This window comes from Rhopalosiphum padi, chromosome 3 (genome assembly GCF_020882245.1).
Source record: "Rhopalosiphum padi isolate XX-2018 chromosome 3, ASM2088224v1, whole genome shotgun sequence".
Classification (NCBI taxonomy): Eukaryota; Metazoa; Arthropoda; class Insecta; order Hemiptera; family Aphididae; genus Rhopalosiphum; species Rhopalosiphum padi.
In genome coordinates this window covers 58,105,126-58,177,214 of record NC_083599.1, presented here as the reverse complement: position 1 = coordinate 58,177,214, position 72,089 = coordinate 58,105,126, and the positions used below count along the sequence as shown (strand labels likewise).

General features: G+C 33.1%; 1 protein-coding gene across 1 annotated transcript; it reads right to left on the bottom strand.

Annotated features, from left to right (window-relative positions):
• Positions 1-11,397: 11,397 nt before the first annotated feature.
• On the bottom strand, positions 11,398-69,519 carry LOC132924234 (optomotor-blind protein-like). Its single transcript, XM_060988412.1, has 6 exons — positions 68,725-69,519; positions 67,223-67,613; positions 36,871-37,144; positions 26,567-26,716; positions 24,524-24,600; positions 11,398-13,305 (listed from the first exon to the last, which is right to left on the bottom strand). The coding sequence occupies exons 1-6, from the start codon at positions 68,870-68,872 to the stop codon at positions 12,213-12,215; spliced, it is 2,133 nt and encodes a 710-aa protein (XP_060844395.1). The 5' UTR covers positions 68,873-69,519; the 3' UTR covers positions 11,398-12,212.
• Between the last annotated feature and the right edge of the window lie 2,570 nt (positions 69,520-72,089).

Here is a 72,089-nt window from a genome sequence, read left to right as displayed (position 1 = left end):
GTTGTACTGTTTTAAATGCAATTTCTGAATAATTTATCGTAGTGAGCTATTATTGTATATTTTAATCAAACAGACCCGAATAGTAAAAATCTTGGGGAAATGTGTACTGACTGTATATGTCGGGTGTGTGGATTCGACCAACGGGTCATTATATCGTTTATTTGTATTTGTCTTAAAAACGTGTTCTATGTATTTATACAACTTGATGTATAAATCAGTTTGGGCGTGTCATTGTGTCAATACTTATTATAAATATATATATAATATGTGTGTATCGTGTTCCTATATAATTTGGTATTAATTATAATTTACTTGTAAATCTACATTTACAACAGTAAAATTCAATATACGAGTATATATATTTTATTTGAGTTTAATCATATAATATTATACTACTTACGTCTATGTTAAGTAATACTGAAGTCTGAAATGACTAGTTTTTCTAATCTGTACGCGACTTAGGATATATTTTTGGTGGAAAATTATAGTCTCGCACAATTCCTTAATAAACATTATTATAATGTTCCATCGGTCAAACATTTTACATGTATAAACTCGAATAAATAAAGCTATAGCTTATAGCTTATAGCTTGGACAATAATTATTAATTTTTTTTGTTTAAATTAAAAATACATATACTTATATAGGTGTACATAAAATATATGTCTTGGCGTAGGAAAAAAATAAAATAAAGATATGCAATGTATGATTTTGACAAGATACATCGCAAAGAAAAATATATTTTATGTACAAGACACAGCAAATGTATAATGTATATCTATGTATAATAAGACGCATTGCCCGCAGTATATACTCGTGTAGGTACATCGCGCTGTACGCGTAAATAAGTGACCGGAAGTAAAAACAGCGGCATCTAATATTATTCATAAATTTTATTACTATAATATATGATGTATAATGAGTGAGCGTGCGCATCTCGAAATGTTGTATCAATTCTTGTGGTTCGTCGCGGTCGGTAGCCGTCTCGGACGTCATATTACATTATATTATTAATATCGTCGCCGGCGGGGCGCGGGCTGAATGAAAAATGGGCGTGTGAGGAAACACGAAAAACGCATTTGTACCGCACATACCTGGGTACTTAGACTATATATATATGCGCACAAACACACACTCATCGAGACCGCGTTTTATTTATTTTACTGTGTATACATATATTATTATTATTACTATACGAGTGAAGAGTATAGAGAGGCACAACTTATAACTAATAATAACTGTAACGACCGTTCAGATGTGTATATTATACGAGTATAGTCGGCGGGCACGCGGGAAAAAACACAACAAACAGACAAACGGACAAATTAATTTCTGTTGAGTTCTTTCGACCACCCACCACCCTTCGCCCGACCCGTCGCCGTTAACCGTCGTCCCGTTCGCCCCGCCGCCGGCAGCGGACGAGTTGTTGATGTACGTTTTTAAAAAAAAAAAAACCGCACCGCGGCCACCGGAATCCGATGGCGGTGACCAATTAAAAAAAAATCGAAAACTATACGATAACTCGGCAAAACACTTAACAATAAATGTGCGGGGCAGCTGCAGACGCGTTTCACGTACACCTAAATAATAATAATGTGTACACGGTAATGCATATAATATTAGTATATATAATATCAGCAGGGGCCGCCGCGCCGGATCCGGAGACGCGCGAGAGCTGCACAGGCCGAGCGGCGCACGTCGGAAAGCGTACATCATATATACAATATTATATGAATATTATAGGTATATACACCCATATGTATATGCGTAAACACATACACGACCGCGGTACAGGTATAGTATCCACGTCTCGAGAATGAATTTATATTATTATTATTATTACACCGCAGCGGTGTGTCGGGGCAGTGCCCGCGGAACGTTAAGTCTGCAGTTGGTTTATAATATTGTTATTATATATACCCACCCATACAACCGCGGTAGTATTGCGCAGGTATAGGTACCTACCAGCGCGTTACCGCTTATAAAATTTAATTACTTTTTGTGCGCGCAGTTGACCATTGTTTCTTCAAAACAAGTCGCGCTCGTGAGTCGCATACCTATTTGTTATTATACGTGTAGGTGTGATGACGGTTTTGTGCGGTACGATAAATGCGACTTCATAAAATAAAGCAAAGTCTTCTAGTACATTATATTATATATATATATAATATACGCCACAAAGCACTATATACTATGGCCCAGAATTATAATGTGTATGACGTGTAGTACCTATGCACTTATTATCGTTAAAATATGCACTAAATATAATTTATACAAAACACGCAAAGACGCGAAAAAATATTGAAGTTATTAAATCGAAACGAGTTTAAAATGTGTAAGATTTATTATAAAATTATATTAAACACAAAAATGTGTTAGGTAATTAAGTAATTACAACTGAACTGTACATTGAACTTTTATGACTAATTGGCTAAATAATATTATGATTACGCACCCTTGAAATAACTCATAGTTAAACTATATGCAAATCCAATAATTAAAAAAAAAGTGGAAATTTCTTGTTATTTTAAATGCAAAATATAGCTGCCAAGTGTACTAAGTATTCACAATATATAATATTTAGTATATCTTTCGAGCATTACAATTCTACAGTTGCAACGATCATATGGTGTTCAAACAACACAGGTAGGTACATAGATTTTATAGCGGGCAACATAATATTATAATGTGGTATATTATGCTTTTTGTTCGACGCGTCTTGAAAACTCTGCTCTACAGATTCCATTCAAGAACTTATAACTCCCCTCCCCCAATTTTGTTACGTGAAATTTGAATGACTTTTATAACACACAACAACAACAACAACCGACTACACGGCGACGATAACAATAACAATAAATATTGAAAACGTCCTCGGTATAGTGCACCCGGAGCATAATAAAATATCGTATTTATTATAAAAATATAATAATATGCGAGTCCGCCGCGTGTATTCTTCAGCGCGAGACGGCGGGACGGCCGCGAGAGCCACGGGTGGGTGCTGAAAATAGTATGCCCCGATGCCCGAGTGTATTTGTTTAACTTTTCTTCTGTCTCGTTCTCCCTTTAGATCTCTCTCTCTCTCCGGCACACACATACACACACACTCTTTCGGGGGTGTGCGGGGGAGGACAGTGACGTAGAAAAATTACTGTACACAATATATTATACATTACTTATGATATTATGAGTTTGTATATATATATATATATATATATATAGTAATGCGCGTTCGATAATAATATATAATATAATACATCGTGTCGTATATACACACACATTGATATGTGATGCGATGGCACTCCGCGTGTAGTCGGTAAACCTATATGTATATACATATATATATATGTAGGTGTATACCCCCGGTGATGTAAAATGACTATATATAATAATAATAATAATATTATGCGTGTGTACATATATATTTATGTGGGATATTTACCGGATATTCAAATTGAATACCTGCAGCAGGTATTTTTCGTGTTCAATTTAAATTACTTTCGTAGTGTTATTTATCTACACGCTGCATCGGGCGGCGGCCATCGGTGCCGTGTGCCTACCTCTATACACCTATATAGTACCTTATAAATTATAATATACTTATGGCAACATATTATACATATAGGTATATATATATATACGCGCGTTGACCTATAACTATGTGTAATACATTACCGAGACGAGTGACATGCGTATACAAAATAATATGAGTTTAACATTTTTTTTTCTTAATTACTCGCGCCGGTGTGTACAGTTAACGAACAACGCTCTATACATATAATATATATGCCTACTTTATACACTAAACATAATGCCATCATAGAAATATCGTTATTTTGTTTAATTTAATACACGAGTCACTTACGCAAATACCATGTGCTGGACTTTTAAAGCGATACATTCGGATATTGCGTTACTATATTTAAATTCTGCGCAGATAAACGTTAGAGTTTATTAAATAATAGTGTTAAATCGATAATTGTTTATAATCGATATTTGAAATTTTGAACATAAAGCGCAGAAAAATATAATACGATAGTCGACAAATAATAACATATAATATCTATGATTAATAATTAAAGAGTATTATTGTCATTATGTATCAACATTCATTTGCACATATTTTACACCATTCGTGTGATATTTTATTTAATACACGTTTAGCGTTTAACGAAATAGTATTTAGTTATTACGTGTCAAGTATATTTTGCGTGTATAAAACGTGCATAATATAGAGGCGATATTATGATTTTTTTTTTTTTGTTTGTTAGTTTTATACTATTTAAATTCGGTATCAAAATTACGTGTGTCGGGTTTCAAGTCTCGGTCCGAAACCCATCGTCACATATTCCACATGTACGGCTTAAATCCGGACTCGATGACTAAAGTATTTGTATTAAAGTGCATCACATACATACCTACTACGTTGGCAATCCGTGTTTTTTTTATCGCACGTCAATGATCGCGTATCCCAGTGGATGGTGTTGCGATGTATATATAATTAATTTTTATGGCGTGCGTGCACCTACCGCGGACGACCGACCCGCGCGTTTGTTGTATATGCGATTGTAATAAATAATAACGATAAACGTATACTTTATGGGCTGTGTCGGCCGGTCGCGGGTTTCCTGCAGACATCTGCAGCAGCAGCTCGACCGATCGGTTCGAAAAAAAAAAAAAAAAAAAACGGTGTTGATGGGCTTCTTCTGCACCGTTCTTTACAATAATAATAATAACTCCGTGCAGACCTCCCCGCAAGATATTCCACACATAAAATACATTCACACAGAATAATGTACAAGTATATATTGCCTCATCTGCAACCACCGTTGCGGTAGGTTAGAGACTCGCAGCCAGTTTGTGTGCGTCGTTTAAGACGACGGCCTCCTCTTCTTCTTCTTATTATTATTATTATTTTTTATTTTGATTATATTTTTATTGCGTTTTTCTCCGCGTACAGATATACTGCTGCACCGTCCGCACTGTAATAATACAGGTGGTGCCTGCGTATTATACGTTATGTACCCGATATGGTATTATGTTTTCATACCGCGCGACCGCAGTCATCATTTCCATCGTCCATCATCTGCACACGTAAACATACGACCGTCGGTTTGCACAGCGTCAATTAAAAATAGATTATTACGCGTGTATTGTACGTAATACAATAATTTAATTTGTAATTACTAATTATTTGCACCGCACAGCAGATACTTATGAAAGTCAATTAAATTACATTTCTCCCATAATGTGTCATAAATCATGTACATATATATCATTATTGTGTCTAACGAGTTGCAGAGATTTCAAAAAAGACTCGTTTGGCGTAATATAATAATATCACTTACGTGCTTGTCATGCATGTATATATAGGTATACGAATAGGGACGAATTACACGTTTATTGATGTCGCCATGACGACTGATGAAAAGTGTAGCAAACTACACTCGTCTAACATGCATTTTATATTTAAACCATCAGCAGCGACGAGACATGTCAAAAAAAAAAAATGTCACGAGCGTTATAAAATATTAATACCTTAACCTATAAGGATTTGTTTTGAACACGAGTCGTTGAAAGTATAAACATGTCTTATACGTTTTCTCCGCGAGCCCGACAAAATATATATTATATAATAATCGGAAATCATTTATCGAGCGATAAAACATAGAATAGGTACCGAAATCGCATAAATTTCAATTAATCGGATTTGGATTATCGTCACACTTGCCCGGAACATTTACGATATTTTATTAGGTATATGAATGATTTAGGCTGTGGAGGGCCGAATCGGGGAATCGGACAATGACGTGCTAGGATCGACTCCCGGGCTTCGCGTGCACAATAGCCAGCGCACACGTGCCAAATACATCATCGATTTCTAACAATACCTCGTAATTTCACACCGCCGAGTCCGAGTGGTGATTTTGGGGCGGAATGACGAGAGAGAGAAAAAAACAAACGAAACAATAACAATGTGATTTTTTTTTTCAAATCGAATTACGCGATGCGACTTTGCCGCGGCGACTATTTGTTCGCGCGGTGCCGTTGATGACGGACAATATTATTCAAACCTTTTGAAATGGGCTTTTCTGCGGATCACAGTTATTATATTATAATAATATAATCGTCTGTACTTAACCACAACGTCCGTCGTTCGCCATAAACGCACAAACGATTTAATTGTTTGATAATCGTCCGATTTGTACAACTGAACGTCCATATATTACGTGTACTGTGTACACATATTGGGTGGAACTCGATAAACAAATTCAACAAACTTGAAGGTCTTTCGTCTATTCGTTAAATAGAAATTTCGTTGTTTAGAAATAATGTTTATTTTATCATTTAAAACACTCGTTTTATTGTATACGATGAAATACAATCAAAAATGTTTTCAAATACGTTTTGTTTTTACTGAATATTTTCAATACTATATAGAATAGCTATATACAATCTATTTGAATTGCCCTCTGTATTGTGATATTGTTGATGAAGAACCTGAATAAGATGAATATGAAGAATTTAGTTAGTCCGCACAAAAAAAAAAAAATACTGTCAGAAAAAAAACATAAACTCTGAAGTGTATCTAAAAGATTAAAAAGTATTATTTCATACAAGTGGAATACCACCAACGATTTTTAATTTTATTATTATTTTAATATAAAGGAAAACAAAGATTTAAAGAATAATTTTACTGTAATTGTAATAAGATAATATGAGTAAAATATTGTACGAGTAAGTGTTTTGTTTTTGTTTTAAAATATTTATTTTATAACTTATCAAGTTATAATATATGGTAATAACTCGTTATTCTAAATTTGGTGACTTATACATTTTTAACACGCATCTGCGAATTTATAGCCTAAAATATAGAATTGCTGAATAGAAAATTACTCATTTTTATGCTTATAACATATTAAGAGTAAAAATTGTATAATAAGTTATTACCACAGAATAATTTTTAGGGAAATGCAAAGATAATAATATAATGTTATACCATTGATAATTAATAGTTATACTAACCAATGAACGCCAGAACTATTAAGAATTTATCTGAAAACAAATATATTTATTCACCGGATAATTAAGGTAAATAAGGTAGTTATTCAAAATGATTTATCAGGTTTTAAATTATTATAGTTTTTAAACTATAAGGCCTAGAGTGATAATAATACTGATAATTAATACATTTAATAAAATATTTGAAATCTATTTTATACTAAATATTTACAAATAACTATATTAAGTCGTTTGTATTAATTTTAATGGCTACTCCACAGACGTCCAATTAAAAGTCAAATTTGTATCATACTAATCATACTTGCTCCAGCATTTAAGACACCGTCGATTTTTCTAGCTGAATATGGTCAACGATGATTGTGGTATTTTCGAGTATATATAGTATCTTTAACATAAAATATTTAATGAAAACTCCAAAAGATGTATTACAGCGACGCGAGATAATATATCAGGTATAACACCGAAGGGCAAGCATCTGCTGATGAATCATTTTTATTAACTCTGTAATTTTTAAAGCTGATAACTAGAAAAGAAGTTTTAAAATTGTTTAACAATTGTTTTTTTTTTAACTTTTCAAATAGGTACTTACGTTTATATAAAAAAAACATCAGACAAATCAGATATACACGATCAGCAGCACAGACATCCGGTCCACCGCACTTGGATTACCCTTTCATACTACCCATTAACCTATTAAGAAGAAGGCTTATTGACTCGGTGCTCTTCGCAGTTCACGCAATTACAATATTATACATAGAACAAATATATCGTTGGCTTGTGGTACCGAAAAAGCCGATTTTTTTTATATATTTCAATCGCAATTGTTTCAACACTGTATCGCCTAATAGAGATGTATACCACTCTGCCAGAATTCCGTGTGGTTCGCTAAACTATAATATATACCACTATCACACCACCTAACTTATACAAACAGGCGATCACGCGTAAGTATTATCCACGGCCAGCGAAATTGAACGTATTTTTATAACGAATACCTTTACCTACTAGTGGCGTATCCAGGATTTTATTTTTCGGGGAGAGCTGATCAATTTTTGTAAAGTATAATTTAAGATTTTTGTAACGACTTTCATAGACCATTAAAAATTAAAATAATTGTTAAATTTTCTTGATATTTCGGAGAGGGGGGCTGCAGTCCACTCAGCCCTCACCCTGGCTACGCCACTGATACCTACCTATATTATGTGAGACTGTATGCGATGCTAATAATATAATATTCTGTGTTCAGATTTAATATATTGTTTTTTGCCAGCGAACCAACAGCCGATTTTTTGTCGCATTTACCAACCCCCCTCGGGGTTAACCAGATGCGCGAGCGATACGCGCCCTTGAAACTAACTATGTACACCCTATGCTATACGCTTCGTAAGACGTTTTCAGACAATATCGTTGTTACATTATACGTTTTCGGCGTCGTCAGCGCTACGGACAAAACGCATACGACTGTAATATATTGTAATACGTAAAGGTCAAGCGCCGCATTCGACAGTTTGCGCCCTCCGTGTGTGTGATTTTCATAAGGCTCGACAAGTATTATGGTCAAGGCTGCGTTTAGGACGGTCCAAACGGGCCATTTGCCCCGGGTGGTAATTTTATTTCTGAAACGATAATGGAAAAACTCTCAATTCAATAGCTTTTTATTTAAAACCGGACTAAACACTATATGTTAACTAATTATACACATGATTTATAGTTTATATATTGTATAATATACACAGATACGCGTACCTACTTCGAAATGTATTTTGAGATGAACAGACGAATGTGCACTGTTGAAAATATTATAAGGTTTCATGTCATCATATCATCGCTGATTATGAATCTGATACTTATTGAAATATGCGTACATTATAATTTATATTATAACTACAGCTAGTAATCGCAATATAATATGATCACATAAAACACAATTTATAAATATAGGTATTTACACTTTATAAAAATAAAATCAGTATTTATCAAGTTATTAGATTATTTAAATAATATATACGTACTAGGTAAGTATGTCTATAATTATATCTGTAGCAGTCTGAAGGCCAACTACAAACACTTTTTCGGAAAATTTTAACGGCGTATTTATGTCGTCGCACACTGTTACAATTCGTATTATACTATACACCAAAATAGGGGTTAAATTATCCCCTATTTTTATTTTATTTTTTATAAATTAGTACTACGAATTTCACTTGTATAATGAAATTTTATTGAATGCATTTGCCTACCATGTCCTCATTTCATATCACTTCTGAAATATCGTTACATTTAGCAAAAAAATGTTTAATATAAATTGCATTAATTAATCTATCTCTTTTCACATTGAAATTTGATAGAAATTTATTTTAAATACAAACTTTAAAAATATACTTATGAACAACAAAATAATTATTTTACATGGGTACTATTGATTTTATGTAGGACAAAAGTTTGCATGTGTTTTTTTTTTTGGTTCGCATTTGACAGTTAATAATCACGTATCGACGTGCTAACGTAATATATATATATTATATACAACTATATACATATATATTTACCCGTACAACATGCATATTATACTGTAAATAGCCAGAGGCAGCTAATTTTTGCATGGCAGACACGTATACGAATTAAAGCGATTAGAGTCGAAAATTGTTTATTGATCATGTTACTTTTTTTTTTTTTTAATAAAAAAAAAAGCGTTAAACTACAACAGTCCCATAAAATAAAGTATTTAATAAACGTGCGATCTCTGTAAAACTCTAAATATAACTTGTTTGTGATCAGTTTAGGTACCCGACAAATCATAGACGTATCGATCGCATTTAAAAGTAATAGTACCTGTGCATAAATGTTCGCAATCGTGTTGTTCAAAGAGGTGCTGTCGATAAGGACCGTTCGCAATCGTGTTCTACCCATAATCACGTACTGGCGTGCAAACACAATATTACATATTATTATTATTATTATACCTATAGTATACAACATAAATATACATAATAACATTATACACGTATTTTAAACGGGCAATGGTTGTTATAATTTTCGCATGTCAGACACAAAATATATACGAATTAGACTGATTATAGAGTCGACAATAGTTTAATGATTATGTTATTTTTTGATGAAAATAAAAAACAACGTTAAACTGCATTCCTTTAAAATATGGTTTTTCGTTAACATACCATTTCGGTCGGAGAAGGTCGGCGAGCTGCATATGAAATCCTCGGCGGTGCGTTTATTTTAAGATAACTGCCCGATTGCTGTATACTTATAATAATATGGAAAGACGTTCGAGAGGATCTCGTAAACTATAAAAAGCAATACACATATTGTTTATATACGATTATGCTCTATTCTTTATTACACATAAAACGTTCACTTACACGATAATATATATATTATTATGATTTCAATATAATAGTGTTACATAAGAGTAAAACGGTTTAAATATGTACAAATCACACGATATATATATATATGTATATGTATATTATTTAGGTACGACAGAAAATTCAAAACAAATACATTATAATTGTTATTTATATTAATATTATCATTATTTTTTATGTTAAAAATTAAATATAATAATAATTTATATAATAGCGAGATATATGATTTAATAGAAAATATCTAATAATTGTAATAATATAATATAATTTTACATAAACGTATCGAGTACGGTAAATAATTAAAATATAAGTAAAAAAAAATTCTAACGGTATATACAGCGTATGTAAAAATAATTACACGCATGACACATTTCGCGACAGCCATCTGCAGAGCGAAACGCATAATAATAATAATAATAATAATAAAAAACATCTTTGGTACCTAGTTTTTATCAATCCATTACCCTATCTATCTATGTTTATCTAATATACAATGTACATTTGTAAATGATAACAATATATTTATTTATGTGTGTTTGTGTGTATATATGTGTGTAGGTACTTAAATCGAGTTATGCTAAGAAATACGAATCGGGAAACAGAAAACGGTTTTTATTAATGTGTACCACCTATATGTAAAAGAAAATAAAATAACCAAAAATAATAATGAATAAAAATTGATTGTTCTTGGTGACTACGAGAATTCTGTAAATACAAATCATAAAATTAATCGTGTTTGTAATAACGTTATTCTTGCTGTTCGTTATTATTTATGTCAGCCTTCGTAGTTATAATATTATATAAATTAAATTATTGGTGATTATGTCGTAATCTATCTGTGCACATGGACGAGAGTCGTTTTAGTAGCGATTAATAAAATAAACAGATAATGAAAAGATATTTACGACTTCACGCATGTCCCGAACGTATGTTCCTAGATAATATATTTTGTACCAAAAACGCGTTTTTTTTTTTTTTTTTTTTGGCGAACCGAAGACTATAATATTATCATAACATACAACAACTGGAAGAAACGAAAAAAAAACATGACGAAGTAATATCATAATAATATATTGCACATAAATCTCGCGCACCTCACACGCCACCGCGGTACCTACACGCGGCGGCGGACACTTGGACTGCAATGGTGATGGAGGGGAAGGGGTTGTTTTACAATGTACAGCATTAGTAAGTATTGAATATACATAATATGGTATTATATTTCCACACGTTGACTGAAAAAGTGAAAACGAAAAAGTCTCAGGTCACGCACTAAAAACGAAAACCGGCTTTTGACATCATACAACGAGATACCGTAGCGAAAATGAAACACGAGTTCTTAATCAAAACAGCCATCTCAAATATTGTATTGAACCGGAAACCGGAAAACCGCCGTTTTAGTTGTTATCCGAGAAAAACTACACGAAAAACCCCTTAAACACGAACCACATAGGTGCGCAGAGCATACGGAAGTCGAGGTATAAGCGGTATAATACGGTATACCTACATATTATTATACAATCATATTATACAGTGAGTATTAAGTAGTAGGTAATAATAGTAGTAGTAGTATATAATAAGAGCTAAGTAGTATATATAATAATAAGTATAATACATAACACATAATAATAATATATAATAGTAGCTTCCGGTGGATGAATAATATTATATATATATAAAAATGATACAATATATATTTACAAAACGGGTTATGACGAGGAAGGTCTAAGTGGCGGGAGGGGTGATTTTGACGGGGGCGGGGAAATTTGTTGAGGAAAACAAAACACGCGCGCGGACCGGAACGAATTACGATTCGTCGGCTTTGGTGGCGTCGAAGGGCGAATACCTGGCGGCGGACGGCGAACGGCGCTTCTGGTATTTGGTGGCCGACCTGCCGTCCACGTCCGGCGACGGCAGCGACTCGGCCGAAGACGAACCGCCGCCGGTGCCGGGCGGCGTTCGCGCGGGACTGTACGACCGCGGGTGGTGGTGGTGCTGGTGGTGCTGGTGCACCGCGCCGGCGACGGGGTGATGGTGGTGGTGGACGACGGCCGCGGCGCTGGACGAAGACGGCGACGACGACGACGACGACGTGGACGTGGACGGCTGCTGTTGGAGCGGCAGCGGTGGCGGCGGCGGCGGCTGGAGCGACGGCTGCGGCGGCGATTGGGGCGGCCCGACCGCGGTGGACGACGACGACGACGACGAGGCCACAGGCTGCTGCTGCGGCAGCGGCGGCGGCTGAAAAGCGGCGGCCGCCGACACGTACCTCGGGTATTGCGACTGCGGCGGCCACGTAAACATGGACGACGGGTGCGGCGGGGGCGGCGGTCCCGGGTACGACGACGCCGCGGCCGCTGCTGCTGCGGCTGCGGCGGCCGCGAAACGCGACTGCGACTGTTGGAAGTGGTTGCCGTACACTATGAGCGAGTGCATGCCGGCCGCAGCGGCCGCCGCGGCGGCAGCCGAGTGCTGGTAGTGCTGGGCAGCCGGTCCGCCGGCGCCACCGCTGCCGTCGCCGCCTGCCTGCGTCCTGCCCCCGCCCGACGCTGCGGCCGCGGCTGCCGCGTTGTTCAACATGTGGAATTGCGCACGGGCAGCGGCCGCGGCGGCCAACATGAATCCCGAATTGCCGCCGCCGTTGCTCTGGTCCTGCTGTTGCTGTTGCTGCTGCTGATGCTGCTGCTGCTGTTGCTGGTGGTGAAGGTGGTGCTGCTGTTGCTGCAGTTGATGTTGTTGCTGGTTTAGCTGGTGTTGATGGTGCTGTTCCATTGCCGACTGCTGTCCGGGATGGACGACGCCGCCGTCCTGCGACGACGGCCAGAACATGGGCGTGGCCGCCCGACTGAGCAGGTGCTGGTTGTACTGGTGTTCCAGGAACATCAGGTCCACCGGATCTCTACAAAACAAAATTGACATCACGTGTGATTATTATATTGTTGTTGTACATTTATCACACGTTTGTTGCATGTGACGTTCAAGAGATTCGTCGTTTTTATCGTGTTACGAAATCGTGCGCATTAGTGTATAGTGCCACTAAGATGTACCTATATCAATTTGAGATCAGTTTAAATCGTATAAGTAAATATATCATCTCGTCAGTTCAAAGTGTTATCTGTAACTTCGTGTTGTAATGGGTCCCTTAAAATAAAATTACCGAGAATAAACGATCCCCATGACCTCCACGCGTGTGTGGTCAAATCCAATTGATTTATAATACGATATGGCGTTAGTGTGTACGTGCAGTGCAGTATACCCCCACGGGTTAGATTATGTTACGAGAGTTGTTGAAATACCCGCCATGAAGATGTAATTACAAGGTTTACTCGTTCGAAATTTTCACAAGAGCTACCCGTAAAATAATTTACTATTTAATAAGGGGGGGGGATGTATATTTTGAAGAAAACGGAAGATTTCAACTCCACAGAACACTAAATAAATAATATTTAAAAGTTCTAAAAATCAGATTCTGAATAACTGTATTATTATTGAAGAATAAAAATGGGATAAACGCACTCGGCGAATCGCCCTGTACGTGTGTGTATATATTATATATTATACTGCAGCACTCAACGGCATACGGATTTGCTGTGCAGAGAGTCGCGATCGATGCACCCTCGTAGTGCAAAACTATCGCCACACCACACTACACTGGGACGGTGGTGCGTACACATCATTATTACAATATCACAGACACATTAGGATACACGGGACTCGTCGCGAGAGGGCGGCTCATTATTGTTACATGTACGCTGGGCCACGCGGATAATCCGCGTTTGGCGATGTCTCATCGTGTGTGTCAATTATTTATAGTCGTCCTAAAACGGGGTGTCGGGCTGGGCGGCACGTGTCAATTTGTCGAATATATCGTTAGCCGAACCGATAACAACACGTGTATATTTTATATAAATATTAAATACGTATATATATTGTTAGGTTCCAAATCCGCCAAAAGACGCCGTTTGCGATGATGTTGTGATAACAATATAAAGTGGCGCTTATAGTAGTCTAACTATATAGTATTTATAAATTGATATTTCTACCACCGAATAACGCACAGATGTGAAAAAAACAATTAAACAATAGTATACGTTATTCATTGAAGTTAGAACTTAATCACGGGATAGATCAGTGATCTTCACCTTTTTGGACTCGAGACCCATTTTTTTAGGCTACATTTTTGGCGACCACGTAACCTTTGTAGAAAAACAAAAAATTAATGCTTTGTGCCTATTAGTACTAACTTATAATGTGATTTTATATCCTTATATTATAGAATGTAAATTATATGAGCTATGTTTTCATTTATTTGACATTTATTTTATATATTCAACTTTATTTTTATTAAGAAGACTTATCACGACCCAATTTTAATACTTATGCGACTCATAAATGGGTCTCGACCCAGCGGTTGAAGACCACTGGGATAAATGATATATGTTTGGAACGTTTTAGGTAGAACTACTTGAATTCGGATATCTCCTCCCGATATAAATTTGTCAGGTTCCTAGCGCCCTCGACTATACAGTATAAATTAAGGGCCATGTGAAAAACCGAAAAAAATTTTAGTGAAAGCAGTCAACACCTGTGAATCGGAATAAAATGCCGATGTCGCACTACCGTCGGAGAATTATAGTATATTAAACAGTCGGTCCGATCGTCAAACGGTTCGAAAACAATTTCGTCGCTCCCCTCGCGGGCGTAAATAGGCCACGTCGCGTATTATTATAATTTATTATTATAAATACGACTCGCGCGCCGCCGCACCGAACCGGTCGACGGAGGCGCGTGAAGACCGAGGCCGGTTATGATCCATTAGCGGTTGTTATAACAACGTGCCGATGGATTTCGTCACACACACACGCGCACACACATACATAAGCTGCGGCCCGCGGGAGCTTAATAAAAAAATAATAATAATAAAACGAAAAATATAATAATAATATAACTTCGTACGCGGTTTGCGTTCCGGCGTGTTATTAAAATATTATTATTATTATTATCATACGTGTCTGAGAGGTGCGAAGAAATTTCCAGCCGACGACGCGTCGTCGTCGTATTATACTATACGATGCATCTATAATACATAGGTTTTTGTGTGTATAATTTACGCGGTGGACGTGTTAAACACTACACGATAATAATAATATTGTCGGGGAAGAAGTGTACAGAGAGAGCGAGAGAGATAGAAACAGGTAGAGACGATTATAAATATTGTTATGCGTATATTATAATAATATGGAGAGAAAAAACACGAAAAATTATACACGATAATAATAATTAGAAGTCATCGAGCGTGTATAGTCGTTGCCGCAGCCGCCGCTGGCGATTTTCCGTTTGCCGCGGTCAAATTACCGGTTTTAATAACATAATATAATAACGATTTCGCCCCCACCGCCGCCGTGATACCGATCGGCGACGGCTCGGACATCCGAAACAATAGATCCGTCGATTAATTATTATTAACACTCCACGATGATGCGCACCGTTCTCACAATTTTTTTCCTCTCCTCCACACCATTTACGCCCACTGCAATACGCATAATCAAACCGCCGACCGCCCGAGGGACTTCAAATAAATTTTGAAAAAACAACTTAAAACACGCACGCGACGTCCGACGACTACCGCAGAAATTCTAGTTCTTAGTAATGAGAATGACATTTTTTTTTTTTGGGGGGGGGCACTGTCGTATTTAAATAGCTACTGTGACGAATTTACCTATATAATAATACACATATATGGCACGACAATAGTAAACTTCCAAGCGGAAATCACCTCAACAGATGATGAGATTGATCATCCCAATTTTAATTTTTTATTGATCTCTTTTTCGCATGTTTTAGATTATCATTATTTCCTGATTTTTAAATTTTTTTAGCAGTTTAACGCATCTGTAAAATCCTATCCATAATGTATATTATATTCTAAAATTGCAAGTTTACTTTTAATCCGTTAGAACCTTAGCTTAAGACCAGTATGAAAATGGACCTCTTCTGTATAATTTATGCTATTTTAAATAGCATATTTGAGATCAAAACTTATTTATGTATATATACTTTATCAATTATTTTTCATTTTCAACACTATTACAAAAATAAAATTGTTGATGTTTCACATCTGCGCGACGGCTCAGTTTTTTTTATATATAAATTTTGTATACATTTTGCTTATTAAATAACATTTATACTTTTAATTAAGAACATATTACTTTCTATCTTTAATATTAAATTAAAAGAGAGATAAATCATATTCTAAAGTATTTAATATTTATATTTTGTAAGTAAAGATGATTTAAAAATAAAAAATTCAACGCACAAAAACATTTTTAACACTCACCCTAGCTGTGCGTGTTAAATACATATTATAGCAAAAACTATTGACCAACGGTGATATCCTAGAACGACTTAAAAAAAATGGAAAAACAGTTATATTTTTAAAAATGGTTTTTTTAATAATATTATCATATGAAACTTTTTACATGTCATTATATCGTATGTATTTAAAATATGTAGATTCACTTCAGCGTGTTTTAATTTATACACGAACAGTTGTTTTTATTTAACATGTGTTTTCTGGAAACGCAACTGTACAGGGTTATTCGTTATCAATAAAGTTAAAAGCGTAATTAACACGATTAAGTGTGAGGATGACTATAAACATTAGTGATATAGCTATATTATACATAGTAAAACATACCCTAAACCATTAAGGCAATTAATTCACTGAATTAATAAAAACAGCACTTCATTATAATATTGTATGATAATCGTGAACGAGTAAAAGCCTTGTAAAGAAAATGAATACCACCTCCGTCTCAATATAGAAAGAAATGTTATACAAGACTGAAATTACAGGGCTATGCAACGCAATCAACTTCCGTCAAACATAAAGTGAAAATGCAGACTAAATGGCTGTTGAAAATATTATACAGATATAATTGTACTGTAATAATATTGTATTTCTATGTGAGGAATATTTACAAATTTCCACTAGACGAAGGTTTCCGGGATCGCGGGTACCAAAGCAAAGGAAAGGGTTTCACCGTAAAATGTAATAAATAATAATTATTATTCTATTATTATTATTACGTATATACATCGAGTATATATATATATAAAAATATAATACACAAACGTAATCGTTTTTATAAGCGGTTGGTATGCGGTAGGTACATACTTATACAGTAGGTATACCTACCGCCTACTGTTATTATGTTATATTGTACAGGTTAAGGTATTGATATCGATGTACGCGGGGCGGTGATAAAATATATATATATATCATTACGAACGAATAATACCTATGTTTTATAATGAAATGAATCGTATCCCCCGCGAAGCCGATCGCGACGACGAGAAGCGATAAAACGGACGACGACTCCTGCGTACAGCATCAACAGCTGCAGCGGTGCAATACACGACTGCGCACAAATTTTACATAATATGCACAGTTCAAAAATTATCATAGACTATTATTATGACGCGTGTGCGCTTATAATTATTATAAACCTTTATTAAACCTATTACTATTATAAACCGAATCAATCATAACTTATTCCACAATAATATGCTTCTTATTGCATATAATATATTATTTATCACGTTGGTCATTTGTCGAGTATTTTTGTTTGATTAAACTCTTTCTGTACATTAATATTACTGATTTTAAACTTAATATTTTGGCGTTGAATGTAATATAATGATATACCATTTTCAATATATTTTGTACTATACAAAATAGGTGTTAGGTTGCATAGCAGCAACTCACCGCCATCTAGGTATATGTTCTGATTATCCAATATAAGATTTGTGCGCTCTGTTTGCGCAATAGTTTTTTTGTTAGTAACGTCTAGCATAATGATTAATGATATACGAGTGCCTATTGTGCGTGATTTACATATTTGAGTTATACAATTTTAAAATTTCTTCATTTCGTGACTATATTATGAGCAATTCGCATTTTTATGTATTTGTTATAAAGTTGTTATTATTTTTATTTGTACGCGACAATGGGATGCTGTAGGTACCTGAATACTACATGCATCGCAGGTGTGGTTGTTGGATATTATAGATATCTCCCTGTGGTTTGTCCCAAGGTTGGCGTATCGTGCGTTTAAAACGTGTTTGTTTTTATCGCTTAAAACAATTAAAAACCACGTGTTTGTTTCGTCGTTAAAACGAAAAACATGAATTTTGCTAATCCCGATTTGTCACTCCCCTCCTCCTCCCACACTACACAACCACAGACATCAGTCGACTAGTAAAAGATCTTGTAAAAAAACAATTTATAGCTGGGTATTTAAACGCGAAGGTAAATATAAAATCTAGATGACTCTGTGCGTATTATTAACTACGATATATAGAATATAGATTATATAATTTTAAAAACAAAAATTGCTTTATTTATTGCGTTTGAAAATGACGTGTGCTGCACGACCCAGTAGAATAATAACAATAAATATTACATAAAATGTTAATAAAAAAAAATATATTTATATATTATACACACGGACCAATGACTGCAAAGTTTCGTGAGAGCCAGATTGTTAATAATAATTAATAATAATACCGCAACTGGTGGCTAGTAACCGGACGCGCGCGTGTTCGTTTGGCGGACTTAGCGGGAACCATAACAGGCATACCGACGATTATAAGGAGCGCTTTAGCCTACCCGACACGTGAGTGGGCCTTTGCGATTAGTCTTATAGTCGCGTTTCAACGAACTCAAGTCGTTGATGCTGCCAGAGACTCGAGAAATGAAAATTTAATGAATCCTCGCTGCACGCATGCTGCATGAATGTAGTAAGTAGTTATTCTTACTATACTAGTGCAGCTATATAATATTTGGAAATATTATATTTCCGTTTAGCACCGTTTTGACGGACGATAATTTAGTATAAGAGAGCAAAACACAAAACCCTGCAGTAGGCAGCCAGTATAATATTATTACAAATATTAACGTTCACGTGAGTCGAAGGAGTGGTAATAATTCAATTATTTAAACGACGTTTTGTCCTTGACAATTTTACGATTTCTTTATACCTATCTCAATATTACATCGTACGTGCACATACATCGAACGGCAGTGGTATCATTTATATATCTACAATGATATATAAATTATGTATACACTATACAAGTAGCTACACTGCTATACGAGTATAACGATAATATTATACGATTTATTATTTCTATACGAGTATAAAGGTACCTTGGGTATATACCGGCTGCGGTATACATCAAATTTTGTGCATTATACGATACAACCAGTGTGGTTATAATATGTGTATAATAATATGATTTAAACCTTTCGGCGTGTGCAGTATATGATAAATTATTGTTATCGATATGTCGAAACCGCGAGTATATATTATCACGTATTCAGGTTAAATCACTTAGCCTTCGCCTAGCTCCTAAAAAGTATCATACATAGTGATAACAATATAATGTTATACATAGTTTCGTAGTCATCGTGTGTGTATATAAAAATGGTGATTTTTTTTAGAAATTGCGATCTGTCGGATTTCATTTTTTAAACCATCAATGTCTACAAAAACACGATTTATATTAATTGTAAATCATCGATAAGCTCAAAATTAATTGTACAGGTAACTGTCGTAATATATAGCACACCGCTGCACTATCGGTTATGAGTTTATGACCAATAGGAAACCAAACAATCAAGAAAAGAGAGTAATTTATGTCAAAACTATATACGAGCATTTTGAAATCAGTTCTATAAGATTTTTACAAAATTGTAATGGTTTTTTAGTAAAAAATGAATTTTTCAAATTTTTTGAAAGCATACCTGAGTAGGTATACTCCATTATCTCACATGCTAATTTCTAGTTGTTGATATATTATATATAGCGCGTTTCTATAGCAATACAAAATATATTATATAGTCTCTCAAATGGAACATGCACAAAAGATAAGCCATCGCTGTGATCATGGAATATTGTGATTATTAATTATTGTTGTTTTTTTTATTGTTATTATTTCCAGGCAGTGTTGACTGCGACAAAGCTAATGTTTTTCGACTTTCTTGCACCTGCTTACATTTCAGAGCACGCATTACTGCAATAATTATATATACATAGGTATACGTACGGCATGTATATAAGTACATACAGGTGACTTCCCGTGCGCGGTCGAAACGGAGCGTAAAAAAGAAGAAAAAATAACAATATAATTCTATTAAGAATATAGTTACGCGACTATATCATTATTGTGCACAATTTTTCCTAGAAGTCGTTTCCGACGCGCAACAGTGACGACATTTCCACTATGGCTGGCGATTGCGCGCCCGTGTATAATCTCTTTTTAATGATTTTCGTTTCGGAGCAGTACACAAAATTATCGTGGAAACCATCACCCGGCGCTGACGGTCCGGAGTCTTAACCCGACCAACAGTTAACTAGGCGAGTTATCTGGGATATACTTAAGTATATATGTCATATTAAAAAAGTAATAATAATAATAATAATAAAGACAGTATATCTATTATATACTTGTAACATCAGTTACGGTGGTCGCTGAGGCGATGACAACTAACTACTACGACTTTTTATCCCAATCGAATTCGTTTATAAATAATATGTCATATTTATGTATTGATGGGTAAACAGTTTATACCTATAGTTTTTAGAAATAGTGGCGAAATAAACGACACTAAGTCTGGTCGCACGTGAATTAGATATACGTCACTGTAAATTATACATATCTGTATTTAATATTCGATTTTACTGTTTATAATAGAAAGTAACTTACTGTAATCACATAAGTGATTCACTACAAGTGTGTTGATTGCTTTAAAAATTCCAACCAATTGTGCTCAAAATGTAGAGTTACCATAGTCTATATATACCGCCCATAATACTTCAAGTAGCGTTGGAAATAAAAAAATATTTATAAGCCACATTGGTACTTAAAATTGGTAAAAAATATTTAAAAAAAATCCAAATACTTGCAACTATAAGAATATTAAGTTAATTTTAGCGTATAAATAATATTGCAGCAAAAACATAATTTTGTAACGCACTAATGTCTATAGTTATACCTACATAGTTATGTAATGTATATAAGCTTATTTTAAACACAATTTAAATGCAATTATCGACGCTGATGATGAATATCGACCTCTGCAGACTCGGTTTTATAACGATAGATCAAACGATAAGTAATGTATGCAGTTGAATTTCAAAGTGCATAAAATATAGGCATATGACACATGGCCCTGCACAGCTCCTGTTCCGAAAACATCTAAGAGGGTTAAACCCATCAAATGTACGATCCTAATGGACGAACCCATACACATATGTAGGTTTATCTATTACACGGAGAGTATACCATTGTAAGGTTAGAAGACGATAATGGAAACCCTATAAAACACTCGTCGTCCCATCAGAACGTAAATATAAATACGGCGTTTTATAAAGCGACGTGCATGCAACCTTTTAGATCGATGCACAGCATTTTGATATAAAAATATTATAGATCTATAATATAATACTGCTCATGTGTGAAGCACAAGCATTAAAACGTTACTATCAAACAGTATGGTTAACCTAACCTATGGCTTATGGTTTTTTTTCTTAAACCTGCACCGAATAGATGAGCACGTGGTTGAACCACATTTCATCCGCCAGAGAATGGGTTTTGAGAGTAAAAACGAACCAACATTATACATATACCATGCATTCGCTACAGGCAAGTGAACATATTATATGAGTTAGTACTTACTACTTAGTATAAGCTAGCGTATGCGTAAATGTAGGTGGTAGTAATGTCATTTATATTATAGTTTAGATGCTTTAGTGTTACGAAATTATAAAAGCAGGGACGTCATATTTGGGACGATAAGATGGGTAGATATAATTTATAAATCTGTGTTTATTGCAATGATGATGTGTATAGGTATAATATTTATATTATTTCGTAATCATTATAGAGAATAATTATAATAATTATACAATAGTGATAATGATAAAAAATGATAAATATAATGTATCAACTATTTTAATAATTATGTAAATTTAAACAGTAGATGAAATACTTTTAAATTTGTTAGTCACTACCGAGTCATGTTGTATCTTTTGCTTTTTATATTTTACGTATTTGTTAAACAGATGTAGACAGAAGTTTATGTAGTTATTGATGGTAATGTATAAATTGAAAACGAAAATAATTAAAATGTTGAGGTAAATTCAACCACGAAATTAAGTAAAATACATCAATTTCTGTAGCAGTGCATTATATAATATAAGCACTGTGCACGCGTGGCGAAACTATAGTGCTGTCCAAACCATCTCAAATATTAAATAATAATAATTTAAAAATCGAATTTAATATAATATGTACGTGGAACCCACGTTCGTCAATCGTGTACCGCGGTACGTCTTGTGTATTGTCGGGACTATATTATTACTATTACTCTATATTTATATGGGAAACAATCCAGGAAAAAAAGGGAAGTCAATAACTTCTACAATACATAGTCGTAGTATTGCCTACTATAATGATATGACATGAATGGCACCACACAATGTAGGTATATTACGCACCATACACGATCGTGTGTCTGTCGTTACACAGGCACACAGCTAGAGGTGAAACACGCAATGGTTTTTTTTTGTTTTTTTCAAATATTATTTTTGTTATTCGTCGAAGAAATTACACCACGCTTGGTTTTGACAGACTTTAATAATTATTGTTCCGTACATATTATTATTATTATAGCGTACGCACGAGAAAATACACGAGTGTGACGCTATCGGAAGGTAAATTATACATGTATACAAACGATAGGTACAATTGCGCGGTCGATAAAAACGAAAAGAAACGGACGTGTACTTACTACCTACACATAATAATACACAAAGTGCCAATGTACTTCGATAATAATAATGACAAAACACCTCTCAAACACAAACGCGATAGGGTTAAATTCGGCGGACACGACCGGGCGGGGCTTTTCCGATTTTAACCACCACTGCGCCACTTATATCGCGAGTTTTTTGTTTAATACACGCACAAGTTTCTACCTATACGTTCTATACACATGTATATTATACTCTACACCTCAAAGCGAATATACACATAATATAAATGTGTGTATACCTGGTGTACAGTACAACGACTATGTATATATATAAATATAAAGTAAATGGAATCACGTGTAAAATTCATCGCGGCGATACCGTGCCCTGTAATTTTGTGGCACGACTGGAAACCCGATTCTATAAACATCACACCCGTGCGTAAATTTGCCATAATATAACAACGTGTCAAAATGATAGGTTTTAAGGGGACCGTATTATATTATATACGTAAGTGTGTATGTTACTTTTTCTTTTCTTTTGTGACCGGCTCTTTTCCGCCGCCGGTGGTTATATATCGAGTAGGAGGTGTCGAAACATAAAAAAAACAATATTATATACGCATGCGGAGAAAATAACAGTTTCAGTACCTATTTATATATATATACATTACTGCGAGTTATATAATAGTATGAAACAAAAACGCGACGTTGTATGCGCGAGAAATAATTATCGTTTTTTTTTTATTTTTTTTTTTTAACAACAAAATATTTTGCACGGCGGCGCTTATTATAATGGGTATACCTACACACATTTTTAAACTTATACTTATAGCATGTACTTATTATATCTATGTATTTAAATATGCTATATATCATACAGGATTCAGTAATTGTACATTATACGGAATGTACAACATATTTTGTACAAATTCCAAATTTATTATTGCAGTACCTATCTACCAATTATATAGAACGAACTTTTTATATTTTTTAACTATTTTAAAATTTTGTTTTGTTTACAAAAATCACGTTAATCGGTGTTTTATGAATAGTTTTCACGAACAATTTTAAGCTATAGGCCAACTGTTGACGAGTATTAACGAATGTCAAGTAAAATATCAAGTAAAATAGTCTATTATGTCAAATGCTACTATTTATATTTTTTTTAAAGGAGACGATGTGAAATTAGTAGTTTCATTTTCGTACACGTGCCGAATTTCGTTATTATTTCGATTTTTGTTTTTAAATTATTCACGAACAATTTTAAAAATTATTACATAAATAATAGACCACTCACCTTTCAAGTTCTCCTAGTCGCGAAGAATCACGGAATCCTTTGGCGAATGGGTTGCTGTCGATTTTCAATTTCGTTATCTGTAACGGATAAAAAAAATCAAAAACCTTAGTTTTTAAAATAATAATGATTACTTCATAATTATTCGCGCGTAAGCAATAGGCTCTTTGTACCTAACGATTAACGTTGAAATGGTTAAAGTGGATCGATAATACGACTGTAAACGATAAAATAGAGAGTTTATACGTGAAAAAATATATAAACATCACGATCGTAGCAGTGTTAAATTTCAATCACCGCATAACATTATACAACAGTATAACGTCGCGGTTTGCCACTAGTCATACCATGTTACGAGAATGAGGTAAACTGTAAAGCTTACTTTTCATCAGACTTTAAACGGCAAACGATGTACTTACTTACTCAATGTACAATAACAGCATGCTGGTAAAAAATATCAACGTCAGATTTAGTTTTGCAAGGCCATTTAGTAGCTTAAAATAAATATATAATTGTAACGATATCCTCGAGAATAAAGATTCCGTCAATCGATAAAGCAAAAGTTTGCGATTTACATACTGCACTAAAATTAATTTTTATATTTCTCAAACAATCATAAACGAAAAACAAAAAAGTTAGGTTGATTTTAATTTTAAAAATTGTAGTGGCTCATTATGGCTTAACTATTACCTAGTTACCAGTGGAATGTTGTACGTCATTAAATACAAGTATTTAGTATTTCTAAGCATTTTATAGAAATTCTAGGAAAGGAGCAAAACGAGTTTGAATGTTTTACTTGCAGTTTTTATATTCCCGTCCGTATTCATACGATAATACATAATAGTTAGGTGTAGGTAGATGTGTGGAAAAATTATTTCTCTGTTTTAATCTGTTATATTTTGAATTTTTTTTCGTGATTTCGGAAAATAGATATATTCGTTGTTTTCAATTGAAATGTTAAATCGTTTAGCTCGTACTTTAATATATAGATTTTAATAGAGTTAAAATTTATTAGTTATGAGTTACATGATTTTATATTATGGATTTGATTACCAAAGTCATAAAATGTGTAATTAAAATTAAAGCGTAATAAAAATACAGTTTGTTATAAATTTTCCTACTCTTGGTAAAGTGTGTTGGCAATTTGCAAAGCATATAGGTACAATACAGAATAATATTTATAACTATGACGCTATAACCAAGCTTCGGGAGGAGGGAGTTTGTGACCAGCGTTCATAAAAAAGCGGAACAAAACGCCGTGACACGATGGTGGTGATATTTCCATGTTTGGAATTTAATTCGCGTGAAGATAATAATAATATTATTAACATACAGCATACAACACCCGTGATGTAGGTACATGTCGTATATATAATATGTTCACGTCACACACACGACTCAGGACTCGACAACGACGCGCGCCGGGGGAAATAAATTACGCGCAGAGTGAAAAGGAACTGAGTTGGAATAAAAAACGATTTTTGTCAGGTGAACGGCTTCCGCGGTACCCACACCTATAAAATAATACGAATACCATGTACACGACCTGTCTACTTATCTGCTGCTGACTGTCAACTAAATCCCCAAAGACCGTGGAGGCGCGCGCGCCCGTTGACGACCAGACAGACGTGTACATATTGTCGAAATGTCGAATTATTAGGTACATATCGTGAACCGGTCGGAAATATCTTATAGGAAATACTTGGATTATATTTTAAATCATCGTCATTTATATATACATATATTTAACGTTTAAGAATATATAATATATTAATGTACCATTTTAGATTTCTCTATAATATACAATATGCGGTTATCTGAATGTTTTGTTCTTGAATATAAAAATTTCCTCTTATACTTTCAAGATATTATTGCAGCCGCGGTGTGTAAAAGGATCTTCGTGCGTCTATATATAGTATATATTATATACTATAGCAACCCGCGCTTACATTATATTATGCAGAAGGCGAACGCTACCTGCACCATCACGCGCATAATATTTATATATATATATTATATACTCATAATATGCAGTTTTGTACTTACCAGTTGATTTTGATAAGCCGTGACGGCCGTGAACACGGTTTCTGGGAACACGAAAGACCGGTACTTTTCTGCGTCCAAGTCGGTCACCATGCCCCTCCACTTGACCAGGTGTATCCGGGGCTGATATCTGTGCATCGAGTTCAAAATGATCTGCGGGGATAAAACAAAAATGACGGATCGATATTATGACGTAGGTATGTATAATATATATATATATACAAAATTATGACGATGACGTATACAATAAATATATTATGCGTGAGAAATATCGATACAATGATGTTACATATAACACACACACACACGTATAAGTAGGTCTGCAATTAGAACGCGAGTTATGTACATAATTGAACGATCTGATATAATATATAGTGTACAGCAGACGCGACTTTGGGTAATGTAACATCGTTCAATCGTTGTGAAATGGGTAACGCTCTTTCTCTCTCTCTTTCTTTCTGCATAGGTGTGCTGTCTGTCGAGCGACATCGCTCGCAACGTGCCGCAGTACTTCTTATATATGCATAAATAAATATATATAATATATGTGTGTGTATACTCGTATGTATATGAAATGCTACACTGCGTAGTTTTCAAAGTGAATAAAAAAACCGTTTTCAGTGTAATTGATTTCGAGTGCGCGGTAACATCATGACGTTATAACGTAATTTCCGCCGGCTATGTAGACTTGCAGCTACATTATCATTATTATTATTATTATGATCATCGAAACCGCTATATACAGCAGTCTGTCTGTTTCTATCGGATCTCCGAAGATTCTGTTATACATCACAAAAACATATGATCTACTTATAATATATATTTATATGCCTAGAGAGACGATTCCGCGGTCAGTATTATTATATAACTATTATCGTTAGTCGGCTTCGATGAAAGGTTCCACTAGTCCGGTATAATACGACTATAATGTATTTTTATTGATCTCGAATTCTTCTACTACACACTATACTCATAACCCACTATATTTAGCTGTTTAAATTTATCTTTTAATTTTACAAGTTTGGTTAGCATGTACACACGGCGGTAGCCATCCCTACCCAGTCCAACAGTATAGAACATCCATATATTATGTTTAGTTATAGTTAAATAGTGACGTTTGATTTTAAAAATTGTTCTCGCGTATTAAAACGTCGCGTATTACTGCGTGAGTATATACGACGAAAAACGAAAAACTAACCTACCTACTACTATTCAGAAATTCGACAAATGACGGGACGAGGCGACGTTATAATAATGTACAAGCTATTACGTACAATTACACTGCACAATGATAGTGAAATTATAATATGTAGTAGGTACTTATATGTATAATACATAGGTAGGTATATCATATACATAACCGCCGCCGCCGCCGTCGTCGTCTAGCCCCCGTCCGTCATCGGTGGTCGTATAATGGATAACTAACCGGCAATTAACCACGTTTTTTATAACTGACACCTTGGGCCGCTGAGATGATGGTATCTATCCCGTTTCTACACCACCGCACGTATTAAACGCGCGGTAAACACTCGGGTCGTACTACGGTCTTCCGTCCGCCACAGTCGACACCACCACCACTAATACCACCGCCGCCCTACGGGTCCGAGCCGTCATAAATTCGAATTGCCTTCAAAAAATGAAATACAAAAAAAAAACAAAAACAAAATAATAATAATAATAACACGCCGGCCAGCTCTACGATATTACATAGGTATTATTATTATTACTGTTGTTGTTGCTGTTACAGTACACGCCGCCGCAACAACACCATACGGCGGCGGTGGCGGTGGCGGTAATGGGAATAGAAAGAGAGGCAGCACCGTCAATTGTCACTCATAATTCCTGTGCTTACGCCCACTTCCTAATTATCAGGTGTTGGACAAAAGGTTTCTCCTACTCGCCGCGCGACGATAATAATTATTATAAAACCGGGCCCGGACGCGCGCGCGTCTATTACCTGTAGTGGTGTTCAAGTATATAATATACCTACTCTGATGCACACACACACACATATATATAAATATATATATATAAATGTGTGAATGTCCGGGGTTAATGACGACCGCTCACTCGCGAAATCGAGTCGTTTTTATTGTTGTAAAAACATAATCGTTTTACTTTGCGCGCGAGAATTTAGCTCTCTCCCCCCCCCTCGACGGCGACGGCGAAGACGTTATCGGCCACGGCTGTATATATCGTATATAACAGCTATATAATATAAGGTACGACGATATGGGCGGGTAGTTAAACGTAGGCATATATGGGTAGTACCGACACGTCCGGCCAACGCCACTGCCGCTGTAAGAAGATGTGTTATTAGATATTCTTCGTCGGAGATCAAAAAAGCCGCTCTAGCCGTCGCTGCAACCAATAAACCTCCGATACTTACGCGCAACTAATATAATATAATAATGTTCTACACGATTCGCACACGCCTTTATAAAAATATTAAATACATCGTGAAGGCCGGTGGTTTTATTTTTGCCCGAACGATTCTCATGTACGATAATAACATACATGATACATAATAGTAATAACGATCAGTGGCGTAACTAGGATTTACAGTGCTCGTAGCAAAATAATCCGGTTCAAAACTGTGCAGTTTAAACGTATTTTCGAACAAAAAAAAAAATCACCGTATCAAAATAAAATCATATAATTTTATAACAAAAATGCTATAAATTAACGTTTTTTATAATATTTACGAACACCTTAAACGTTCAGTAATATTCAGTCCGAAATAGCCGATGGGCCTACGACTTTATGTCCTCATAATACAATACTCGTACTATAGCAACTATATTTAGCCAATGCTGTCACTAAAAATCATTCATTATACAGGTGCGTTGTACCCGTTGCGGTAAAACGATCGACGTCTTATATAGCGCTTATATTCTTTGTTAGAACTTAGAAATGTTATTACATTATAGCAGTAGTATAACGCTATTTTTAAGGATTTTTTTTAAAATTTGGACGTAAAAACTTCGTGGGAAACACCGAGTTAAACGAATATGATTAATTGTAGTATTGTTGTCATTGTAAGGTTTCGACAAATCGAAATATCTATCTACCTACCTATTATTGGCGGGCAATGCGATGTGTACAGTAAACACAACAATATTATTATGATCACGCCACGATAACATGAAAACAGCCGTAAACTCAGCATAACGACCGTCGCGTCGTCGTCGCCCCGCGCATACATAATAAAATCCTTTCCATCGATCATAAAAAATCATATATAATATTATATACATATACACTGAGCGTAATAGAGGCGGCTTGGCGGCGGCCACCTATTGTAATATTACTTTTATTAGGCACCTACGTCGAGCACGCATTTTGACAAGCTATATATACCTATTATTGTTGTATGATACTATTGTTTTTGAAATTGTTTCATTTATCATCCAAAAACATCATTGTTTACAGTCTGTCCCGAGGCTTGCAGTGTTATGTATATATAATATGGTATACTGTACATATACATACCACTAATTACATAAAAATATATATTACGGTGACACGATAGTTATATTATAGGATTACGCAGACCTGAATTTAAGATCTAGACAGTACATATGGGCATATAGTAAATATAGCGAAAATAATAATAATATAATTTATGAATTTATGAAAGACACCTAAATTGGCTACATATTAGGTACTTATGAACAATTGGTATTCGTTTATTACTAAATCTAAATCCACATTTCCAACCCATTTATTGTTTTTAAGTAGTACAATTTATTAATGATTCTAAAGAGTTTTGGTCTTTAGGTCATGATACTATACTCATAATATTATAAATTATGGTTTATACACATGTATACAAAAAATATTGTAACTATACACCGTTATACATTAAGTAATAGCACATAATAGTCGATATTATTATTTTGTTTTTATCATATATTTCAGAAAATTGTATTTAGTAACAACCATTAAAATACTGGCACTTAACTTTTAGGCTTTAATCGAAAAACAGCCTGCAGGTACATTCCTTAAGCTGTATTTGCATAACACGTGTGCTAAAGCGATGTAATACCAGGACTTGGACTTGGATGTTTTCGTGTATAATATGGTTGAAAATAATAGTTAATTAACTGGATAACAAGTTGGTAAAAACGAGACCAAAAACGACATCGATTATTAGTGGCGGATCTAGTATACAAATGAATTGAAATCGCGCGCCCAAACAACCAGTGGCGATGACCAGGGTAGGGTACCCTAACCTAGCGTATAAAAATATTATTCCTATTCAAGAAAAAAAAACCGTATAATATTATAATATAATATGACATATATTTATTACAAACACTGTTATTGTGGTCTGCTCAGCATCCAGAAGTGCCACGTCTAAATAGTAAACAGTAACTTTACGGCTTAAATTCTCCCCGTACTTTATCGACTGTAAATATTCGTCACACGTCTGTCTGAGGCAAGTGGAAAATAGTGAGGTTATATTTTTTTTTGAGTCGTTAAAAGTGAAAAAAAATTAAAATGGAAACGAATGGAGGAAATTTGTCGACTGTCACACGACGACGAGTGTCCGCTGCGGGGGGGCGCGCACGAGCAGCATTCCACAGCGTTTGGACCGCGTGCACTCACACCAAGCTCGCGTATACATATCATAAAGGTAGGCATGTCGTGTATGTATGCGTGTGTGTATGTGTGTGTGTTGTGTGTGTGTGTGTGTGTGTGTGTGTGTACGGGTAACTGCTGCCGGTGGTGGTCAGACCCGCGAGACGTCGTCGTGTCCAGCGCGTTTTTCTTTTTCGTTATTATTTATTTATATTTTTTTATTATTATTATTTATGTTTTAATGTATAAAAATGTGTATATAAGGCGCGTACGCACATAAAAATAAACCGTCACTACTGCCGCTCATAACGATCGTCATATATATGTATACCTATTTATATATATATCGTATGTGTGCTCGCAATAGCTTTCACACTGTCACATACACACATACATACACACGAATATTTCGGCTAACGATTATCCAATTAACATGACAAAAGATTTATATATATTGTTACTGTACACACTACACACATACACGATACACACACACACTGCTTGTACACGTGCGTCAACCAGCTCCGGTCGTCGTAACGTCTACGCTCGCGAGCCTGCTGCAGCTCCGATCCCCTACCGCGGCGCAGTCTATGGCCCAAGTCCTCGAGTCGTCGTTTTAGGTGCAGTGTACAAAGAAATTGAGTCTTTAAAAACGTTCGCGCATGCCGCCTTTCTAACCGTTAAATCATCGGGCAGTTTAACTCTTGCGCGGGGGCCGGGTCGTAATATTATAAATAATACTACATAATAATATGCAAACCTATTGTGTGTATACATACGGGGATAACCATGACGATCCAGCTTATCCTATTTACCTACACCCTATACAAGCATAATAAGTAATAATATGCGACACGTAAATATGAACCGTAATAATATTATAATATATTATTGTAACACCACACCGACACAGTATTATAATATTAACGAGGTAATGATGGCGATGCCAGTTTTATTTTATGCACACCTCTTATTTTTTTACGATTTTGAATTTATAGAGGATGATGTTATCATAAACCGAATTTATTTATTATTTAGTTTTTATTAATATATTTTAAAAACGTATCTATACAATATGTGGTGTACAAAAAATATTATCACATTTCTTCCCTTCGTGATCCGTCCCGTATAAATAGATCACTCAGTAATTTTCATCATCGGTGTTTAAGCAGTAAGCATTCCCCGGTTAATGTTGCAGCTACTCGTATATTCATCTAATATCTATAGATATCTATATTATTTATGTACTTAATATAATTCCACTGTAATACTTGTTTAATTTGTTTAAATTCTGGTTCAAAGAGTATATCGTGATATACTAATATGCGTAATACGTATAATCCGCAAATGTAGTTTTCGCTTTCGTTCTAAAGATGGCGATTTTACATTGAACCAGTCGGCGTATATAATATGTTTGAATAATATATTATTTGTTGTACAATTACAGTAATAAATATGTAGTCAGCTGTCAGAATATACATTACAAACGTAAAAATAGTATAGAAATATATGTTATAGTATATGTAATACTATATAAACGTAGCTTTATATAGGCCAGGTCAATGGAGCATGCATGAGCCAATATAGCATAATACATACAATGCGTGTAAATGTAAAACAATAATCTTAATGTTTAAGATATAGGCAGATCGAATAAGAGAGAGATAGTACTTTTAGATTTCAGAGTAAAAGCTGATGTGTGGAAGTATTAATATATTGATATATTTTATACAGACTAAATACCTATATAACTGCAGTTATTAAAATAAGTCATCATGAAGATTCGTTTATTGTACCGCAGTTTTTTTTGAAATTAAGTATTTTATAACCTAAATTGCATTTATAATTATATCGTCGATTGTTGCAGCCATCGTAATAAAAAATTTAGTTATTGTACAATTAGGTGTGGCATTAAGTACTTACACTATATATTATCTATTATAATAATAATGTACCTACCTATTGGAATATAATATATTGCGAAGCGACCTACACGTCATGCTCGAACACGTAGAATATACGTCGTATTTAATTATCTATACACTTATACAATTTGTACTGAAATAATATACCTAACCTAATATATAATACCTATAAGTATATTAAATGCATGTCTGTATATACGAGTATCATTTATATAGATGGTCAATTGAGGTTTTGGCGATAATTCGGAGATTAATTTTTTTAAATGCTCCAAGACTGGACGACGAGAAGCCTCGGACGTACCAGTGAAAAATAATATCACGTTGTCAAAATGTGTAATCCGACTCTGCAACGACCACCGAGACCTTAAAAATATATAATCGGTATAACACCCAAACGCGTCGCGCGTATGGCCCACCACCGCTGGTAAATAAAAACTGTTATTACGAAATAATAACATTATGATATACGTATAGACACGTGCGCGTGGGTCGGATAAAGGTATGTATACCTATATGATTTAATAATAATTACGTTTTCAATTTATTTTTTTCTTATACGAATTCGCGTTGTGTATAATACATGATGGTTATAAGTGATTAATAAAAACCTGGTCGATTAAATGAATATAACTTATGGTTTCCGATAATTATCGATACGTTATTTTTTTTTTATGCAGTATTCCGGGATTATTAAAATAAAAAAAAAAAGTAAAAATAATAATAATAAATTACTAAAACTATGAAAATAAGTCCTAACATAATAGTTGTAAAAAAATAACACGTACCTGTGTTATAAATATAAGCATTCAGATATACCTATTATATTACCGTATAAATTTACACCATGGACAGATTTTATCATTTATAGATCGGCCACACAGGCATCCCTGTGAAAAAAGTACCCTCGAATTTTGTAATTTTATTCTAATGACTAGCTATTTTTTATACACATGAAAAAAGTACCATTTATGTACTTATTATTACTATAATTTGAACATTGAAATGTCAACAACATATTATTATATACATAATTATGCCATACATCATATATTTAATTTATTATATCGTATATATTATTATACATTTATTGTGTTTTTAATTGAATGATATCAATGTAAAATAAAAATCCAACGGCTAGACACTATATAGACTGTATTAAACAACGAATTTCAACAAATCACTATATTACATGTATTTTCATAGTTTTAAGACTGAATCATTTATTTTTGGTATTTTTTACTACGCAACATATAAATGTTACCACTATATAAAATATAAAAACTAACATAGGTTTCTTATTTTTGTTATAATTGTGTATAATAAACTAAATGAATATTACTGTTGAATCTTGCAGATTTTTGTAGGAGTGGCCTTTAAACACTTAATTGTACTAAAAATATATTTTATTAATTTATTTTTGATAACTAGATATACTAAATACACTGGCTATATATTATATACCTACTATAGTTACTTAAAAAACTTCTATGAATTATTTTAAAAAAACAACAATATTTTTTTAAGCGTCATTTTATTTTTACATTTTATTCATTACTTTTCAAATTATTTTTTGTGTGACTCGTAATATTTTATAATTTTTCGTTAAAATTAGAAATTCCTAAAAACAAGTTTCCTAAAAACTTTATAACATAGATAGTTGTGTAGGTAGTGACATTATAAAACCGGCAAAATAAAATAATGGTGGTGTGCAGGTGAATAAAGATCTGAATATTATAATAGTTTATTTCATTTAATCTATTCTTGTAATTATTAAATAATAATAATAATAATAATAATAATAATAATAATGATATTGGTTTATAAATTATACATGATATATTAATAACTAATTTTGTTAACTTTCAATCGTGTTGTGGATTTCACTAATAAGTATAAAATTACCAAATATTTATAAAACAATAATATTATCTATAAAATATTAATATAGAAAATAAAATATATGAAAATGTTACAAAATATATAAAAATATTCAAGTACATCACTTAACCAAAATGGTTTTTCTCGGGTGGTAATAAAATAAAAACATCTTTAGGGTTTTTTTTGCAATTTATCTATAAGTATAGAAAATATGGAATCAATAAAATTTGTGTGAAAGCTAGTTTATTTATTTATCTATCTTCAAAATATGGAATACTCAATACATTTTGTATGTGAACGTAGTGCATTACACTTATCTTATACTGTTTATAGGTTAGTTAACTTTAAAATATACGATTTCTTTATGTGAAGAAAATATTAGGTCAACGTCCTAAAATTGGAGCATTGTAGGTATTTATCATTAAACAGACACACCTAATTGATAAATGTAGTATGTGATAATTAAACCAATGTAATCGACGATTAATTAAATCTATTTTCAATAAAAGATAATTACTCAACGCTTTAATCTTAAGCTTAGGCTTAGAGAAAAAATTTAATACGTACGATCTGCACACATTTATTTTATAAGTCCTAAACTGTGAGCGTGTACAGCTGCTGTGTCTGTGCGTAAGTATATGATGAGGACGACGAGGGCGGGGACGGAGTGGCGATGGTATTGGAGACTTGTGCACGACAAGTCGAAAATACGCGCGCCTGCGTCATTCGATACCTTTGCGTCCGTCCGACGACGGAACGTCTTCGTCCTAACACAGTCGTTGGCCATGTCTATCGTCGAGCCTCAAAAAAAAAGCATTTTTCCTCTCTTCTTTTTTTTCTTGTTCGCGTCTCTTCTCCCCGTTGACACGTCACCGCCGCCGGTGTCACGTGCAACGTAGATATATATATAATTATACACGGTGCGTTATAATATATCATTCATCAATCATCGCGTCTTGTCAAAATCGGATACGCACACATATAATATAATACACATAGACAGAGAGAGAGAGAGAGAGAGATGAGAAAGAGATCTAAAAGAGCCATTTTGTGAGTAGATACTTCTACGACATATTATAGTCGACTTAGTTTCATCGGCGAAAGACCTTTAAGACGCATAATTATTAATTATAGTATAAATATGTCAGTTCCACTTATTATTTATTAGTGAAATTACTTTCATAAATAATATGTATATTAAAAAAAAATAGAAAAAAAAAAACGTTTTTTTAAAAGCCTTGCACAGCTGTCATAATACCTACTTTGATAGTTTATCATAATATTTACGTTCAATTCCTGATATTCGTTGGTTTTATATATCTGCAATATACTCAATTTGGTGGCGGTGTGAACTTTTTCAGTCTTTGAAGTAATATTTGTATTTATTTTATTTTATATAATTTTGTATAATATACAATTTAAATAGATACCATCACCACTATCTCTTGCACAATACCAAAGAGAACCATAAGTTCGTAATTCAAAAACGTATATTAATTTATAGTTATAACTACTATATATATAAATATTTATTTTAATATTTAATAATAAAACAGGTCATGGCGTACAATAAATGTGCACTAAAAATCGTCTCTCTAGCTCATAAATCATACAAATTCGAATAATTTGTAATATTTTGTAATAGGTACTACAAAAAAAAAATTATAAAAATAATAAACACTACGGTAGATTTATCCGATAAATTTATAGGATATTTTTTATAAACAATAGAATCACAATTTTTACAGCCTCTCAACTATCGACATAGCTAAGTCAATATTCATTTATATAGTGATTTCGACCGATTGACTCAATGCGTATAATATATTAAATATCATGTTCATGTATATAAATTTGAGTTTAAGCTACGGAAAATAAACGTGAGAACACGTCATTAATATTAAAGAAAACCGCTCTCACCTGTCCACTGATGTCCATCTCGTTGTTGGTAAGCTTGACTTTTTCGAACGACACAAACGTCTTGTGCAGCTGGTCACCGGTAAACGGCGAGTCAGGGTGCGTGTACAGCCGGTGCGGAGCGGGCGGGTCGGCTTTACCGGCCACCAGCCATGAAGATTTGTGGTAAGCGTATCTGTACCGTTTGTTGTCCACTGGCACGATATCAATAAGTACCGAATATTTTTGATTTGGGTCCAGCTTCCGGAAGCACACGCGCAGCGTGGGGAACATCCTCCTGTGAACCACAATGGACGTTAAAATCAAATAATATCGCAGATGAATCTATATTGTGTTAAATATTATATATACCAAGGGCTCAGCCCCTGTTCACTTTGCTCACCACCCCCCTCCAGCCATCAGCCCACATAACCCTAATTTATTAATATTTAGATCTTGATTTCAAAAGAAGTACCTATATTGTTTTTGTATAATTGTTGGAAAACTGCTTTTAAATTAAATGTAGGTATATCATATGATAACTATTAGAGTGTAGAGAACGGGAAACGATAGATGCCACGAGACTCTAATTAATATAATATGCGTATGATACATCATTTTTTTATGAATATGAATTACTTCTTATAATGCTAAAATAACTATGTATTATTTGTTCATCAATATAAGTTCGTGTGTAAATGAATTTAAATTTTAACCACATAAAACAACAATCACAATAAATTTCTGCACGTGTGACGGAGTTGGACGTCATGCATCTATTACCGGCAAAGCCAAACCACTACCTGTTTAGAAAGTTAAAATTAAGTTTAAAAGTTATTCATATAATAACAAGTTTATAACTCAATCGGCTAGTTTAGATTCTTTATATTGCAGCAACCTAAGTTAGTTCGTAATTCATTGTATCGGAAACGCGAAAGTATAAGCCACTTATATAGAGCAATACATTACTATAGAAATATAGATCGATTCGTATGTATAGTCAACTAATATCATTATTTTTTTTTGTACACAAGACTACTAAACATCGGTATGAAAAAATCATCGTTCGATCATAAAATATAAACTATATATTATGTATATAATATAAGTTTATAACACACACGATTTATGGAAATACGAATTTATATTTTGTAGCGTGTACCTATATATATATTATCCGCATTATCGATGCGAATGAGTATATATTATATTATATACATAGTTACTATATTGTTATATTATGTCATTATGAAAGCAGACCGCGATTAACTCGCAAAAAAGATTTTAACTGACGTTTGTATACCTATACTTAATCGGATATCTGGAATGTGTACAGGTACATCTACTCGTGGTATATATTATTAAGTAGAACTCGCTGCATAGCGTAGGTATATATAGATATGTGCATCATATCTGTATCTATATAAGTAGCTATAATAATAGTACGCTGTAGCATATTATAGTATAAATATTATAACGATATCGATATGTAATAGTTGCCTATAAAAAAGGGAATCGATTAAAATTTAATATAATATACTTCGACTCATATAATTGTGGACTGGTTTTATATAACACTATACAATATATAATATATTACACGGAGTTGCTTGAGAAACGTTATATTATATAGTAGGTATTAAATAGTGTACCTTTTATTCAAAGTTAAGCTCCAATAATTTGCTTTGTGTGCACATGCACTGCAATTCTATCCGACCGAAGATCAATAAATGTATGAATTTAAAAAATGATATATAAACTCGTTCTATTATAAATATCAACATATCTGATGAAAGATTTGCAAATCAAAGACAAAATTGTTTACCTTGTATGGTAAGCGAACTGTATACAAACTACAAAGATTTGCTTTCGTATATCAATTCAAAAAAATAAAAATAAAATATAGCACTTTTAACTCAGCTAGTTTTATGATTTGCGCCACATAGACATTAACCAGTTTAAAATTAAAGATATCTTCCAGCTTTGCGGTCATCATCATTACACGTATGCCTAGTTGCAGTATACGATGCACGTATATTGTCGTCGTGTCGCACCTGCGGCTTATGCGTATAGATGAGCATGTCATACATATAAATATTATATATTAGGCACATTGACGTGAAAAAGCGCAGGTGAACCAAGCGCGGCTAATTATCCGTTAAGTCGGAATATTATGTTTTATGAATTATCGTTTTCGCCGGGCTCAGTAGAGGCTTTTATTATTAATTACCTACGTTCATCCCCATATTATGCACACACATATAATATTTTATGGGCGCGCGCGCGCGCGCGTGTGTGTGTGTGTGTGTGTGTATGCACGCTTTTCGATTATAAAATATTAAAATGGTGTGTCAAGAACTCTTTCACTCTCTTTTTCTCTTTCCCATTCAGCGGGCGGTAGCGTTAAAGATATATTATTACTGTTGCTTTTTTAATTATTATTGTATTTCGTGCAAGCCTCGTAATAATTTTAAAATATTATTCCAGCAACGTTGTCGGACGCCGGTCACTTTAGCACGATTCAACTGTCGCGCGGCCACCACCGAACCGGGCGCAAACGTATAATAACCCCTACTCGGGCTTTAATAACGATAATTATAATTATTTTCAACTCAACTTTTGACCAGACCCGTGTTGGTCGATCATACATAATATTATAGAGACTGTACAACGAAAACGAAAACAGCAATACATATAGGTATTTTATTATAAATAGATAATAATGTGTTATGTGCATTCAAGTGTAGCTTTTCTCGGTAATAAGGTAACCTATACTGTTGTCTGTTAACTTGTTGAAATTAATATTGTTTGTGAATTTTTTTTTATTTCGGCAAGCAATCGCAGAATTCTATTTTTAAAAATTTGTTACTGGTTTCTCGACCTTACAACGCTCAAATGAAATAATGTGGATTGATGATCGTGTTTAAAAATGTACAATGACCTGTGAAACGTTTAAAAGTCGCAGAGTTCAATTTCGATAAGACGTTACGTTTAACCGGTGAAACTACTGCAAATGACTGAAACGCTGTTGACTTTACGAGACGACAACGTGATGACAGAGAAGAAGTACACACATAATCAGACCTATGAGCAGGCTTATTGGTGGTCACCATCATACTGGTCAGTCAATTACCGCGACTAACAAGTTCGGTTACACAGTGTACCAAGTTGTGTTCCATTCAAATCTAACAACCAGTAACTATATATAATTTCGAATTTTTCGGCAATTATAATATTATACAGTGTCCGCGGACCGCCGACATGGCTATATTATCAGCTGTACGCATATACGTATATATATATACAGTTTATGAATAATATCTGTACACCCGTGTGCTCCGCCAAACATAATTATATTATAGGTTTGCCGCATCGCAGCGCTCCGGGTGGTGACCGTAATTTCCTCAACGTCGTCGCTATATATAATGATAATAATATATTACACGAATACGCATGTATACCTATGCTTTTATACCTAAATCATATTATACGGATGCCTAAAACGTTATTTGTCGACAACGACGGTATACCGCAGCGAGATGTTTGGTTAAAAATAATAACACACGGTTTGATTTAATTATCGCGCGTTTAGTTTGTTAGAAACGACCGTCGATCATGATAATATAATATATCGCACCCATAGCTATTATAATATATTATAATGTAGAATATAAAATATATGATAATATAGGATCGTGCAGGGGATAAAAATAATGGATATTTTTATGAAATGGTATGAGAAATTCATCGCGCGCACATATTATAACCCACACGAATTTAAGCATCATTTAATTCACAATTATTTGGCAGTGTTTTAAGTCGCGTGCGATTTAACAGTAGAAAAAAACCGCTAATAAATTACAGAACGGCGTCGGTATATATGCACATGTATATATATATATATAATTTTTACAATATAATACACGCGTCATCATCATCATAGTACACTATACCGCCGGACCTTGACATAAAAATAATAAAATTATGAATATAATGTTTTCGCAATCGTACGCAAAACAGCATTTAAAAATATGTTATAAACGTTTATCGACCGATAAAAAAGCGAGTTGTTTTAACGATGCGATCGCGAAATTAAATGCGTACCTTCCGGTGATAAAGAAAAATATAATCAAAAAGCTATATAGATCCGATATTTATAATTGTTCTAGTTTTTAGTAGACTATATGTTATTTGTATGTTCTCGTGATCAATGTTTACTATATAAGTGATCAAATATAAAATGGGAAACTACTTCTTTGATAAAATTCTTAATAGTATTTGTTGAAGTATCTTGTTATTAGTGTTGGCGACATGTCAGTTGTCGATGCTATCTTTATACTATACAGTACGTGTACCAACTAATAAGTGCGCCCTGCCTAATCTAATCTTATATAAATATTGAAACATTATATTTTCAAATATAGTTCGAAAATAAATTATAAGATTTATTACCTAGGTATTGGCGTTCAATCTTTACAATGAAAAAATATTGTTAATGAAATGTCTGAGAATGGTTATGAAATAACGAGAATCTTTATAAAATGGACTTAAATTTGTTTGTGCTTTTATATGGGCAATCACATGATATATTTATTACATGAGAAAATTTCAACAATATATTGTTATTACTTATTATTATTACTTTTTACCTACTTCTTTTTCGAAAGTTTTGTTTTTTTCTTTTATGAAAATAGTCGAGTACCTACAACGAACGGGGTCACCGGGTAGCGAGTTAATAACTAATAAGTATAAGACGTAGCGAAGTCCTGACATAATATTAGAATAAATACAGGTAAGAATTTCATAATTCTAAAGCCCTACTCGCCATAACCACCCGTAGTGGCCCTACGAAACAACCTGTCTACGACACACATCATCAGTTTTACAGGCGTCCCAAGACACGATGACGCGCATCGTCCTGTATAATAACGAGCCCGATGCGCGCTACTACGATGGTTTGACAGGCGAATAAAAAATAATAATAAAATATCGGTTGACATTTGTCAACGTCGCAATGTTTCCCGACGGCCGAGACCATCGACGGAGCTCGACGAACGACCGCACGCTGCGCTCCGTCAAGAGCTAATAGTATAGTAACTCTGTCGAACCAGCGATGAGCAAAGAGCTACTCGAGACGATAACCAAAGTGGGAAAACGTAGATAGGTACATAATAATATAATAAATAAGCATATTGATAAATCTGTGTACATCAGTCTTCTAAGTATCAAGTTTTTGTTTGAGATTGCAAGATATATTTTTTTGCATTTATTTTTATTATATTTTCGAAATCGTTGTAGATTTTATAATCAGCCCATCGAATTGTACGTGCGATGTTCACATGCTTTTTAACAGAAAGGTATATTTCATACCTCTATCGATATAATAGCGTTAAGAGATTAAGAGTAAGTAGTACGTATAATTTACTTAATATTATATTTCAACATTTTCTAACAGCACTAGAAGACAATTCTTGTGTAAATAAGTAAAATAATAAAATCTATAAGTAAGTATCTAAAACTATGAAATTTAAGTATAAAAATCTAATATTTACATCATTATACTGATAAATATCACTCTCTTTATAAAATTATTATCACGGACATAGTTATTATTTAAAATATATATACCGGATACTTATACCTATATCATATTCATATTGGTATGTCGGTATGTGTAATCGGTCGCGACAGTATCATTGTACGCGTCATATTTTTTATTTACCGTCCTCGCTCATTTGTATATGTATATAAATATGTATTATTTATTTACGTGATCTCCGCGCGATGTATATTAATGATGGCACGTCAAGTCAACGCCGCGCGACGTCCCCGGCCCGCCCGCCGGCGACTTTAATGCAATTTTTTATTTTAATTATCATATATACGTACACACAGACGCCGCAGACACGCGCACTGAACGTATAAGTAAAGGTATACATTATAATATAGGTACGACGACATCGCGAATCCGGACTAACTGCATTCCCCGAACAATATAACATGTTTAGGTGTATAATATTATATTATTTTCTGCACGCGTATAAAACATTATATAATGTTATCGATAGTTGGTAGATACTAGGTACCTATCTATATGGCATCAGGTACAAATAAATATCATAACCTCGGGGTTGGATGGTTGGATTGACCGGGACCACTAGTCATCAACCGGGCACCCAGTTTTTTGTGAATCTTTGATCATTTATAGTACATTCTATACATATTCGCATTTAAATTAATAAACATAAAAGCTAAATTAAAATCAATTTATGGTTCTATACGTAACTAGCTATTAAGTACCTATGTCATTTTTTTAAAATCAAATACATTGATTTAAACATTTATTTAAGATTTATAGGAGGACGTTGTGCCCGTCTATGTTTTCATCATACATTCATACTATAATGTTATCATACGTGTACACAACATAAAAAAAATAATTAATGTTCAGAAAATCAGAAGTATTCATTACGTGCAATGTTATTATATGGATGAACTGCCTTATCAAATTTAAAAAAAGAACATTATACAGGGCACGTTGTAGATTTTTATTGGCATTTACATTTTAAAGTTAATTATGACTTAATGAGGATTTTAAAATGCAAATAATTTTTAAATAAAAACTTGTGAAATGCCTTAGATAATACATTCAAATTTCTTGCCATTAAATTTGGTAATAGGTATGCCAGCTCACTAAAATATTGAAATTAACAACACAAATTGGATTTTTCTTAACTTAAATTTGCTGTTGAATGATAGCAAAGAGAAACAACGCATTCTATAGGTATATAGTACAAAGTCGATCATGTTAGAATTTATTTTAGTAATTAGTAATTAGTTTATAATACCTACTTGTTGTATGTTTATATACATTTTATGCAAGTATGGTTTCTTAATAATTATAATTGTTCAATAATAAAAAAATTTTCTATGGAAGTCGATTCTCAAAGGTGAAGTATATACTTTTTGTAGATTATTGTAACCAAAATAAGTTTGGCCATCCTTGATGTACATGATATCATTATACTTAGATTTTTTTTACTTATGATAAAAATAAAGAACACATAATATTATAATATATTATATTATATTATTATATAAATAATCCATCACTTGTCACAACATAAACACAAAACCATCGCGGTATTTTTGTAACCAACGCGAAATTATGTACACGATATTATTATTAAACATGGCCATGTTGGCGCGTTATTAAAATATAATATTTTATTATTGTAAACGAGTCCGAACACGTGTCTACACGTACGTATGCCACATTAAATAGTATAATATACGTTTTTTCGAGCCCGCAGCGTCTGTACATACTAAATACATACGATCATGAAGTACACATAAATATAACATTATAATACGATATGCGTAAGTGTGTGTGTGTGTGTGTGTGTGTTTGTGTATTATAAGTGTGCTCGTTTCATCGCTTGAAAACGTTTAAATAATATGTAATTTAGCGGAACCAGTTGAAGTCCGCGAATATCTCAAAAAGTCTTAAACAAATGTGCGTGCGCAGTTGACTTGTCGTTCACTCCTTTATAGTTGGATTTTTATAAATATGATCAATGAACAGTAATAATTTAATAAAAAAAATAATAATAATCTTTAATATACAAAAATATATGTGTATTTTATTTTAAAACATTTTGATATACAGATATTAAATTTCGAAATGCAAAGGGGGAAGACGGGGGAGTTTTGAAATAAAATTATAATGTACTAATTACTAATATTAGTAACAGCTGTTGTTTCAATTGATTATAAAGTATAAAGTATAAGTATATTTCCTTTCAAAATCAAAATATCGTTATGGTAAAAATATCGAAAAATATTGTTACTTATATACGAAATCAGGGGGTAGGTAATAACAAGATAAAAAATTGAAGCCAAGTTAGTTTTCTGATTAACTTAACTAGATATCAGTAACTTAGATTGTTCGGGTTAAAAGTACCTGTGTAAGAGGACTGTCTCATTAATTATAACCGTCTACCAAATCTTCATTCAAAAAAACCAATTTTAAATTAAATATAAGACAAGATTTAATATTACAGAGGATTGACTATTATTAAACTTAATTTTAATTTAGGTAAAAACAGAATCTGTGTTTATGCATAGATTTTTTACAATATAAGGTATACGATAAGACGAATACCATGGTAAAATCCTATGTGGAGTGTTTTCAATAATAGTTTTATCTTAGACAAGAGCCAGCATACCAGTATGAAGTCTTAAAATAATTCAAACTATAACGCATAGATTAGTTTTATTGATTCTAATACATTCTCGAGTTGTGCATTTTTTTTAAGAACACATGCGTGATAACAGCTGTAGCAGATATATGTCGGGAAAAGACACTTCAGTTATATTAAGACTGCAAGACATGGATTTTATTTTTAGGGAGATGGTAGAGTATACTCAAAAGACAATGTATTCAAATAATCAAATACCCATGACATTTAATCGTTCGCGATAACAAAGAATCCCTATACTATATTTTTTTTCAATTCGAGTGCATCCGAGTACAGTGTTAGTTTATACTTACACATAAGTATTAATAATTTTGCTACATAAATTAATAGGTTTTATAATAACTTGCTTTTTGTACCTACTTGTGCATTTGGAAATTTTCAAAGTTTCAATAATATCCCTGATATTATTAAATTATTATTTATATTAATTGTTTACGTTTTCATTTTTCCAATGAGATTTTCTAAAATGTCAGACAAAACTGGTCGGAATTTATTATTGATTTTTTTTTTTAGGTACCTAATACATTTTAGACATTTTTTTTAATATAAAGGGAATGTTTAGCGTATTCTTCAGGACATTTTTCTTATTTTTAAACGTATTTAAGTCTATATTCTAATATTATTGTATATGTAATATCGACCGGATACCGTTTCTTCTTGTACTATAATGGCTATATATCATATATTTATATATAGTGTGACGTACCCTATATAGGTATATATTATTATATATTACTCAGACAATATATATTATATTATATTTATATGTGTTATGTGTATATATATTAAATATATACGAATTTATTACGTGTGCGCACAGGTGTCGTCGTCTTCGGTTATAAATTCTCAATATAATAATAATAATATTCTATACGACGACACGATCACGCTGTTCTACCGGGAACCGCGTGCACACGTTAAGACGCTAACACACACATATACACATACGCACACATGAATACGCGGTTAAAAAACGTCTCTCGTTATTATTATCACCGCCGTAACATTGGCCCTATGCAAATAAGATGCCGTAAACAAGTGACAATAATAATATTCGTCGAGTTATTATTATTATATGATATTGCGTTTTGTGGCCGTCCGGGAACCACGTTTAACATATATTATATACATGTTATTATAGCTGCTGTTATAATATTATTATTATTATATACGGTTGCTACTTTTGCTGCTGCTGTTAAGGCGTCGTTGTTATAATATTATTGATGAAAGCGATAAAATTGTTTTTTTTTTTTTTGACAGGCTATTATGGCTGGTTATAATTTTATTTTATTTTATTTTACACCACGTCGTCCGTCGTCGAAAATTAAACACGCTTGCCGATTTCGATAACGACGACTGCACTCAGCCGTGGGACGTACCAGTGATTTCGTATACCTATACACATTATTTAACAATATTATAAATTATTGTACTTATATCCAATATATTTTAGCGTTTCAAAAAAAACTCGAATATACGAATACAGCGAGGTAGTATTTAGTGTAATATGTAATGTATATAACAAAACATACAATAAATGATAATATTATATATTTCAACTCTAAACGTCGTACCTCCTATATTGTTTAATACATCCGACTCAACTATAATCAATCATATAGTTTGAAAAGAGTAGCAAAAATTAATAGAATATTAATCATTTTCAAATACATTAAAATGTAAAATATATAATATCCAAAGAACAAATAGGACGTCATCTCTTTACGATTGTATATAATTATTACCGCATATTATGTAGTAACATAATATTTCGCTTCACGTCAAATTAAACTAAATGTTTCGTGATAAATACATTTGATAAGTTTTACCGCAAAATTATGTGATTACAGAAAATGTGTAAAATTAACTATAATATTTAATTTAATCTACTTAATACTAGCTGGTGAGTAGTGGCTAATTATTTTAAAATTTGAACTAAGAATATTATAAATAATATTTATGGTGATATTAACAAGATTACAGTGCGCAGTTAACCTGCATACGGTCATCACAGGTCATTCTACATTAATCTATCACTAATCTGATTAATCACTTATATAATATGACGAAAGTGTCCTTCCTCCCCAAATGACCCGATCCGACAGAAATATTGTACCCGGCGGCGTCACCGCTACCCCCCCTCCACACATTTAAAGAATTCCAACTATCTGCAGCTATAGTTGTAATTGCATGTATGCGGAATAATCACTTTTGAGATTTTTTCCTTGACCGACGGACAACATTCATTCGTGTCAAAAATTTCCCGAAATACGCGGTGTATTATGATTATGTACAATAACCCAGCTAGTTTATATTAAAATATATATTAGTATGCAGTGCTGCGTTAATCAATTCTCTGCGGGTCGCCGCACAGTGCGACTGCTGAGCTGGACCTCGACCGAGTGACCATATAATATTATACAATATATATTGCGGCTGATAATCATATTATTACTATTAGGTATACACTACAGTCGTCAGTCATACAGTGCGGTGGGTTTCGCATAAATATGTATAATAAATATGTCATACAATTAATTCGAATAACACGCGCCGAGACTACTGAAGGTGCTATTTCAGCCAAATGCATACGTCATTTACGTATATTATATTAATATTATATTCAATATTATTCATAATATTAGATAAATAAAAAAAAATGAACCAACTTATAGAGAATAGACTGATATTTTTATACGTATACAATCGTGTTTGTTTTCAACATCCTCGATCCTCCACAATCATCATTCATCACTACCAGTAGGTATATAAGATAAATAATGAATTAAACGTATCTACATAACTTATACATGGGTATTGTGCTTATTAAATTATTGAAGTATTGCCATGTTTAATTCAAACTTTTAATTTTTGAAAATTTTAATCATAAATATTATACTTCCAGGGTGAAGTTATGCCGTACATAATATACATATATATATACTCGTAATATCACATATGCTGTTTCGAAGAGTCTATAACATAAAAAGTGAGCGTATAATATAGATATGTCCGAAAGCGCGGTATACCGTATACAGCACATCCGAGGTTCTTACAACGACACTTATAAATTATAAGTGTATAATATAGTATCATCTACAAAGTACCGTCTTTTTTCCTTCTTATAAATGCCGTTTTTCGAGTGAAAGAAAAAAAAATGAGAAATGATGTTAAGATAATATATATAATTGGGTAGTCCCCGCGCGGAAAGTCGTTTGCAACTATATACGCTGCTGCCGGCATTGACTCAGCATCATTAATCTTCTCTTTTTGTCGAAAAAGAAATTTTGAACAGAAAAAATTAGGTCTGCACGTGTTCACGAAACGATATACACCCAAAACGACGACGTTTTATCCTTTCTCGCGCTCATGTAGGTCGTGTGAAATATACAGTATAGTACTATACGATTTAAAGGTGTGTATCATATGTTTCGACCGATTTGACGAACAAAACGTGTTCTAAAACTATATAGCTCGGAAATCAATGAACTACCTATATACACAAAGAAATACTGCAGTGGATACTATACACGAACAATTACTATTGTAATAGTTATTTATTTTGTATAAGCTATTATTTTACACATATTCTTTGCGCGTTTTATATATGCACACTAAAAAAATAAAGATGATTAAATTTATGATTTTAATTATATTTTTAATATAAATTATTAAATTACCATCAAGTAACACAGACATTATCAACAAGTTAGTAATAAATAATAGGCTTGGTTTAAGTATTTAGATTTATACTCAAGTTCTGACCTAATTATTTTTAGTTAACATTTTATTAACTATACTTACTTACTGTATCTATTACCATAAAACACACATATAAACCTTATAATACGATAATGATTGCAATATCATATAAATCAAGATCATCATATTAAAGTTCTACAATGATTACTAAAGTAAAAATGCCTATAGGCATATCATCAGTAATACCAAGGTACCAGACTTAAAGTAACTAGTGTCTAGTATAATTAGTATGTATGTAATATGTATGTATAAATATATACATAAATATATATTATGAACGTAATCAATTGACTTAGTATAATATCCCTATCCGTCACACGCTTGCAATAATTGACAACGTAAATCGCATCAAGTGTGAACCATATTATATAATTTTATAATGTGTACAGCAGTTATTATAAAAGATAACCATCGTTAATTATTTTCATTATCTTGTAGTTGTCGTCGCATAATGATAGCGTACGTAAATAGCATTATTGTTTGCAGTTTTCTGACCAATTTACCCTCTGCGTAACCGTTACATAAAATACGTACATAAAATGTACACAAAGCGCGCTCGCGCCATCGCTGCAGTATATATTATAACACCTATAGGTATATGTAAGTATACAAATATATGTATAATATTATTACATAAACGAAACGTATAAGTGGCGCCGATCCACCCGTTCCCGCAAGTGGTACCCGGTGGGGTCGGTGGTGGCGTAGAAAACCATCGATCGCCTCCCTTCGCCGAACCCCTCATCGCGAGCCGCCACTGTCGCCGCCGACCGACAAACCACGCCCTTGTCGGCAGGCCTGTTAACGGCGGTGGCAGAAAAAAATAATAATAATATCATCGTGTGTCTATTGTTATTGTCTATATAATATATTAATATGTGTTTTTGGGAGACCGTCAATTCAATATCTGATGATCGGCAGAACGGTTTTTTTTTTTGCTCTCACGTCGTATATTATTTCACGCGCCGTCGTCCCGCGATAGATGCTGATTGATTATACGAATCGCAGACTACTTGACCCGGACGAATACAACCATATTATTGCACATACTAAGTGATACACGAATAAATATTACAGGAAGTATAAGCCGTTCAGGTAATATAATATTATATATTATATATAACCGATTCAGCTTTTTATTTTACATCAATATTCATATACGTCATATGAAGAACGAGATTCTATTCAAAAATTCAAAATTAAATACAGATTTATGTACGTCATATACAAAGTATCAATACAAGTAGCAGAAAAAACTATAACTTTCTGGAAATCAAACAATAATACTAAAATTTTGTGTTCAAAGCTAAAATTGATTCACTTTCATTATAGGTACGATGTAGACATTTCTTTAATGCACATCAATTAAGTTAAAATCTATCTACATAATAATAAATGTCTACAAGTCAGTTGCATACTAATGACAAAATATAATTTAAGGTTTGTTTTTATTTTTAATTTGTGTTTTGGGTAGAATCGACTGAAACTTAGGATTTTCATGTTTGTAGATACATTAATAACATACCTGTACAGTCCAATGAAATAATTTATATCATGGTGAGCATAAATATTTTCATATCGCTCACAAAAAATCCTAAATCATCCACTGTCGTATCCAAGACTCACCGTATATACATTGATGTGATTTAACACTATACATATATATATTATATGCACTATATAAACGATCAATATACTAAATATATAACATGTACATAATAAATTAATTTGTTATTATATTTATTATTACATACACGAAACTGCGTATACAAGTAGAAATATTATCATATACTCGTATTATCAGTATAATTATTATATCTTAACCATACTATTTAGGCAACGTATAAAATTCACCGTTTAAAAATGGTTATGACAATAAGTACACATTCAAGTATTTAAATTATAAAATACTATGTAAATATTACATATATTTATGTGACCTATGTATTACACGCCTAAGAGCATTTAAAACTGAATTTAATATAATATGAAAACAAATTACGTTAAAATTTCACCTCGTATAATATTTAAAAACTATTGTGTTTTAAAAATTATACAAGGTATATTAAACATACGAAATAGTCAAAAATTAAAATTCACATCGTTTTTCGTAATGAAATTGTTATGATGTAAAGCATAACTGTATGCGAATTAGAACAGTTTATAATTATATAATTTTTGTAATGTTGGCCGTCACAGTATGTACATATAAACCAGGTTCTGATTTCAGGATTCGAGCTATGTATGATATGTCGGGTGTTAGAAATAGAGAACAGCATGCACATGGGACAATAAAAAATAATCGGTGCTAATCGGTCATTTGTATATAAACTAAATAACTGAATCTTAAATGAAATAAAATAATTTTATTCGAAATTAAAATCATATTTTACAAGGATAAGAATAATACAAACATATCCAATTCCTATATAACGGGTTATAGCTTATATAGAGCCTCCTAAGAGGCCCCCTCCGTGTATCTGTATACGTTGCTAGAGATATTATGTACCTTTATCTTATATAAATAGTAAATAGTATGTATAGGATAAATGGCATAACGCAATAATCAAAGTATCACGATTCACGAGTGTTATTATGTACCTATATAATATATTAGTATTTACAGATAAGTCGCTAGTGATGTGCAGAAATATATCATTGCGGTATGTGACGCGGGTGGGTGCAGGTTGGTAAAACGTACTCGCATGCAGTCGCCATCTATATTATAAGATTATTATGATATATTTTACCTATTATAGAACACAAATATATAACATAATGTATAATTATTACATACAATATACATACATATATAAATAAGGATGGTCATGATTAAATTTTGTCTAATATTAACTGATAGTTCATTAAACGTATTGCAGCAGTAATAATAGCAGTACCTATATTATATTGTATACCGTATAATATAAAATTCAGCCCAACAACGACAACCTTTTACCAAATATAGAAATTAAAGTAATGCAGATATTTAGTTTCGTTATTATCGTAGTAACGAAATATAAAATGTTGTACCTAGGGTTTTTTTTATGGTTTCTACATTTATACGGCCGGCGCGGGGGCATTTCTGCTGTTGCACCAGGACACCCGGATGTAATAAACAAAAGTAATAACTCGCACAAATACTATTGTACAACATATAAACATATATATTATATTATATACATAATAAAATCATTTTTATTACCCAAACATGACCGTGAGTAGATTTCTGTGTAATTGTAATTCTACATCGAGAGACCCGGTGAGCACGATATCCGTTTTTGATACTATTTTGTTCATTAGTCATAATTACTAATTATTATTATTACTACTATTATTATTTCGTCTGTGTTCCGTGCACAAAGTGCGAAAAAACTTTGTTGCTATTTAGCATATATTATATGAGTATAAACTGTAATGCTACTTTAGTATATTACCACTAAACTAGACTATAAAGGTATTTTAATAGAGTATAGACACCAATATATAAAAACATACCTAGCTACTTTGTAAAGCCTGTACTTTGTATATAATACATTATATGTATACAATATTCATATTATATAGTTAAATTTACTATAATATCATTACATATTATTGCTACTGACGCTACTAGTATACAACAATCATATTATCTTGACTCTAATAAACTTAATTTCCATGCTAAATATGCATACCTATAATTTAGAAATGAATTTTTCCGAACTATTTACATTTACAACAAAGTAATGTGTGTATAAAAAATCAGAATCTTAGACAAATACGTGAAATACGTGTATAATTACTAATTTTGAATACATACTAATCCTGGTATTAATAGGAACTGACGACTGACTATAAAATAACTTGAATAACTAATAGGCAACAGCTATAAAAGATAGCAATATATGTTAATAATTGACTAGTAGACAGTATAAAAACTTATAATTGAATGAATAAGTCTAAATAAATACAATGAGTATATAAATAAATATATATATTAAATGGCTACGGTACCTAGATCACGCCATTGCGTGGTTTTGCATTTATTTTGACAGATTCATGAAAACCATTGAAAAACAGTCAACATACCTATTTTATAAAACGGATTGTGTACCTACAGTACCAATAACATAAAAAATAAACAAACAATCAGCTAATTAGTGGATATATTTATGTTTTCTCAAAAAACAAAAAACCCCATAAATTATATGTGCGATTTTTTTCAGGTTTAGATAAATTTGAAAAGCGTATCGAAATACTGCATTAAATAATATAATTTATTGGAGTGATTGATGCACACATTTCTGAACTTACAAACCTTAAGTTCTACACATGATTAAAACGTTTCGCGATCAAAAACATTTTGACGTAATTTATTTTTGCCGGTTGTATGCATGTGTGGCGCACACTTAATAGGTAAATAAAATTTATATACATAAAGTAGGTAGGTACATAATGTATATGTATATATTGTGGCGACGGTGGTGATGGGACAACAATCAATCGGTTTTGCCGCGTTAAGCCGTTTGATCCGGACCGGAAGTTAAGTATAAAATAACACATAATCCGCGATGCCGATTCTAATTTTCGGTCCGGTAACAATTTCACACCTACAGATTGGTTAGCGGGAGAGAGGGCAGATTAAAATAGTCAAATTCGTCTATTAACGCAGCGCGTCCGGTATGGCTCAGTGCGGGATTAGCGTTGGGTCCGAAAACGACGAGAAATCGTATATTATACATTTATAATTCTCGCTCGCGTATTATGATAATATTTCCCGCATCCGCGTAAATTAATATTCGTTTTAACGCTTGTATGCAGCGGTTATTATAATCCGATCGATCGTCGCAGGCGTACCTATGTTGTGTCGGGCGAGTTTTTAGTCACCTCATCTGCGACGACCGATATATACTCGTATATGTATATATGCGTAATCCGCACGTGCGTTGTTAACATATTTTACGCGCACAGTTTCAGGAGATCTGTGGCATAATCCAAAAATGTGTTCAAACTCGTTTTTATTTTTATATCTCTATATACGTTGAAGTTGTCGTATTAACGAATTACGTTTGATTTGTTAAAATATATCAATTATATAATGGTGTACAACGTTTTATGAAATTATATTGTACCTACACGAATAATGTATATATTTTATAAACATATTATATTATTATATACTATATATATATATTATATACACACAATGAATATATTATGGAACACACCACTGTGGTTTCTGGAGAAAATTTAATACTTTCGTGTCAAAGTATAGATATTCTTACAAACAGAGATAATGAAATTTAATAGGAATTTCACCAGAATTTATAAGAGGACACAACAATATATAATAATATACTCAGCTCACACCTGATTAATAAACCTATTTCAAATCTCGAGCTACTAATTTATCAGTAATAATGATTCTAATACACCACTATTAAGTACCTATCATACGAGTATAGAATACATAGATTGTAAATAATTATAACATCGATCTGTTTTGTTATATTTCTTTTCGCTCATTTAAAAATCATGTTTCCGTTAACTTATTTATGCATATAAATTTATATACTTATAGAATTATTTATATTTTATTTTTGTTTTATTAAATTAATTATTTTTTATTGTTTAAAAATATTTTAGAATGTAGTATTAAATATATTCATATAATTGGGGTCCAAACCCGTATAATATTTCAATAAATAAATATCAGATAGTATATTTATGGTTCAGTGTCTTATACTATACGCACAAAGTATAGTGAAAACTGATGACCATACTTCCGATATTGTGCAGATGACATACAACTGTTAAAATTATATATAATATAATATATATATAATATAGTCATAATATCGTGTAGCTTATTTTGCAGTCATTATATTAAGAATAATATAGGTAAGTAAAATTAATGGAATAAACATCACTTTAAATTAAAGTTTTAAAAAATTACTATTATTTAATTTTAGAATAATATGCACAAGTTGTAATAAATATTTATCTCTATAGATAATTTTCTAACAATAATTGTGTATATGATATATATATAAACGGACTATAGTCATGTGTATACACATGATTATATCAATGATTTAGGTATAGATTTTGCCTTATAGTATAATTCAATGAAAGTTTAAATTGTATTGTATAAATTTATAAATTTTAAATTATAAATGTAATCTTTCTAAAGTTTAACTATTATTACAGGCATTACAGTTTCTTTTATCCAATATCGGAAATAATCCCACATCAATTTCGAATGTCAACAATTTGGGTTATCTAATATCGTATAGGTAGGTACGGGCGCAATGGCTTTGTCTTAGGTATAAATAATATTACGTACCTTTAGCTTTTGCGATATTTTTAATTACGATTACAATGCAATAATAATGAGCGCGCATGGGTATGAATAATTCACGAGTTTAATAAAGTATAGTGCCGTGTCTTCGAACAGACAACGCGAATGGATCGCACATCAAATGGGAGGAATAACTTAAGCGAGTACAGTACAGAACACATTACACTATACATGCACATATTATATCTTACACGTCACCTATATAGGTACACTCGAAAAACGAAACAAAATAGAAAACACGGTCCATACATACTACATACTATTTAATAAAATAAAAATAATAATAATAATAGAATAAAACTCGGGCGTACCTATTTACTATTTACGCATTATAAAACATACATACAGGTATATGAGGCGCGCACATGAAAAAGGAGGAAGCTCGTCGCCGCTAATTGCGTTCTAATGTCGGCAGGCGTACAATAATTTGTGACGGTATCGCGTTCGCGTATAAAAACGTGTACCTATAATATACAGGTATATTATATACGTGTGCGCGGTTTTATTTTTTAAATTCATTATGAAGGATATGTACGGTCGGTACGTTATAATATTAATATATGTATATACAGTGCGTATAATATATTATTGTAGCCGGGTAATTTTTTTCCATATTATTCTTATACGAAGTGACACACACATACACGCGTTGTAATGATGATGATGACGACCGAGATAGAGTACTCGTGATGGGGTGGTGGCGGCGCTGCAGCAGTGGCGGGCTTAATAATAACCGGAAGTCGAATGGGCGGAGCCAACCGACGGCTGTCACCGGGCTGCCGTCGCCGTCGCCGCCGCCGAATATCACGCGAACCGCTCATCAGCGCCTATATTATCGTGTACATTATAATATATTTAATATTATATTATATTCGGAGCTCGCGCCAACGACAATAACGACGGCGTCCCGAAAACGCGTAATTTACACCTTATATCTACTGTATATAGGGCGTCGGCTAATGCTAGCGCACACACACACATATATATATATAAAGGTGAGTACAGACATATAATATACGCCACGACAGGGCCTCCGATGTCGACCGCGGTATACGTGTAACGCGCGGGTTGTATAGAAAATTATAATAATAATAATAATAATAATAATAATAAAATTAATGACGATAATAACCGACAACAAAAAACAGAAGAAATTACGGTAGGTATTATATACATGTTATAATATGTACCTGCTGCAGCTATATGTATATGTGTATATCTGACCCGCAGCGGCGGCGGCAAATGTACCTACCTATAAGCGCACAAATTATATGGTAATTCACGTCGTTTAGACGCGCACACGTGGAATAAAAAACAATTTGAGAGATTTCGGTATTTTTCGTCCGTTCCGCGCCCGTAGGTAATCCGTGCACCGCGCGCGTATTTACGCCCGGGGATAATGCACGTCGGTCTTTTTTATTATTATTTTTTCTGTTTCCATTATTCGCTTTTTACAACATAAATACATAATAATAATATACGTGTGCGTATATAATAGATATATTAAACTGTGGTGGCATTAGTGAAATCTAGTGCTATATAAAATATAATATCGGGTCACCCTCCGCCCACCCACCTTCCCATGGGCCATTCACACGTCACAGACTTATATGTATATTTCGCATTTTATGTGCCACCCGGTCCATCGACTCGTGTGTGGTACGTTTTCTAATAGATAAATATCGCACCTACCGCATGGAGTCGGAAAACTCCAGTATTAAAAAATAAACACTATTCAGACTGAAATAACATAAAAAATAACTATTTAAATACAAAAAGAAACGAGTCGCGTATAATATACGTGTATACTTTTAATGCGTTTAATGGTGTGTACGTGTTATAATTATCGCAATATATAGTTTCCCATGGAAACGGTTGAAATTATTATTATTGTTGCACCGCCTCGACGTGCAGGTTCGACGGTTTTGTATATACTTACAAATGTATAACATATAATGTATATATATATATGTGCGCAACCACCGAATATTCATATAATACATATAAATGCATAATAAAAAGTACCTGTGTATGTAATATTATAATAACTTCTATGTATACACTTTTGGTAATTTCACAAATTATATATATTGTACACCGCACGCCGCCCGCGAAACACGCATATTTTGTCGCCATTAGATTATGCTATTATTGTTATTAATATTACGTGGGTATAATATATACATATATATTATGTATTGCATTACGTGTGCGTTAGAACGCAACTCAAACCGGTGAAAATATAATTAAAAACGAAATAATAATAAAATATCAACGAATATTTCATATGTTCTGCGAGTGGTGGAAATAGTATATTATTATTATTATTATTATTTTAAACACGATTCTTTATTATTATTATTTTCACATCGTTTCTGGCAATTAATAGGTATATAACTGCAGTAGTATAGGTACCCAGTACCTACGTGCGTTATCGTTACAACAATATTAATAATTTCTCTCGACGATTCAAACATGCGACGGTCAAACGCGCGCCTCTAGTCAAAATACGCGAAAACGTACCTATAATATATCATTATAATTTTCTACCCGCAACTCTACTTGATTTTTTTCCCGATATAAAATATAATATTATCGTATAAATGGCGTGTTTAGTTTTCGTAGGTATACTTGTTGAAGTTGAATAACAATCGCGACGTCACGCTCAAAAATAGTTTAAAATTAGCAAGCATTAGTAGATATTTATATTTTTCAAGAGTCACCTAAAATGTATAGACGATCCAAAAATCTTGTTCCTGCTCTTTTAAAAGACAATGTATAATATTTTGAAACGCCCAGAAAATTCGAAAGACGGCCCGCGAGTACAATTATAATATATATATATATATATATATACACCAACCCTACAGGCATACAATATAATATATATAGAATTCTTACACGGGGTGTGTGTGCGTGTATAGCGTATGTAAACAAAACACACGACGCCCCTCGGACGGGGTGCGAAATAATATGCGCACACATACACCATGTATGCACTGCATATATACAAAACGCTGAAACCGAGAGTGTTGTGTCAAAGGTGTTTTTAGTCACTCTTCTCTCTCTTTCTCTGTCCAACCGGCAAACAAACGATCAATTTACTAACGCGGAGGTGGTGGTGGCGGTGGCGACGGCAGTTAAACTCGCGACGTGTGAATGTATGACATTATACAAAGGCCTCGGTGGCGAAAACCGCGTTGTGTTTTATCATCATCGCATATTATTATTATTATTATTATTATTGTTGTGTACATTACAATATAAACGCAGTTGTGAATTTCATGCACAGATGACAGACACGCAAATACATTATATTACACACGAAATGCGATTTTTATTGTACGCGCACGTTTATACACATATGTATGATATATTATGTACGTAGGTCAATGTAATATCATTTACGTCAGTATATACAAATATACCATATAGCCGCCGCGGAATTGTGCGTATATACAATAATAATTTGTGGTTTTATGTGTACCTACTACATTATATTATTATGTTTGTGTAATATATTATTATTGTGGTGGCACTAGGAGGAGCGCTTAACAAGCGCTTGTTGTACTTTGCAGTCGGACCGTGACCCGCGCGCTGTTTTGTTAGCGTACATTATAACTATTATTATTATACACGTACAATATAATATATAGATGAAAAATCCGATTTCTGATAGCGAATTTACAATTTGTATTAGTATTGTTGTATACTCGAACACATTAGGATCGGAATGAACGACGAAATCAGCAATATCGTATAACATATTATAGTAACATAGGCAAATCAGGATTTATATATACGAACTGTACAACTGGTGTCTGTATATAGCAGAATGGAAAAGTTTATTTCCCGTCGCAATACATTGTACGTTATACATACCATGTGAGTGGGGCATACTAAAAATAATATTTGTATATGCACACGTTTCCCACTTATGTAAATATAATATTATAATATAAAGCTGGCGACCGCTCGCGTTTTTCCGCGTGTACACGCGTATAATATATGTGAAACAATATAAGTTATAACGTCAGAAGCAGTAGCCGATGATATTATACTTTGATTATTGTTGTTTTATTTGAATAACAACGGGCGTGAAATTACGTTTGACATGTGTCAGTCAGTCAGTGCGTGTGATATGTGTGTGCGACTCGTCAACGGACGTACCAACAATATATATTATATAGGGTATAAAATCGCGTCCCTAAAGTCACACCACCAAAATTGTAATAGGTACACAAATATAACTTACAAATTACAAATACAATATTATTATAATATCACATTGTAATATTTACACAACGAATTTTATGAATGTACAACGTTTATTTTTTATTTTGCTCCCCCATCGGATTTTTAAGATTATATAATATACATACATAGCGTATGCAGCCAAACTTATAATTGCTGGTGTAATACCATTTTTCATAGACGATATAGACGCTCATGCTTACATAATATTTACTTTCAGAAATATGTAGGTACAACATTTATAAATTCTATATTATATATTATATTAAGAATAGATGTACGCCCCGCTGTATATTATATGAAATGCAGCGACGACGACAAGGTATAGTTTTCGAGAATATTAGATTTGTATAAATATACTATTATAACATTTTACAGTTTTTTTTAGTGATAACATGCGTAATATGTTCAATGTCGCTCACTTTTAAAGTTTTAAACCTTGTTATTATGACTCAATAAAATTAAACAAACTACAGTTCGGTCCGCCACTACTATACATATATATATATATGAGCCCCTAGAAAAGTAACAATAACCACCAACAGGTATATTAAAAAAAAAATAACAAGAGCACATATGTTTTATAATAAATATAAATGATATAAATATGATACGTGTATAATAATATTATATATTATATATATGAAACTCGCGTGACGTGTGAACGCTGGACGAGTTACAATATGAGCGTATATTGCGCGCAGTGCAAATCGAACCGCAAAATGTGCACAAAATCAGCAATCAACGTGGACCATTGTGTGCATATACACACACATACACACACACAAACGCACACATACATCGAAATAATATATACATATATAACATGTATTGTATACACATTTTAATAATATAATGCGACCGCCTCTTTACACGCGGGTCGACATCAATATTCGAATAATAAAAAAAAATACTCGACGATAATTTTCTATGGCGTCGTGACGTATACGACGTTATATCACCGCGGGTAGGTAGGTATATATAATAATATAATATATAGAAATACCTGCACGTTTTATTATTCGGTGTCCGGTCACAAAATTGTCAAAAACCCGCCACCATCATATAAAGGTGAGAATTATTATTGTTTTTTATTGGCGACACCTATTTATATAGCTGGATATATTAAATATGCGCTGGAACACACACACACACACACACACACATATATATATTATTTGTGTATATATTATATTGTAACTATATGCGTGTAATGGTTATAACCAGTCGAGAGACCCGCTGCACGTTCACGTTTTATTATATTTTATTCATCGCGTTATTATACTCGTATATTATTGTTCAAATGTTCAATACTTACTACTTCAGCGCTCGCTTGCGTGATAGTATGCATTGGATATACAGTGAAAAATAATTTTTCATCTGTTTGCGAGGTCGCGTGTGGTCGATACAATTATTACAGTATATTGTAATACTTTAACAGCCCAATATTATTATATACGCATCATTCAGCATGTTATTAAAGATAAAATAATAACATTTTGTGAAGAGCATCCCACGGCATATAATATTATAATATAATATCTATCTGACTATATTTAACAGTTTTAACACTAGCGATATTAGGAATTTGATTTGGTAAGGAATATATATTTTTAAGTAAAATTTTGTAAAAACCATGTCTATACCCAAAGACTTAAATTCAATAATAAACACATTTATTTGTGTTACAATTGAATTCTAAATACCTACATCAAATTATTTTTATAGATATTATCCAACATTTATTTTTTAATATTACCTATATGTATAAATATTATAAACTATATCCAATTTCCTCGAACTTTTAAAAATATCATCTGCAATATTTTATACATACCTAATATAAGCTTATTCAGAATTAAATGTACTGCTATTAAGATGTAAAATTTAGTTATAGGTACCTAAATCAAAAATTTTGTAAATCTTTTTTTCCAATTTTCCTACTCTTTTTAATTTTTAGAATATAAAGAGTATGAACTATGTATAATTTACCAGAAAATTTTTGTGGGATCTAATTACTTCTCAGTCCCACTTATTACACCTATGCTATGTTATATTGTATAGTAAATGCTTGGAATATAATATTGTATACCAAACATATTTGTATATTATTATATAAATTGGCTATTGGATTATACAGTGTACACAAACGTGTGAAAAAAATATAATCGTAAATCGTTTGATTAAGACGTATGTGCGAACGAAATCCAAGACGCACAACGTATTTGGTCGTATAGATATTTAATTATAAAGATAATAATAATAATATGTTAGTAATAAGAGATAACACGCGTCATTTATACGTCAGCAATGTTTGAATATAATGTTTAATTCATTAGTGTGTGTATATGTATAATATAAGGAGTGGTAAAGTGATGGCTGTGTCACCAACTCGATATACGCACGCCTATATTATAATTACATTTAAAGATTGGGCTATTGCGACGGAAACGTGTATTTGGAACATAGAAACTTTCATTACAATATGTAGGTAGGTAGCTGATTATAATATATTATTATTGTGTTTGTAACCGCGGTACCGCGGGCTAATGCGATTATGCGCCCGTATATATACCTCCTACTGCAGATACCCGTCAACGGTATCAAATCGTAGGTTAATATATATTATTACCACTTAAATAGTCTTCTAAATAAGTATAGTGTAGGTACACGCAATAAGTTATGCCATATTCTATAAAAGCTAAAACTCAATATATAATTAATTAGGATTTTTGGGAGTGCATACCGGACGTGCGCGGAAACAATGATTTCGAAAAATTTTCTTGGTATAATTATATACATTTATGTAAATATAAATTTGATAAATATAATATACATCATTAACTGCTATAATCGTCAACTTATATATATTTAATAAGAAATTACACAAATAAAGTGAACGGATTCATTCGTTATTTTAAATACAATTTTTTACTATTAGTGAGTTCATGTAGATAGGTATACTTATACATAAACAAACAATAGTATTTTTAATTTGTTATTACAGATAAATAATAACATCAATAACATAATGTTAATACAACTGTTATTGAGAAGTTTTAGATTGTTTTACCTAAAACGATTAATATGTATTTATAAGCCATCAGAACTAATACTATGAAATAGCCAATAAGCACAGCATAATATATTTTATATTATAAAATATCGTGTAAAAAGTCATCACAAAGAGTGAAAATGTGTACAGGCTGGGCAGAACCTATTGAAATTCCTAAATCAGTCTTATTAAACATTAAGCTATCATAACATACTATTATATATGCTATATAGTACCTATACACAAATCTATATAAATCGAATGTACAATTATTGTATATATACAAAATAATAAAAATAATTTCACACAATTAAACACGAACATTAAAGTCTGTTCATGACTTCGTGTACCTCTTGTATAATACATAAACACATGAAATAAACGGGTGGAATGATATGATAGCTTATATTATTACTTATTACTATTATATGGATAATATAATGTTACTGTATAGAATGCTCTTTTATTATACTCAACAACGTAACATATAATATTATATAACTACCCACCCATGCCATAATATTTCCCTGTGCAGACACGTGCGTACTTATATACACTTATATACAGTCGTATGTACAAATAATACGATAGGATTCCCGCGGTTATGCAAATACCTACCACCGCGTCTACAGACGGACGGCCAAAAATTGAAGTTTTGGGGGTGTCTTGCGGACAGTCTGGTCGCGCAGCTAGGGTGCACGACGTCGCTGCATATCTCCGGGGATTATTATGCATTATATTGTTATTATTATTTCTGTGTTCTCGACATCACAGACACAGAAGACAGAGTTGTGGGTAATTTATCAATCATTGTGCCATGTATCACGTTTACAAGACTGACAAACTCGCCCCTACAGTGCGCGCACCTCAGGGATTAAGAGGACGTTTAATGCGGGTTTATACCTATTATAAAATATTTTCTTCTTTTTTAGAAACACAAACACAATATAGTGTGTCTACAATATTTTTATCATACGTATTATCATATTATATTATATACCTATACGTTTAATGCACTCTCAATTGATATGCATCCGAAAAATAAAAAAACGGCCGAGTCATCACTGTTGTACTGGTATATGTGGGGAAAACGGTAGATATGTTGGACGTACGCATTAAAACGACTACGTATTATAATACATATATATTATACATTGTCGGCCGGCAAAACGATCGTTTTGTAACAAGTTATATTGTCGCGCGCACGAATTGCACCCTGAATTGCACGGTGGCGGCGGCATCGGCGACGGCAAAGGATTACAAGAAGGGTAACGATAGTGTTACACCGAAAGGATATTATATAGCCCCTATTAGGTACATACATCGACGAACTGCAGTTAAAGACGATATATTGCCATCCCCGCGGGCAGAAAGGTTTGTGAGCAGATTGAGGAAAACGTCTGCACAGCATGCGTTCGGGTCTTGTATAGGTAGGTATATATATTAATATTATTAGATGCACACTGCGCATACGGCGGGGGTATACACCGTGTGACGTTTTCTCTTATTCCCGCGGACAATAGTCCCAAAGGAGGAAAGATACCAGCGATAATAGATAGTTGGAAAGAGAGAGAGAGAGAGAGAGAGAGAGAGAGTGAGCGAACGAGTAGAGAAAAACGTAAAAATACTTAGACCATCGTTTATTTACAATGAATTGTGCACGGTTTTGTGTGCGTGTGTGTGTGCATATGTATGTATGTATGTATGTATAGTTGTACACACACACTCGCGGGAGACGCAAAGTATTTAGCCACAATATAAACGACGACGACGACGATCTCGCGACGTAACCGATGGGGCGCGGTGTGAGGTCTCGACGAGCGTGGTTTTATCATCTCTCCATGAAAGGGACAATAGCCGCGTGTATTATATGCCTTTTAACAACGTCAAAACACACACTCACACATGCATAAATGATATAAATACACGTATTTATGTGTGAGCTCGGACCTGTGTGTGTGCTGCTACTCTCTTGGTCCCAACACGCACACACACATATGCATTAAACGTCGTATGCACAATGTACGTATAATATATAATAACAAAATATACACAATATATAATACGTTCTAAACTCGCGGCGGTCTGTCTCGGTATCTCGCGCTCGCGTCTCCGAAAGAGACCGTCCGCCGTGCACCCAATACCTGCAGCTATGGCGTTTGAGGAATTCACGAGGACTATTAACTACTGCTGCGGCAGCCGCTAGCCGCATTATATTATTATTTTATCATCGTCATATACACACACGTTGTGCTGTTGATATATATATATGATATCGCTATATGGGTATATTATGTACCTATACGCACCTACATACACATACTACGTATAGTATTGTATTATAAGCGCGTGATATAGACCTACAGCGGCGAGATCGACCGCGGTAACGCACGATTAGAATAATATAATATACCTAGGTATATATAGGTAATAGGTATACCCCGAGCAACTGAGCGATCCATTAAATGTAAGACCACTCATTATTTCAAAAACTATTAACGTTTACGAAAAAAAAAAATATGTTGTACAAAATGTTATGTCGTTAAAATAACATTTTTCACTAATTTTATTTTCATCGTATATTTTAGTATTTTAGTATTTTTTTTTTTTTTTGTAAACAAAAATGGTAACACATTTTAAACTCCTTATTCCTTATTTTAAGTTAACTAAAAAACTACTAGTGTGAAATTTGATTGTTATGGATCCAAATATTCCTATCTCCTTCGAAGTATATATGAAATTAAAAATCTATGCTGCCGTTCCAAGGAGAAAAAATTAAAAAAATTGATTTCCAAAAGTGTTAGGTATGTATAACGACTTAAAATATCATGTACCTATTATCTAAAAGAAATATTTTCAATAACATGTTTTTTTTTTTTGAAATAATAAGTGTCTTGCGTTAAATGGATCACTCCTAGTATATTATTATAAAATATAATAAAATAATGTGATCGATGTGTTCTAACCGCGTGGCCGTCTCTTTTGTCATAACCTGTCCCTTCGAGTATCGGCTTACTGTAAGCAGTTAACCAGTATGGTTAGATCTTAGATAGGTATATTATGTAAGTAATGTCATTATTACATATAACTGTATAGAAGTTTTTTTATCAAGAAAGTTAGTGAAAAAAACATATTAAATTATCATATTGGCAGGTACAATTCTTATGGCTTATAGTACCTATAGTTAATTACACATATTTAATAATGTTATAATTTATAAATATATTATAATGCTACAATTGCAGTCTTTGATTGAAAATTTTGCACGTATGTAGTATAAATAATAAACTACCTAATAAGTATAACAAACAAATAACGACTATGATTCAATATAATAGATGCTTGCTGTAGAGTTCCACAGCAATATAATAATAAAATCGTGCCTGTAAATATGCAAAATCTGATGTCATCGCAGGGTGTGATATTGAATTATTCGGTAAAGGTATGCAAATCAATATTAAAGAAATCCAAATGACCGTAAATAACCCAAGTCGATAATAATATATATAATAGTTATAAATAATAAATAGATTATTACTGTTGGCGGGTTGTTTGGGACATCAATATAAAACGTCATTAATAATAACTTCTGTCCTATATAGTATATACTTTTATATATTTATGAATGTGTGTGCCAGCAGGGCACGATGCACGATGCATAGAAGCACGCGATTCAGTTGTATATCCTTTTATTCCGTGTCCCTTGCTGAGCTCATTCAAAATGTATACCTAATTCCAAATCAATAACTGGTAATAATATATATTTAAGTATATTGTAATAATTAATAGCGGAAATTTTATTAAGAATCGTATTATTATTTACTATCCACGATTATTTTAATTATTATTATTATTATTGAACTTACTACCCTGCAGATTTCAAAATAAATTAATATTAAATCTAAAATAATCAGTTAATATATATAGCAGAATCATAATTCTTATTTATTTTGCAAAATAAAAATTAAGAAAGTAAATCTTAAGAAAACGTTAAATAGGTACACATTAAATATTTCATCAGGTATTTTTTTTTAACTATAATAAAGAAACTAAAGATGTTATCATTTTACATTACTTTACGATTTTTTTAATATTTTGGATAATCCTAAATATATATTGTATAATAGAAAATAACCCTGCATTTTTATTTAATTTTTTTTAAATTTTCCAAATGGAAATGAACAGTATAGTATCTTAAATGTTAACAAACTAATATTAATTATAGTCAGAACTGAAATTATGCGAATTTACCTTAAGTTTTGAAAATCCATAATCGTATTTTATTTTTAAAATATATTACCCCATTTTATTTTCAACTTCCAAGTTCTAAACCTTATTGCTTATAATTGTAAACAGAAAATCGTTTATTATTCCATATAATTATAATTAAAATGTATTCTTCTATATCCACACACAGTCATATATATATATATATATATATATATATATATATATATATACAATATAACAATATAAACTAGAAATTATAATGACGTTTTGGAAAATGTATTACCTATTTATAAATTTATGGTTATATATAAGGAACTATGGAAGTGCGTATTATCATGAAATACGAATATTATATATACCTACCGAACGATCATATACGCTCGACAAAATACGCAATAATACCTATAGAGCTAAAACTTACAAGCTAGTTCGTAGTATATTTATTTTACATATTGCATGTAGCATGATGCGTACCTTCCGGTTTTGGTGATGATCATTTCTGTGCCCAGTTCGTGAAATTTGGACCAGAGCTCTTTTGAAACGGACTCGAGGTAGCATTCCGTAGATGCCAAATCTGGACTGGTACATTTTGCCAACATTGTTGCCAAGTTCTTAGAGGTAACTTGTGCAGAATCGTGCGGGGGCGGTGTCCGGTCACCGTCTTCAGACGAAGCGCTAACCGTTTCTCTGCATCTCTTTTTTTTTGAACCACTAGCCGAGCCATTCTGTTTTCCGTTGCCCGCATCCACTGAGGACCGACGATGATAGCGGTTGGCTGCCAAGTCTTCCGGTTCCGAAGTCTCAACGACGTCAACTTCAATGTCCAAATCTTCAGTCCCACCCATTGAACCTTCACCTTCCGCGCCTGCACAAAATTCAATAGTAAAACATAAATAATCAAATTTAATTGGTTTACATTATAGTAGTTGGTATCTATATATATATTTAATATAGGTACACACATATCGTATGGGTAATATTAAAATAAATAATAATTATGTTTGTAGTAAAAATAATAATCATATAAATAATTATATTATTTAATAAGCAATTATATTTAAACTACTGCGAATCACTCATATAATTTATAATAAGATTTTAAATTATAGTACTGCACATCAATGATTTTAATGGAATTCAATTGATTAACAAAGCATATTGTTAAATGATAATAATTAATAAGTATAATAAAATTATATAAATAAAATACGCAATAGCGTATAAAATATATTCTGCCGAATTTAATCCTTATATTATATATATAGAGAACATGGGTAAATAAATAAATAAATAAATATTTAAATATCATATCATATCATTGTGTCTAAATAAGCAATATTGTCATTAAATTGTATAATATCCCCGTTAATGTTTCAGTGCTCCAAAAATAGTTTTGTTATATTAAAAGACGTATTTATAAGTATGACTTCCCGAGGCATACGCGTACAACGATATATACCTACATACACAATCAACAAAATATATAAAAAACGAAATAAAAATGAAATGTATACAAAAATATGTAGGTACTACCTATGACATAATATGTTTATTTTATATAATAGGTAAACTCTACGTAGAAATAAACAGGATAATACCTAAAGCTGTATATTATATTAAAATATACATATGACTATAAAACGTAATCAATTAAAATGAGCTACATTTCTATAGCTTTGATATAAGATTACATTGATTACAATAATATAATTACTAGATAGTAAGCTGATGACTCGAAAACGAAATTGATAGATAAAATTTAAAAACAAACAATTTGAAAATTTACCGCAATTATAATATTGTTATAGCAATACTAAATTTATTTCAAGTTGATATTGCAGTTAATATAAGACTGTAGATATTTAAAATCTATCATATTGTATTATAGTATATAATGAACGAATAAAAAACAAACATAAGACACGCGTATAGTTAAAGGTAAATAATATAATATACACAATTATTTTGGCACTCACCGAACATGATGTTGTGTCTCGAATCGGCAGCGGTGGCAGCGGCAGCGGCGGCGTCATCTTTGCGCATAATAGCGTCGATCGAAAAGTCCGTGGGCTTTTTGATCGCGCTGGCGGGATGCTGTTCCTGGTTGGCCGTACCCATTATCATATTATTACCGGTAACAAGGTATCGCAACCGAACCTATGCGGCCGGCGAAACGAAAAACGCGCGCGCACGGAGCGAACAACAATATGTATATTATGCCTGGGCACCTATAGGTATATACCTAAACCTAGGTATCCGCGACACGGTATGCGGTGGGCGGACAAATCACGGTCCTGAAAATAATTTGATATTCTTCGGGTGTACTGTACCCTAACCGTGCTGGAGACGAGAAAAACACACTTGAAAACCGCTGCGCGAAACGGAACGTAATTCCGTTGAATAATATTATTGCGGGTTAAACGCGAACGGCAGCGACGTCGGCGGCCGTCGTCGTCGTCGTTTCGCGGACCATATCGCTTGCCGTTGTAATACGAATAATAATAATAATGTTGTTATGGAAAATAAAACGCGGCGGCGGAACGGACGTGCCGAAAACGAATGCGATCACCGCGCCCGTGAGACGTGGTCGTCGACTGATGGGTGCAGGTTACGTGTACGGTGTATGTATACCTGCGCGGTTGCGTCGCCGTCAGTCGTCGTGTGCGCGGTGCGACGTACGACGTGCGAGTGCGATGTGTGCGCGGCGTGTGCGGCCGGTCAGTCGAGTCAACGTCGGTAAACTAAAACGTGGCGGCGGCTAGTGCGCAGGTCGAGAGACTGCCGTCGGTGGCGGAGGCCGCGGTCCCGTCGAGCCCGGCCCACCGGGCACGGTCGCGGGGGGAAAGGGGCGTGGCCGTCCGGATATCGATCTCGCCCCTCCCCGCCGCCCGTCGACCGATAGCTCAACGCGGCCCAATCAGATGGGCGTGCCCCCGTCGCCCCGCCGCCGCTTCTACACTGCCAACAAATACGGCGCGGCGGCGGTGATAATGTGTACAAGCCTGTCGTTGATTTTCTCCGTCCTCTCCCCCCCACCCCTCCCCCCGTCCGCCTTGTAGTCTACGGACAAGAACACCGAAACCGCAGCTCTCCCTCCCCGCACCGCCGAAACGCTCGTTCTTCACCCGCCCATTAAACGCCGTCTCGGCGCGAACACAACACAACACCGCTGCTACATTATTATTATAATATTATATACGTAATAATAATAATTGCAGCGCGAGTTTACAGTGTACACAATGTGCATAGCCGTCGTAGGTAGGTGGTACATGTATATTATATTATACGCTGCAGGTCATACTCTGTGCTGCAGTGTTTTTTCCGCGTATCCTACCTATAAATATATCGTATATCGCACTGTATATATTCCGCGGCGCAATTTGCATATAATAATAATTTGATGTGTATAAAACGCGCGGTATCGTTACCGAACAATATGCGCTACAGCAGTTTTTCACCAACACTATTTATATACCGCAATATACGTATAATATAGATACCACTCACCAATATAAAACGTATTGGGTATAGAGCTAATATAATATACGCGTGTGGGCGACCTACCGCGCGTTCAGTGGCGTGGCGAGAACATATTTTTTGACCCTTTATAGTATTATATACACATATCTATATAGGTATTAATATTATATATATATATATATATGTATATGATGCAACGAAGCAGATGTCGTTCGTCGAGACAATGATCGAGCTTCCATATAAGGTGATTCTTTTATCGAATACCGCCACTCATTATTTCAAAATCTATTTTGAATTTTTTTTAAAGATATTTTTTTACATTATTTTCAATCTAATTAAAACATTTAAAAATAATATAGGTATATATTATTCATTGGTGAGTACCTACCTACCTATTATTTTTTCTTGAATGACAACATACATTTTTAATTTCATATTTTAAAACAGAATATTTTCCGGAGTATTTCGATGTACAAAAATAGAAATTCGGACGAGTGGTTTATAAGTTTATAAGTATTAAAAGTTTATAGGTGAGCGGAGTAATACGTAGATCAACATTTTGGGGGGTATCACTTCAACCCGCTCGCCAAAACTTTAGATACTTATAAAGTTATAACTCATAAATTATTCGTTCAAATTTCTATTTTTGTACCTCGAAATATTCCTGTAAAATATTCTGCTTCAGAATATAAAATTACTCTTAACAGTGCCGGCGTGAGGGGTGTGCACGAAGTGCTGCCGCACAGGGCCTCGCGCTTAGTGCAACGAAAAAGAGCCTTGCGATTTTTTATTGGTGTTTTATATTTTTATATTATTATCATCACGTTTTTTTAACATACGCCGCACGGCGAGTGTATAGACAGATAATAGAATAATAATTTAAGGGTTAAATTAAAGGTCGGTGGGATTAACGTGCTATGTAGAAATTTATAAATGTTACAGCAGTATGTCCAGTAAAATCAAATAACTTAGTATAATTTCTTTTAAATATTATTCGGACAGTACGTAACACGTTCTTTCAACGATCGCCGGTTTCTAAGTTAATACACAATGATTAAGTACGATAAGAATATTCTGGGTATTTTCTCGCCGACTCTTCAATTACTATTATTATAATATTTATATACACTGGTATGATTTCGTAAAATTGTATTTTTCCAGCGTCGGCCGTCGCCGTATGTTGACGATGTTCGAAGACGATTTTAGGAAAAATACACCCGTTACACCGATAAGCCGATAGCAAATGTTATTATTATTCTTAGTTAGCTGCCTGTCATCAAGTCTTAGTCGTCTGAGTCGTCCGATTTCATTATACGAGACTAGAAAACAATATTGTTAAATTATTCAAAACATTTGTTATCCTCGACGCTCCACCGCCACGTACACGTATTTGACGTATTCATTGCCCATTGGTATAGCTGTTCAATTTTACAGGTAAATAGGTAACAAACTAGTTAGAACAATGTATCTAATCAAATGTATTTTAGAATAAGGATATTATTTTATTATGCTTTAAAAGTGGGTCGAACTAAACTCGAACTGAAATTTTAAATCGTAAATACATTACTATAATAATTTACTAGACACTAGTAAAGTAATAAATAAAAAATAAAAAGTAACTGTCAGGGGCCAATTACCAACCAGACCAACGATTAATCGCTTATGATTTATTAATACTAAATAACAATTATTAATATCGATTTTAATCTTAATATTTAAGCGTGTTACAAATTTCGATTATGTAAATAGTATCCAGGCAAAAAAAAAACTGTAACTTATAATATTAAAATTAAAAATAATAACTATGCCACTAGAAAGAAAATTCAACTTTGCACATCAAAAATAATAAAACTAGTGTAGA

Bases quoted from the DNA above. Each gene is read 5' to 3' on its own strand.
- LOC132924234 (XM_060988412.1), bottom strand. From the start codon at position 68,872: ATGATAATGGGTACGGCCAACCAGGAACAGCATCCCGCCAGCGCGATC. The intron at 37,145-67,222 runs GTACGCATCATG...TGTGGTTCACAG, and splicing joins ATCATCACCAAAACCGGAAG to GAGGATGTTCCCCACGCTGC. The intron at 26,717-36,870 runs GTGAGAGCGGTT...TTATCCCCGCAG, and splicing joins AGATGGACATCAGTGGACAG to ATCATTTTGAACTCGATGCA.